The sequence below is a fragment of the Papilio xuthus genome, unplaced genomic scaffold (genome assembly GCF_000836235.2).
Source record: "Papilio xuthus unplaced genomic scaffold, Pxut_1.1 DF827542.1, whole genome shotgun sequence".
Lineage (NCBI taxonomy): Eukaryota > Metazoa > Arthropoda > Insecta > Lepidoptera > Papilionidae > Papilio > Papilio xuthus.
The window spans coordinates 4,227,451-4,299,539 of record NW_013531107.1 but is presented as its reverse complement, the minus strand read 5'-3'; the positions used below and the strand labels follow the sequence as shown (position 1 = coordinate 4,299,539).

General features: G+C 34.4%; 2 protein-coding genes across 2 annotated transcripts; one reads left to right on the top strand and one right to left on the bottom strand.

Moving 5' to 3' along the window:
• Positions 1-16,251: 16,251 nt before the first annotated feature.
• On the bottom strand, positions 16,252-41,398 carry OdsH (Ods-site homeobox). Its single transcript, XM_013313601.1, has 4 exons — positions 41,020-41,398; positions 25,584-25,756; positions 17,402-17,541; positions 16,252-17,064 (listed from the first exon to the last, which is right to left on the bottom strand). Exons 1-4 carry the CDS (start codon positions 41,219-41,221, stop codon positions 16,545-16,547), a joined length of 1,035 nt encoding a protein of 344 aa, XP_013169055.1. The 5' UTR covers positions 41,222-41,398; the 3' UTR covers positions 16,252-16,544.
• A 22,358-nt stretch (positions 41,399-63,756) lies between these two features.
• Positions 63,757-65,447, top strand: LOC106118922 (V-type proton ATPase subunit e 2). The gene is made up of 5 exons (XM_013313684.1): positions 63,757-64,061; positions 64,350-64,397; positions 64,802-64,889; positions 65,053-65,131; positions 65,359-65,447. Exons 1-4 carry the CDS (start codon positions 63,880-63,882, stop codon positions 65,104-65,106), a joined length of 372 nt encoding a protein of 123 aa, XP_013169138.1. The 5' UTR covers positions 63,757-63,879; the 3' UTR covers positions 65,107-65,131; positions 65,359-65,447.
• Positions 65,448-72,089: the final 6,642 nt, after the last annotated feature.

Sequence of the window (72,089 nt, the reverse complement as noted above, 5' to 3'; positions counted from 1 at the left end):
GCGAGGTTATTATTTAGCCGGTTAATAATGGACTCATCTTTTCGTCCGTGACAGGTTCACACCTTGAGACGGCGAATTGACTCTCTTTATTATACCGAGCTCTTTTATTTTCGTGGTTGCTTTACGAGGGGTCTTTGTGCGCGCCGCCCCGGCTAAGGTGTGAAACGATGCACGCAGATAATGTTATGGCGTTTTAATAAATTTAACTTGATTATAATTGCGATTACGATTGAAGGTTTTATTTATTAGTAGATTCTGAGTCGGGATAATTTCGATGGTTATTATAAGTATAAAAGCATTTTAAGAAAATAAGCTAATGGACATACTTTGTTTTGGTTTTGTTAATTTTGTTTTGATTTCTTTATACATACATTAGCTGTCGCCGGCGACTCCGTTCGCGCGGAGTTTAAAAAAACTTAATTGCCTATGTGTTCGTTCAGGCTATGTACTATATCTAAGTCAAATTTCTACGAAATCCATTCATCCGTATGGGATCTACATTCATACAAAAACCAATTCTAACATTTGCATTTATAATATTAGTAAGATGTACAAATTTTAAAATAGGAACACACTATAAGATATACATTGAATAAAAAAGTAAATAATTTTTATAAAAGGCCTAAGGTACGAACTACGTTTAAAAACTAATATGCGAAGTAGATATAGTTTCAAATTACGTAATTTATGTACATACAGTACCACCGTGAAGGTAAATAAGGTATTATTAAATTCATAGTTATATAATTTTCTATTAAAATTCTATGAGTTATAAAGTTTGCTTAATTGAGACATTTAGATGCAAATAAAAATATATTTAGCCAGATTATAAATTTGTGTATTATGGTAATTTTTTATTCAAATAATGGAAATTACACGTGTAAAATATTTATTGTTAGGTTTATAATTTGAAAATAATCCTCTCATAGTTTATAAGTTTACTAGCTAAATAATAAATTTTGTTTTTATGGCCATTTATTTTATACTACATTCTATGCACGCCAATTTTACTTCTATGTCAAAAAACTTATTTTAGGTTAGGTTAGGTTAGGTTAGTATTATTATTACTTGTCTTCTCAATACGTATACATGCATATGTAATTCGTTTGTCGCCATCTATCGATGACAATTGTAAACTATATAACTGCTTGAAGTGATATAGAGAAAACTACACGAGAATTACAGTACTCGTATATACGTGTAGACAAGCAAAATAATGTAAGCGTTGTAATTAGTAATAAATTAAACATTCAATTACTGGTGTTAATTAAGTCGTCGGGTTGCGAGGTGAGAGATAATTTAATTATAAAATGTGTCTGCTTGCAGCGAACACAATACAGACATGTTTTATTGTACATTTGTTTTGATTATAAGCACGCTACGAACTCCATTCATATTGAGAATCAAGTTTACATTGGTTTTTATTTTAAAATTATTCAGTAAATTAATGAGAAATTAGAATAAGCTATATCTTATATCTTTAAATGAGCAATTATTGTATATATAAATATATATATATATATAATTGGAATTTCGAAATCGGCTCCAACGATTTTCATAAAATTTAGTATATAGGGGGTTTCGGGGGCGATAAATCGATCTAGCTAGGAATCATTTTTAGAAAATGTCATTTTATTCGTGTTTTATTGATAATCAACTTAAACATAAACTTTACTTTTTCTATCGGTAAGATCGAAAAATATTCATATTTCATCATTTTATTAGTAATTCGTACTTAAATATAATTTCCATAAAACACAATTAATAAAAAATACCGAGCAAAGGTCATCCAGGTACTATAGATAATATGACACTTATTATATTAGCGTTAGCATGCGACTTCGTCTGCTCAGATTTTAAAACGGGATAAAGTATCTGATGTGTTCTACATCTGTGTCTTTCAGTAAGATGAGTTGAACCATTGCGGAGTTATCAAGTAAATATTTAATTAAATGTATCCCACGGTCATAGGTTGTCTATATGTTCTTTCAGATTGTGTTCAATATCTGTACCAAATTTCATTCATCTATACCAGATCCATGCAGCCGTTGTGGTGGTGCTAACAAACATCCAATTAAACATTCACATTTTTAATAAATAAGATAGTAACATTACTATGCTGGCAACTTACAAAAGCTCTTTAAAAATATCTGAACTCACAAATATGTATAATACGTGTCGTTGTAAAGAATGTGGAAGAAATATGAGAAGCTTCGAAAAATTATCGTCTGTAAGTTATACCGTGAATACCTTACAAAAGCATCTATTCAACGTATTTAATTAAGGAGCAGAAGATTATACGGTCGAGTTGTGCAAAACGCGAGAATTAACAGTCAGTGCACGTTTGATTGTAATCATAAAAAATTGAGCGCTCCGCCCTCTCGTACGTCTGGATACAGAAAATATGCTACGGAAAAACAATTAAGCATAATTAAAATGTATATCATCTTGTTTTACTTAGTTAACGGTAACCTTTTGAGTGCAGATGTACAAGATAATGTTTTAAAGTTGTTGACTATGTATATAACAAGTTATATGTAAGTATATAACCTAGTGTAAGTTATAGCGGATGTTTCTCCTTAGGCCTAGCTATCGGCCCAATGAGAAATAAATACCATTGAGCCTATTAATTCTGTGGATTCGATCTATGGGCTGCCTGATTCATCTTAATCTGTTGCATGCTCTATAACCATCTCTTAAATTTCCTAGTAGTCTTCAGTTAGTTGATATTTAAATTCTCGCCAAAGGCGTGATGTAATATTTTACATGAACTGCTATTAATTCGAGGCGAGGTGAACTGTTAACATTAAAACAATCTTTTAAGCTGAGCTGTTGAGGAATCTTAAACTTTGTACACACTGGAGGCAAACGTACGCTTTAAAGTAACTTTCGATCCCTACTTATTTTAATATATCGATTTGAGAATGAACTATTACTTTAAAAATGGCATGTTCATGCACATTTGTTTTGTTTTTGAAACACTCTGTATATTTCTGATAAGTGAATTCAGGTGTACATTTGGTTGTTTATAAGCTTTGCCTAATTAATACAATGGATTTGTGGTTGCCTAGCAACGCTTTTATCATCTTATGTTGAGAATGTCGTTAGGTAGCGGGTATTAAGTATAACAGCAAAAATATTTATACATAGTTCTGCATGTTTATATAGGAACTAGCAGTCGCTGGCGACTTCGTCCGCGTGGAGTTGAAAATAAACATAATTAGTAGCCTTTATGTTCTTCCAGACCATTTATATGTGTATGCCAAATTTCAGCAAGATCCGTTCAGCCGTTTTGGAGATACTTTCCAACAAACATCCATCTAAACATTCGCATTTATAATATTACTAAGATAAGATTTAAAATTCCCGTCTGGTATGTAGTTAGCTTTATTCAGTTAGCCAGCGCTCGTCCCTTATCGGCGGCTCGGTCCGGTTATTATTTTTCAGTGTTACTGTTATTGCAGCCAGCTTGCTCATTACGTGGCCATTACAACGTTTAGTAAACTATTAAACATATTTTAATGTCTTACCTCGATTGATGAAATAGATTGGTCGCGAATACCTTTAATAATTTAAATGCTTATAATTGTACTTTGTTAATTTTGTGCATTATCGTTATTGGATTTCAAATGTGTCTAAACTCGTAATTCTACGTAACTAGATCACAGTTTTTTCTCTAATAAATAGAAATATCCTAATTTTTCAACATGAACCGTATTACGACTTTGTTAACTAACGGAAAGATTCTTGTGCCGGAGGCCAAGACCAACTTTAGATCGCTGCGCCAATGGAGTAAGTTATGGAAAAGGTTTGTTGAAATGAAAAATTTCATCAATAAAACGAAAACATGTTACTTATATTATTAGCATAGCATAGAGACTGTATTTGAAGATAGCGTTATACCATTTACTATGATATCTTTTAGTCCCTAAGGATGATCCTTACTTACATACACCGCTGGTGTAGCGACCCAAAGTGGGACTTGGCATCCGACACAAGCGATCGCCTAAGTCTTGGCCCTTCTCCTGCCAGTCAAGGATGATCCTTAGCGTAGATTAATTACAAGAAATCTGTACTGCGTATATAACTATAATGCGGTAGATAGGAAAAATATTTTCTCATTTAGGACAGTCCTGATATTCCAGAACACATCTGACTGGAAGTGTTTTAAGTGTAGGCGTGGTGCGCGTGAGTCCGTGCGGAGATGTGCGATAACTTTTGCTGCTCATTAATAACATCGACGCAAGAGTTGCCATACGCAAAAATTATATCATAGTTTTTAAGTATTTAAATTATTAGATGCATGAATTACGGCTTGTGGACGAGATTCTTATTACACCCAGATTTAAAGTTTGTTTTTAAAAGTAAAACGGTTTGATGATTCACATATCTTTAATATTAAAACTAGTTAAGTACCATTCTCCAATCTCAAACTGATCTATACCTTTTTATACGATAATAAGACTGAGGTTTGCAATGTTTTTGTTATTTATTTTTATAATATCCAGGAGCAATAAAATATATATATTTTTTAACTCTAACAATATGAAGGGAATCTAAAGCGTTATTCTTAATTGGCAAAACAATTTAATATCTAATTGCATCTATCTAGAATTATCTTTGCCGATAAATCAATATTGTGCCGTGGGGTATTTAACTGCTCGATAAAGTTGTATAATTTATAACGAGCAATAACAATGTGTACAATATCTGAGGGGTAATTTCTCAAATACACACCTCGCCCGTAGCACCGGCCGGCAAATTAAATAGCTCTGCGTCCGCGCCGCCGGGACTCTCCTGCACCCTTATTAAATGATAACCGACCAGTGTTATGATACAGATTAAAAATATGTTGTTATATTAAAACTTCTTGGACGTAACCTCTATATTAGATTCTTACTGGCAAAAGCCAAAACTTGCCTTAGTTCAATCTTAAACCATCTGTCAGTTACGTATCTTTTTCACAAATCTATCTTTACCAAAAAAAAACCGTTTGATGCAGCTGGATTTCGCGTATAATTATATTATGGGATCCAAATTAATTTTCGACGCTTGAGAACGCAGCAGAAATTTAATTAATGGTAAACAAGAAAACAAACGTCGGAAAGGAATTAAAAAAAATTAAAAAGAAGCTATTACGTGTATCCGAACGATACCTGCCATTTGAAACTTCCCGCACCTTGTGGCAAATTGAAAACGACGCGCTTGCCCTGCGAGATAATAATAAATTCTCGAAATAATAATAATTCATAAATAATAATCTTCGAGGAGCCAAAATAAAAATATTATACACGTCGAAATAATAAAGGATTCAAATGGGATCGGGTAACACTGGCTGATTTTTAAACAAACCGGAAGAACATTTAAAAATAGTTATTAAATATAACTTAATAGTCTCTACATTTTCAATGAGATTTCAATTTTTTTAAATACTTACGTTACTTTAAGGTTTTAGTTCATGTTACGTTATAGATATGAGGGAATATTAGATACATTTTAGTGCTTCAATATAACCTACAGATACCTAATTCGGAGCACTAAAGTTAGGCTAAAAAAAGCCACGAAATGGGAAAAATTTACTCAGTGTTTTCAATTCCAATGCAAAATGTCATTACGAAAATCGACTCTAGATTAGATGTCAAACTTGTATGAAACATTGTTTATATAAGCTTTAAATGTATTTTGTAGTGTTTAAAATGCATTTTTAAATAAATATTAACTGCCAGCTTTATACTACAAGTAAAGTATTGAAACCGATATGTAAATACAGATTTTTTATTGTGGTGAATATGCTATGAAAAGTTAAATCTCGCTCGTGCATAAAAGTGGTTACAATAATAGCCTGTGTGCGCCGGGCCGCTCGTACAAAATTGTTTTTTCGTGCTACATCTATAATTAGGCGATACGTTACGTTTTTGTTTGGCCCACATTTCCCGATCCTCTAATTTTTGGTGTGTTTTTTGCCTTACCTTTTGTAGTCGTTAATATGATTACACCGTAGAGATGATGGCTTCATACCCGTTTTAGGTTATAACTTAATTTGCTCGGCTCAGACGTATTTGTTTTTTATTGTTATTTCAACTTCCTGAGAGCGGGCTCGTTCTAGTTTTTTGCTTGTGGTCGTTAGGCTGAGGTTATTGAATGAGATGGTCGCTGAATTGTCAGCTCGTCTTGGCGCTTGCCCGCTATTGCGTCACGTATACCTCTTGATTTCGTGTGTTGATTCAGTGTTAGTTGTAAATTGCTTTGTAATCTGTTAGCATTTTTTTTGTTTGTGCGTTGCATCCGCGCGTCTTCACGTATTGTTGTTAACGGTAGGTATTTTTTTTAAACGTGTAAATTAATTTCTAATAGCGCCTTCTTGGGTCTACGTGCACTTAATATGTTAAGGTGCCTGTTCACGCAACGGTTGGTGAATACTTTATTGTTTCTTTGATGTAATGCGGCCATACATTTAAAATGAGTCTTGAAATGTACATACTTGTTGCATATTATGTCAACTTTGATATTTGAAATTTAAAAAATCGGAAGATCAATACATAAGTTCCTTCGTTTGTTTAGAATCTCATAAGTTTCGTCGAGTAATCTTAATCTTTTGCCCTTTTCGCTTTATATCGATCACACACGATGATAGTACTTACTCGAAATGTCATGTACCGTCACGTAAGTGGTGCCTGAGTATGGTCATAAAAGATTTAAAAAAAAAGCAAAATGCGTTAATTTAAAATGCTAAACGATGCAGTTAGTGTATGGCCGGCTGTAACGGTAATGTCTTAATAAAGGCGAGGGGCTCGATTTGACAAGGAAATTGGCGGCGCGGCGCGACGTGCAAATTGGCGGCAACACCGCGCACACGCGACCTACCACCCCCGTCCCGCGCTCCATACCCCTTGTACACCCCTCTACTACGATATGAATTACTGCCCTATTTAAATAATCTCTATGTTATTGTTTTCTGTGAGACTCGCTTGCTATAATTTAAACTAAATATAGAAATTACCCAAGAGTTTGCAGGAGCTTTCATGATCACACTTAGCCTCCTGAAACGACAAACTTTATTAATATTAATATAATACAAAATGTGAAAATTCTGTCAACAGAAGTCCAAATCAACTTTAACATTTATGAAGGAATTAATTTCTTATAACAAGAAAGTTCTACAAAAGTATATTAATATATGTAATTTAAGTATTACAGACCTTGTAGAAATGGATCAGCTTATTCGTATGAAAGCCTGTTTTTAATGATAAACGACTAGCAATTACAGACTCATGTTAAGGATATTTGATTGAGATCAACATGTACAACGGGTATTTAGTAAATTAGTTTACAGCTATAAACACAGACTTAGTGTAAGAGTCTCTATATCCAGTTTTCACTGATCAACAAATTAGGTACTTAAAGATATTAAACTTTCTGGATGCACTATAAAATATAGTTGAACATGGATACGCAGAAAACCTCTATAAGCGTAGTCATTGTCCGGCCCCGAGCGAGAAACCCTGGTTAGAAAGAAACCTCAATAAGCGAGAATAAAATTCCTAGGACGCTCGCTCATCCAGGTTCTACTTGTATATTGTTTTCAGTCTGTAAAACATTTTGATTAGGGTTAATAATAATTTTTCTAATATTATTCGAGAATTTATACAGAAAAATATATATCGAAATATTTCTTCTAACATCAAAAAAAATTAAAGCTCTAAATAGTTTTGGTGGACTATTTTATTTCAATGTAGTCGTAAAAATTAGTTTGCGTTAAGAAAAACATTGACAAACTTATCTTGAAATACACCATTAAATGCTAAGACAAATATACTTAGGCTATAAATATGAGTTAAAAAATCGCGAGCACCGCCGCGAGCAAAGCTTAGTATTATTAAATCGATCGCTCTCTGTGCATCTAAATCAATTTTATTGGCGTTCAGCATAACGCCAACGCTCTGGTTAAGTAATTACAACTCTGCCATTTAACAATGACCCCCTTCTTTCACACTTTGTATAGTAGCTTTAGTAATTGTGTATGGCTGATGGGATACCAGCTTATCCTGGACTCCAGTTTGTATGTTAATTTTAAAAGCGAGCTCGCCCGATGAAAAATTGATTTCGTCTGATACGATTTTGATTATACGGTTGGTAGCTTGATAGAATTATTTGTAGAGTTGTATAGGATTTGATTATGATTGTTTTGTTTATAAAGGCTTATGATTTTGACTGTTGTCGTCGATTATAAAAATGCATTCTGAAAAAAAAAGTTTGATGTCTATGTTACTATAGATAATGACAAAGTCAACTCAAACAAAATCTTGTCATCCTTTTCTTGCATTATGAAAACAAAAAGAGATATTAGTATGTTTTTGCAAAGATACTTTAGCAGTATAAAATCAGTTAGAAATATTTGATAAATTTGCTTTATACATCAGAAATTTAAATGAAATATTTCGTAGATTTTTTTTATTACTTGAGTGATTTTTGAAATAAAACGTGTTAAATTTAGTAACATTTAATTTCCTATAGCAATTTCAAGGAAAAATTACGAGGTTCATTTACAGGATGATGTTTGCGGGTCACGAAGGTGTGGTTTTTTTCTTTTATTAAAAAAAATCACTTGTTTTCATTATTTTTTTCTCTCCGTTATTTTTCTTTTTTACATAAGTAGCATATTTTATTGGTTTTGCACCAATTACCTACTTTAATTTTTTCGCCTTAAAGACTAAAACACAAATATTGCCAAACTCAGTCATAAGACTGATGGATACTTACAGTTCCTTAAGTAGTTAGGTCCCTTAGTGTAGATTTACCATTTTAATCTACACTTAAGGATTGCCTACGTAACCATCTAGATCTGAGTGTGGCAGGTGTGTTATACTTAACACTTAGGGTAAAATTAATGCCTTAGTTAAAGTGAGCTCGGATTGTGTAACATTGGCGGCAACACGGCAGCGGAGGTGCGATGGCCTTTCCGAGTTCAGGCGCAAGCACGCTACAAATGTTATTGTAGTTAGCTCATTTACAGTTAAAACTTTTAGCTTAAAGAATAAATTTCTTCAACATTAATTTCAGATTATTGGATAATGCATGTAGGAACATGTTACTAATAGTATAGACAAAAATTATATTTTGCCATCGTAGATTTGACAGATCACAGAAAATTATACGCGGTCAACCAAGCACAAAGATTCAACCAAAAGTTTAAGTAATTGGTTTTTATTTAAAATGAGTAGCCTTATTGTATTTTCTTTCAAGCGTAAGCAAACGGTTCTGTAATAGCATTATGTAACAAAGTATTCAAGTGTAAAATAAAGGGCGAAGCAAACATTACATAACGTTTTTATTGTCCATTTTCATTTGTCCTAATGCTCAGCGCGCTTAGAGCGATATCTAAATCAGATAAGGGTAAGTTCACATGGCTGTGGAAGGCGGAATGACTCCATCCTACAATTATAAACGAATTAGTCCAAAAATTGTGCCTCCAATGGCCACAAATTGATATAATAAAAAGAAGTAGAATTTAATATAGGGCTGCGTGTTTTTTTTAATCTATATTAATACTATAAAGAGGAAAGGTTTCCCTGTTTGTTGCATTGAATAAGCTCTAAGACTTCTTCTTCTTCTTGAGGTGCCTCTCCGACTAGCGAAGGTTGGCGATCAGTTCTCCATATTTAAGACTACTGAACCGATATGAACTTTTAGGAAGTTTCACCATCATTGGGTGATATATTTATTACTAGATTTTTATCTATTTCCGCGACGATTAGATATTTCCAGACGAAGTCGCGGGCAATTGCTAGTATTTGATACGTTTAGAATGTACATCTGTTACTTAGTTAATCTCGAATTTGGAATAACGTATGGTCAAAACTCAAGGTATAATCGTATCTTTAAAAAAATTCAAAAAGAAAAGGTGCATATAATGGTGTCTATTATAGTGCTAGTCAAAGCTAGGCAGGATACAAGTTAGATTCTTTTTAGGAAAAGAGTGACTAAGAACAACGTATGCGACTTTCAGAATTAAAAAAAAAAACTTTCACTCGAATTCAGTCTCCAGCCCTAACCCAATCTGAAGGTGTCGCCCAATAATTAAGTGATTACGTTTGGACGCGTGTCGGTGCGATTTATATCAGTGTTGGGGCCCGATCATTAGCCGGTGTGGAATTGCCCTAATGTTCTCCTCCCCGCGCCCAACTCCGCATACTTACAAAACCATATACATCTTTTTTTCAAATTTGGACTTTATCTTCTTAAAGGATGATAGTTGTTTATAAGTTGCCAGTGTTGACCTTAATTATTAGATTTGACCACTTTTATTCATTAATTTAAAATAGTATTAAAATCCTTCTTTTTGATAATGGATTATTTTTGTCATATACAAAATAAATTTTATAATTATTTTTTAATAGCACCTCAAAGGTTATTAATTTGGCAGTTTTTATATCGATCTTCTAACTGATGTCTTCATTTTAATGACATCAAAATAGCAGAACTAAAATCTCACTTCGCTATCTAGTCTTTTCAAGGTCGAAGAAAAGACCAAGAAATAGTGAAAGAATAATACTGCTTACTCTAAGAATGTTGGGTATATTTATAAAAATATTCCACTTGAATCATTTGGTAGAAAGATGAATGCTCGCGATAACCCGACTAAATTAAAACGTAGCCGCGCCGAATTGAATAATTTGGTAACAAATGACTTCATTTGCATGTACTATAATTAGTTTGTAATTGATGCCTTGCGCCGGCCATGCCTTGCCTACCTACTGACTTATTATGCTGATATTTACAAACCAAACGGCCCTTTTTTCTGTTTACTTTCCGCTTCAAGTATTTGTAGCTTGCAACATTGTAGGATGCTTTTCAATTATCTTTCCCGTAATTAAATATAACTTCTTTAATTAAGTGTACATTGTTTCTTTAATGTACTTTTTATTTTGCTGGCATTTTATTAAGTAATTGTGTGTTTCCCTATTGCTCTGTCTAGATTGTTTAGAGGTCAATCAAGATCAATTAACTTCTAAGTAATGAAACTTATTAAAAGTGTTATTCTAACTTTATTAGTAACTAGCTGTCGCCCGCGACTCCATCCGCGTGAATGTATAAAAAAACTGAATTAGCCCATCCATAAAAGCCGTTCTTGAGTGATAAATAGTGTAACTAAGACGACTTTCTTCATATATATATAACAATTTTGTAACCAATGACCTACAAATATTGCTACATTTAAAAAAAAACTATTATGTTATCGTCAATAACCCTTTATCAACATGAAATAAAAAAACAATACAACTAACAAAGATTTTAATGAAAATTAAAATTGCCCCAGAAGGTGTAAATTTTTAAATATATATATATACAGGGTGCCCCAAAAGGTTACGTACATAGGAAGGGGGAGGATAGGGGTGGTAACAAGGGTCACCAGAAAAAATTTACACCTTCTGGGGCAAATTTCTGGGGCATTGGTTATTGACGATAACATAATAGCTTTTTTTTATATATTATATATTATTTTGATATGTATATATCCCAAACACCGGTAAAAATTTTCTCTTTCAGCCCACAATTTTCCTTAATAACACTCTTTATAAACCAACTATTCTGACATTATATTAAAAATCAATTCTTCATAATTTCTATGGGAAATTATCTAAAGTATATGATGTGTAGGTAATTGTATTAATAATGTTATAACGCAATGGCGACAGCACAGCTTCTATTACCAATTCGCCACGACTACTGACCCCCTGCCAGCAAACCTGTATACTTTGTAGATATTGAAATGTAAAAGTTGTATACTCTTTATATGTGTCTACAGTATGTTCTACTTTTCCATATTTCAGAGGACTTTTCATGAAGATTTTTGAGCAGGTATTTGCAACATTTCCTCCGAGAGGGAGTTGCCTCGGCAGCTGGCGCAGACGGGGCCGCGGACGAGAGCGAAAGCGTGTCCGTGGTCCCGTCCCGATGCGTTGGAGGAACAGAGGGGTTTAGTGGGTATGCTTCCCATCCGGAAGAGAATCCCACATAACTACCGCGTCCCCCCGGGGCGCGGAGTATGCATAAAGCATTCCCCTCTGAAAAAAAAAGATTTCGCAACATTTTTTTTTATAACAGAAGGGGGCAAACGAGCAGCGGGAACACCGAGGTGTTCAACGACGCCCATAGACACCAGCAATACCAGAGGAACCGCAGATGCGTTGCCGGCCTTTGAGATAGTGATAAGCTCGGTTCTTGACATAATCGTCAAAATTTATATAAGATTTGTCGTTGTACTTTTGAATAAATCTAATACTTTATCAATGATGCTACGTATATTTTCTAACAAATATTTGTGCAGTTTCTCAGTTTTTTCTTTTTACGCGTATCCTCTTTTACACAGGCCATCCATACTTTTAGGGTTCTTTACCTTATAGGAAAAAAACGGAACCCTTATAGGATCACTTTGTTGTCCGTCCGACAGTCAAAACCCTTTTTTAAGGATAAAATGATTAAGTTCTATACCTAATTAAGGGATACTAGCTGTCTCTTGTCAATAACAAGTTAATACATGAAATAATTTTAGAGAAATTGATATTATATAATTCAACTTTATTCTTTTTTCACCTTCATATTTTCCTTTCGAAAACTATAATAAAGTTGGTAGTTCCATGAGTAATATTTGTAGTGATTTAATACTCCACTATTTGAAAGTATTGACCAATTAAAACAACTTGGAACTGGCAACGGAAATCATTTTTAAATTCTAGCACTTTCAAACGATATGTCCTTTGATTTTATGGTTATTTCGACCCGCGATAATTATTTGTTTGCCTGTTATACATAATTTAGCTATTTGCAAGTTAATATTTACACTAATTTAATAACTGGACACTTATCGTGTTAGGACAGATTTAATTTTGTGCTTCTGTTAATAAGTCCGCTAGGAATTGCGTAAACGTTTCGTTTTACGTAAATTTGAATGCGGTTAAATATAGTAGTCGTATTAATATCATTTCAATAATTAGGAATTCATTCTGATAATAACCAAACAAACATAAAAAACAATGTTTTAGTATAAACGTATTCATTTAATTATCTTATTCTTAATACAGTACATTTCATATAAAAATTATACAAAATATATAATATTAAAAATAGAGCACCACCGGCTGCGGAATCCCGTGACTTAAACAACCAGTAGTCAGGGCTGCAGAGACAGGAACCTTCTCACGATGCGTGCGGTTTCTAGGATAGCTGCCTTTTGTATCGGGCTCTTAATCCAACTGTTTAGCGAGAGCTTCTTGAGCTAGTATAAGTATTATTATACTTAAAATATTGTGATAAGTTTGTTTAGATATATTTATCCTTTTGAATGACAAAATTATACGTAAAATTAATAACGTAGCGAAATTAATTTAAAGATTTCTTAAAATAAAATCGAGAAAACACAACATTAAGCGATATTTAGTGTTTATATATTTTTATTTGTACTCAAATACGATCTTCGAGCGTACTCTGACCAGTCCATATCGAATCGGCAATGACGCGAGGGACGTTAATAATTTTAAAATCGCTCAAATTATCCGCCAGATGTTTACCAGCAGAGCGAAATGCCGCCTTTGATATCAGATACCCGTGAAACACCATCAGTATTGCAATGAGCATGACGCGCCTGAGCCTGCGCTCACCACCAAATGACCGAACGATACTTTTCGTTCACACAATCAATGGGGCTTACAGCAGTGGAAAATTACAGTGACACACTTTCATATACGCACTCCCTTTTTTTTCAGAGGGGAATGCTTTACGCATACTGCGCGCCCCGGGAGGGGGACGCGGTAGTTATGAGGGATTCTCTTTCGGATGGGAAGCATACCCACTAAACCCCTCTGTTACTCCTACGCATCATGGCGAGGCCACGGGCACGCTTGCGCTTTCGTCCGCGACATCGCCTGCGATACGCACTCCCTGGAAATCCTAGTGTGGTTGCGCTACGTCGTTAGTCTATGTTCAATTTGTGTAAAACCATCCCTTTGTCGGCTTAAAAAGTAGAATCAGACTAATTTTAAAACTTTGATAGAATATATTCGTTTAAATAAACGTCAGAGAACTTTTACAACTCATGAAGCTCTTGGTTGAATGAAAAACAGACCTATCCCTACCTATTACAAAATTGTTACAAGCTTTTATTTAGTTATGATGTAATCGTGCTGATCTGATCATGAAGCTGAAAGGTGGCTTTAGAAAACCCGCAATGAAACGACTGGATCCCATAGATTTTTGGCTCGTTTGAATTGTTTTAATGGATTGCCTTTATTTAATTATTTTTCTTAAGATACGTTAGCAAAGAATTTGACATTCCCTCTCGTTCCCATTTTGGTTCTGTATTCATTTTGTAGAATCAATATAGACCAGCTACGAATATTAATAATTAGGTAAACGAAGGCGAAGGTAAATAATTACAATATTTTCAGTTTTAATGACGTTATATTTTGATTTAATAAGTTACATAACATACTTTTTACATCTTACATCGTGTGATAATCAATTTACAAATATTTATCACGTCTCTTTTTATTTATTTTTATAACATAAATTAAACTTAATTATTTTGTACCTAACATAAAATGTTTTTCAGACTACAATGTACATAGTAGAGTTGATGTGTAAAAATGGTATATAACCTAAATATATGCACTGTGAGTTTACTATAATTATGTATTTTATTCATGTATAATATGATAGTGTACAGACGGACAAAGATATCTGACACGGTAGGTATAAGACAAACTAAATTATATCTCTAACAATTTACTTTATCTTATGACCAATAGCGGGGCTAGACAAAGTGCATTCGTTTCGTAGCGATTCCTTAACGAACTATAAAAATGTATAGAACGGACAATAACTTTAGACAAGTCACGTGATTGTCGCGCGTCAGTTGCATACATTTTTGAAGTTCGCTATAGAATCGCTTCGAAGCGAATGCATTTTGTCTAACCGACGTCACATATCATTGAAAACCATATGATTAGAAATGTGTCATCATGGAATTAAAATAAAATTTTATGTAAATAAATAATATATAAAGACTTTAATATAATTAAAATGTTAATCGACATGTAAATTCTGTACTTATAACTATATATAATTCTAGGCCTATAAAAACAAAAATTTTACTTATTAACAAAAAATATGAAAATGTTCTTAATTATATCTATCAGGTCTATGATTTCTAACTCTATGTATAATGTTATATTTTTAAACGTACGATTATGTACAAGAAATTAAAACTATTATATTAATGATTTTGGTCGTAAAGGAAAGATCGATATTATTATAACGTTTAAGAATAGTATTAGTAAACTATCAGCTGCGTTATTGTATAGACGAATTCAATAGAAATGAACAATTATAACAAACGTATTTATATCATTTTATCTTTATTACTACATAATTATGGGTATTATGTGGGGTTCTGGAACAAAAATCTCCGTTCAAAACAATCTATCTTGTAAAAGATGTAAGCCGAGTATGACGAGATGTTTAACCAGAGATTTTGGTGTCAGAAACCCACGGTAAATTATCCATTTATAAACCTAAAAACTTTTCCAAGTAAATATATAATGTATGAAAGTAGATATGTAGTGAATGTAACTTTCAATCAATGAAATGAGTAAATAAACTTTTCTATTGAATTTGATTATATTTTATCGTTGAAATTAAAAAAAATAAATTGATAAATTAAGAAAATATTGATAATGTACCAATGTATCCTTTAACATTGGACACGATTAATAATTATATTAAAGATGACAAAGTTTAAAATATAACAGTTATAATACCAGAATTTAAAGTTAAAATATTGCGTACTTTTCTATTTTACTTTGATTTTAACATGAAGGATTTTGCACGTGTTAAGCTGAACGCTTGCGACATGGTCTTGCCCTCAGTAAAAATACTAATAAACCGGCTCACCATATTGTTTTCCTCTAATTGGCCGGCTTATCGGCGGTCGCGCGTTTTGCATCCATTAATTACGTTACTTTTACGACTCAAGATTGTATTTCTTTTCAGAATAATAACTGATTGTATTTGCGTCGTCATATTTGCTTTGTATTAATTATGTACAGTCGGTGAAATTAGTTATGCGCTTTACTAAGAATTAATTCGTTTAAATGTATGTCAATATTTATTTAGAGAAGATAATATATTTAGTAAAAAAAATCGGTTAGAAAATAACAATAAACATCTATAAGTATTAAAGAAAATAAATTAAGTTTAACAAATCAAATTATTGCCCCCAAATTAAATATAATAATTATTTCAAGATTCAAGAAGGAAATAAATAGGAATAGACGCTATTTACACTAATATCTATATATTACAAAACTCCTACAACTAATATTCACACTGGATATGTTAACTGGTACCTAATAGTCTTTATAACCGAAGCACTAGTGATAATGTACCATAATTTAAAGCAAAGTAACGTTCAAACGAATGCCAGTTTGATGTCAATAAAAATTAGATTGGAGAGCCTCTGTAGCATAAATCTAATTCTATAGTCACTTTCACGTATTAAGCAATGATTCTATACTAAACGGATTATGTTTCCTTGTTCCCCCGTTTCTCGACAGATCTTGTTCCGTGGCTGTGCCCGTCCCGCTCAAATCTAAGGAGACAGCTCGACCTGAATCGAAGTCGAATTTCTCAAAGCTAGCACCACTCGTACCGAATTGCTTAAAGAAAGAGGGTTGTGGTTCTGGTATCGGACTGAAGTTACGTCCCGAATGAGCATCTGACGTTGAACTATCGGAATTGTTGATAGCATCTCCACTTGACGGTGCTCGCAGTCTCCCTGATAGAGAGAAGTCTTCAGGTCCGGAGTCATGACAGGAATCTCCTCCAACTACATCTATCATGCTGTCTTCACCCTCCACGTCTCCGTCAGAGTCGGAATACAAGCCGCTGTTTCTATGTTGTGCTAAGTATTCCGCTTTCAAAGCTTCCAAGTCAACTGCGATTCCTTTTGCTCGAAGTTTCCTCGCTTGTCTCTCTAGCGCTTTTGCCAGTTTCTTTCTTCTTCGCGCCCTGGTAATAAAAGAGGGCCTAATAAGTATAGAATCTAATATTAATATCATAGAAGTAGATTGTAAAGTATGCGATTTATAGACCTTTGTTATAAAAGATAAAAACAATTAACCATTAAATCAAGTCAATCATCTCATCTTTCATTACTATGCGGATTATATAATATAAAAATTATATAAAAATCGCGCTTAACCATAAGGATCGAAACATGGAGTTAGAACTCTAGTAATTAGAATTACTCGACTTTTTTCTTGTTGGAATAGTATACGTTGTTAAAATGGAAGCTAAAATGTATTATCGGACATATATTGGGATAGTTTATGTGCAAGTGGTTCACCTCTCGCGGGCGCGCAACTCGTGCGGTGGTATAGGCTCGCCCGAGCAGGACTGGGGGTGCGCGTTGTGCGCCGGCCGCCCAGGTCCCTTCTTTGTATGCTCCTTCTTACGCCATTTCGCGCGACGGTTCTGGAACCACACCTGTTGGAACACAAAAAATGGTTGAATTATTATTTTTTTCTTAAACATGGACACAAGACACTTGAGTACTCAAAGTTGTCTTCTCTATTTATCGCACAAAAAAACTAAATTAGATGTGTTATTTGTAACATGTTCGCTTTTGTACCAATGATAGAGTCTATGGTCCTGTTCTTTCTCGTTTCCATCTGCTTTTTCTTGCCTTATGAATACTGTTAAACATTTGCTACACTACTTCTATATTTGTAGTAATGCCCACTTAGTCGTTAAGTAGTCTCCCTTAGTGACCAATTAACTATTCTAAATGTACAGTGTAACTATTAAATGGATACAAGTCGGTCGTCGGCACAACTCTTAGTGTAGAGGGCGTTAATAAAAACGCATTAAGACGCATCCGAGTATGCAAAGCAGGGTCGGATTGAGACGTAAAATTTGATTGCACCGACGCATGCGCATGCTAATGTCGGGGATCGTGCGCGCGCATTCGTCGCACGGCCGCGCCCTATACAAGACATCGCGGTGTACTTGACGTCACTTTGCATATCAATATTTAATCTGATATGGTAAAGATTGCGATAATAATGACATCAGGGTAGGGATGTCATTCGGGCTTTGAAAAAGTTAACAGATTTTATTATATTTAATTTCTCAGTTTTATCAGAGTTATGAAGTTAAGTTGACAATCAACACACCTTTGCCGTCCATTTAGGCGATATTTTTTTTTCTAACGTAAATATTTAGTTGCAAAAAAATTGTTATAAATATCTTAGGCAAACGCTGTGTCAAATAATAGAAAATACTACAATAGTCGCTGGTTGGTAGTAATGATTCAAGAGACAGAAAAAAACAAGCAATTCCCTATAATTTCGTAACAGTTCAAGGAACATATGCGAGACATAATTTTACGAGCGACCCATCGCGTTTAATGGCAAAGGATACATTTAACGATGCTCCCGCTCTTGGATTAATTTGGATTAATTTAATAAATTTTAATTATGACATTTTCATTTTTTGTGATGTCGGCATTTTTTTAAAGGCAATTAAATTCATAGAACATTAAAATTAAACTCTGACAGTTATGGTTATAGTTTTTGTTTCTTTTAACGGTTTATCGTTGGTCGGATCGTTTTATTGAATTTTATAATGAAAAGATAAGAAAGGAAAATTTATAACTTATTTTGTATATTTGCAGCCATCACGAGTCTGATGATGAAGATGTCTTGTTGAGAAAATTAAATTGAAGATTTTCTATCCTTGGGGCTTAGACAATTGTACCGCGTCAATTCCATTTGCCAAGTTTGCTAAGGAATCGCTTCGAAGCGAATGCACTTTGTCTAACCCTTCTTCATTTTTAAATTACCATACATCTGCACTGACTGTCGTTTCATAATTAGTTATTTAACGACTTCTTTTAAATCATATGTTCATCAACACTAAAGCTCTTCGTACACAAGGCAACTAATATCGCATGGTGGAATCGCCAACGTCGCGCACGTTGGATGGTCGAAGCAAATGGAATGTCGGCGACCCGCACTGTGTAACGTTTATTATATAATATTGTATTTAATAATTTATCTAACGACTTAAATCGCCGGGTTGCTTTGTGTACGTAGTACCTTACACTTCGCCATTATTTAATAAAAAAATTACCTAACATCTCTTGTACCTTTCATTCCAATGAACAATGCAACTCGTGACGAATTGTCAATAGTAAATAATTACATTTCTATTTCGTACATTAATCATATAAGAAATCGATTTGTTCGCCTTTAATTTATGATTAAATTAATCTAAGTGTTTGCGTAATTAACATGTATAACATATACAAGAAACATATTATAAGAAACAATGAGAAATAAAAACATATTTAATTGATGTTCATATTTCTTAAGATTTATATTTTATATCTATACTAGCTGTTTCCCGCGACTTTCTCTGCGACAATTAAAAAAAAACTTAATTAGTAACCGATGTGTTTTTGTACATCTATGCCAAATTTCAGCCGGACCCGTTCAGCGGTTCTGAAGATATATATATTTTTATATCATAAGCTTGCAAACGAGCGGGCGGCCACCAGAAATCGCTGAAATAGCGAAGAGACCGTTGCCCATAGACATATGCAATTGCAAATGCGTTGCCTATGTTTTAATCGACGGAGGAGAGGATGCACAGAAAGAAAATATTTTCCCTTTCCATGCATCCTCTCATCCGGAAAGTCCACTTCCACCTCCCATCCTTTCCTTATAAGAAAAAGGGTGGGAAGCGAAAATGGACTAAATTAGGCCTCCGGGACGCACAGTCATCAGACGAAACACGGAATTGCTTCCACTTGACGCTTGTCTTCTGTGTGGTCGTGTTATTTCACCGGGCGAGCCGGGTCAATTCGTGTGAAGATGTTAAAGCGGGCTCTACCACTGTTAAAGATACCTTCAAATAAACATACATCTATCCTAACATTCCCATTTATAATATAAGTAACATAGCGTTTCATTATTCGCCTTTAAAACTTTTATTCTATATAAATAATGTTTTGATTTAAACTACTTATATACAGTAATGTAATTGCTATATTAAATCTATATAAATTACTGTATTCTACTTTTAATGTACAGTATGAGACATTAAACAAGCAATATAAAAACTAATATTATGTTTTATTGATTGCTCATATCAAATGAAGGTAATAAAAACATATTAAAATGTGTTTACAAGTAAGGAGAGATAATTATTTATCAGAGAATTTGTTTATGCATGTAATATAAAACTTTCTTAACACTTTAAACGCCATAGTAGAAATAGAAAAAAAATCACTAAAAACTTTTTGCTAGAAATAGATGGGTAATGTCGAATCTTCAAAATATATCTAGTGTAGGATTCATTCAGAATCTGGCTTCCGCAGATATGATAAAAAAACTTCATGAGGTCACAGCCTAAGCGGCGATTAAATGCAGGCAGGGATCCGGTCACCGGTGACCGGAGTGGCGTTTAACGTGTTAAGAAAGTCACCTGTGAATCAAAGAATATATAATAGTTTCACACATAGTTTTTGCTTGGCAGATTCTGTGTTACCGCTCTAGTTGCTCTTAGGACCTAAGCTCTAGGAAAAATAGAATTGTTTATATTCATATTATTTTGAAATGTATTTACGATAATTTAAAAGAGTAATATAAGTAGTAAAAACAAAAAGAAGATGGAATCAAATCATTTCTAATCAAAAGCATTCGTCTCTCTGCTAATCGAAACACATTGATTGCGGAATAGAATCGCACCGGCTGGTAATGGCCATCGGTGGGTTGTTCCCTCTTTTAATGAGCCACGTATATCGCACACCCCCTGACCCCCACCCCTCACCCCCGGCGAGTCATTAATGCCCAACTCCCGGGGGAGGCACCGATGTTTTACTTGTCGGCTTCCCAACTTTACCGAAATGTGATTTACGCGATTTCTGGAACAGCCTGTATTTACAAACTTAGCAATTATTAAAGTTTTGATTCTAAAGTATGTAATAATTGTATTTAAATATATTTGTGATACAATTGTAATGTGTTATTTATTCGTGAAATAATTATTTTCTTAAAAGAACAAGTAGATTACACGTAATAATCCCATGCACTAGAAAAACCAAAACCTTCCAAATCAATGTGATTTGTTCCGCAGAATTGCCTACTTAAAGCCAACCGCGACGTAATGAAATTCATACGAAAGCCATTCGCGAAAATCGTATCGTGTTCACAATTGACACTTGATAGGGTTACCATATATGTATGCTTTTTCTAATTTTTCACTAAATTTCAAAAAATATTTTTAACCTTATAATTAGGTCGTTAATGCTATCAAATCATTATTAGAAGTTTTCTACATAAATAATTTTTTTTCTTGTATTGCTTTTGTTGTCAAATAAGTTGTAACTGTCTAACGCCCATTTGACTCTAGACTTAGTGACAGATCCCGAACTAAAGGTCAAGTTGCTTATTCAAATATTAATTTATTTGTAATTGTTTTAAAAATAACACAGATTTAATCTAATTTTATAATTTAAATTCTATCAAAAAAACATTTTACTTTTGTTTACTATGATTTGGGAATAGTCTCAATTTTCCCTGAAAAAGTATGTCAACCTAAACCACCATGTTCCGAATGGTGTAAATAAGAGTACGACCCTCACCGATGCTCGTAGCAATACATTTACTTCTATTTAGATATATACTTACATCCCCTTTGTTGGGGAAAAGAACGATTTCCCTTTTTCCTGTTTATCGAATCTGTAGCGGATTTTCTCCCGAAAAGTTTACGCACAGATTATCTACAATAAAACTGTATGATAAAAGTTTTTAAATTCAATAATTGTTGTTCTTATTTTTGCAAATCCAACGTTTTTAACGCAAAATAGCGTAGCTCTTCATAAACCTTCAATCGATAATTGTGTTAAGCTTATAAAAGCACGGAAACTTCTAGAAAAACTGGACGAAATATCTAATTTATGGTAGGTTTAATTTTTGTCCATTTTTTTAAAAATATAAAATGTAAAAAATAAACTCATTTTGGTTAGAGATAATATTATTAACCATTTTCTTTTGATTGTATAAATCGTACAACTTTGTTTAAGATACAATGTTAGAAAGTAAATGCCAAATATATATTTATTTGCAAGATGACAACCCTAAGAACGGTCTGTCTATCTTTTACCGCTAAGCCTAGGGCGGTAAAGCCGGCTCATGTTTGATGGCTGCTCACAGAGGGAGATGACAACAAGCGTCGTGAGTGCAAGAAAGAGAGGGAGGGGAGACTCCTTAAATTTTATATTCTATCCGCATTTTCTCGCCTAAGCGTTCCATTTAGTGTTCCATATTTAAACATCGCGGTTTTTTCTCGAACGAGCGGGGAACGTTGCGCCTTTTCTATTTTTCTTTTTTTTTGCTTTTTGAGGGGTGTAACCAGCCGACGCCGGATGTGTAAGGAATACTGATGTGTGCGTGCGACCGCCGACGCCCCGTTAGGGAATGAAATTGGCATATAAATGTAAATTTTAGGCTATGAATTTTAAAATGAAGTCGATATACTTCGACGCTCGAGGCGCGTCCGTTTTCGTAAGTCTCGGCTCGGGCGGGGATGAAATTAGATTAGAATACGCTACTTTAGGATAAAGAATGAGGTTTTAACGATCATACCTTAGACCCCCTTCGTGTTTTTGCTACCTTAAATTTTCTTACACGAATGTCTTTTAAAATTAATCTAGCACACAATTTAAGTTTCCATTTTACTTATATATGATCAAGAACGGCTGGATTTTCTTTTGGTACTTAACATATAAGTATAAAAGGCATTAAACGATAAAACTTGTTCAATCTCGCGAGAAGGCAGTTCTTAACGCACGACAGAAAATAGAGAAATCAGAGAGAGACGAAAAAATCCACTTTACAGACGCAAACAAGTCACTTTAACTTTATTGAGCTGTAATCGAATTGTGACGTGGTTCGAGCGGCTGTGAGATAGACGTCGGAGCGGAGAGACCTGCAGCCGTCCCTATCTGACCCTGCCATTTAAATCTATGCTATTCAATCGTGCCGTCTCGCTCGCGTCCCAGGGGTGCCGGCGAGATTGCAATCTTTTGATTTATACCAACTATTAGGGTAGTCTGTCTCTCGCAGCGCGATGCGCCGATAAGAGGCGGATACGATCACGGACGATCTTATTATAGAAACGGATTTGTTTCGCTACAATATGAACATTTGATAAAATACACATACTTATTAAGTTCACGACCTGCTTTTATCTCTACACAATAATAGGTACAGTAAAATATTTTAGAGTAAAAAATAAAATTTATTAAAAGATTCAAATAGGGTCAACAGAAAAAACTGTTTTTAAAAAAGTCCTTAAAATGGGATAGGGATCAATGAAACATTGTTTTATTTTTAAATAATATAAAAAATGGAAGGAAAGTAAGGGAAAATCATCGTGATGCAACCTGCGATCTGAGAAGAAATTCAAAGATATGTGTGAAGTCAACCTGCACTGGGCCAGCGTGGTTGACTATGGCCTAATCACCCTTAACTTAGAGTAGGCTCCGAGCCTCTTGGTGGGGACAATATATTGAGCTGATGATGATGATGATGATAAAAAATGGTATTTCTTAAGAACAAAACAAATGGTAATACGTGTAGACTATGAGTATCTCGACTGTGGCAGCTCACCAATGAGCAAATTAATAAAAACAGATTTGTTAAAGATTGACATGAATTTAACTGAAATTGAAATTCAATTCTTTGATAGCATTTCAATGGAATGGCAATCTCTAGCAATTAAGAGCAAAGCCAAGCTTCGTGCAATTTTTCAATTACATTAAGCTGTTGGAGCGACTCCAAAAGGCTTTTATTAACGAATATAAATCAAAGGCTAAACCGAGCGACCGACTCTGGCAACATTGGAATATTAAAAATTGAGAATTCAATGCGCAGACTTCAGTTGCCATTTCTGTAAACATAAAGTTACATTTTTACACGAAGAGCAGAAGAATGTATTTTTACTTAACTCTTTAAAAAGCTAAAAGAAACAAATAAAAAAACTGCCAATACCCAAAAGTATATTTGAAATCAAAAAAAAAAATACAGTGGATCAAACATTAAACAAATATTAAATTATATTTTATGACATACCATTATTACGTCGACCTATTATTATTTATGTATATTTATATTGGGGAACATAATTCTAAGATAATTATCGTCACTGAACTGATATCTCATATTATTTTCAGTTAACTTCCTTGTGTTAAAAGGAACCTACATTGATGTACACATTATCTAAGGTCGAACCTTATTCCATTTCCTAAATCTTATATAAAAAGTTGCTTGACTACCCAAGGGTCCCTGATGGCCGCTTAGCCCGGGAAGGTCCGGGAAAATAAGGGAAAACGTCCCTCATTTATATTGAACGGAAACCGAAGACCGCATTTATGTATTCCGATATACCTTTATCATATAAATCAATGTAATAGAAAAATATTTCTATAAGACGGGTTTAAACATGCGCTTTGTTGCCAAATAGACAGACGAGTATGATAGAAAGAGTAGAAATTTTGTCTAAATACTCTTTAACCAAACAAGTAATCTAAGATTATATAATATGTTAATTAAAGAATTTTACTGATATTATAAATGCAACAGTTTTTATGGATGGATGAATGGATGGATGGATAAATGCATGGAACGCCTCCAGAACGCCTTCATAATTTAAGACTAAATTTGATATGTGTAGATATAAAATATTTGAAGAACTAAGTTGTAAATAGAAAATAGGCTACTTAATTTTTTAGGGTTCCGTACCTCATAGGAAAAAAAAGGAACCCTTATAGAATCACTTTGTTGACCGTCCGTCTCGGTCCGTAGTCCGTCTTTTCTCAAAAACGCGTGAAGGGATCAAGCTGGAATTTATTTTTAAATAAGTACGCTTAAATCTTAAGTTAGTTAAAAATTATTTCAGAATAACATTCACTGTACTTATTTACATATTTATTAATCTTTTTCCATCGTAAGATACAGAAATAACAGTCAATTATTATGGCAATGAAAATTTAAATTAGTTACGTTAAGAATTAAGACGTTAGGCGTGAAAATTAGCACCAGCTCCCTTTACAAGTCGCTCTAAATATAAATCGATATGTATAAATATTGCACGAAGCAAAGGAGCACATTGTCTAACCGAGACGGGTTGTAACTTTATATTGCCAGTGTTTCCTGTCCGTGCTAATTCATGTAAGAAATTTACCGTAAACGTATAGTTATTACATGTTTTTACGAGTCTACGCTTCATAAATTATTTATAGTATTATTACTCATAAACCAGCCCTTGATCATAGATACGACAATTTCATTGTTAAAAACTTTTAAAATAACAAAGTTACCGCATCCAATATACTTATGCAATTAATTTAAATGTTGCAAATGCATTACCTATATGATTAAAGGTTGCCCAGTTTACCACACTTCTTGTAACCCCATGCACTTTTATAGATTTCGATAGTTTATAGAGTTTGATGAACTTACCGCAACTCGACTCTCCTTCAAGTCAAGTCTCATGGCGAGCGCTTCCCGCATAAAGACGTCGGGATAGTGAGAGGCAAGGAAAGCTCGTTCAAGTTCCTCTAACTGCCAGGAGTTGAAGTTAGTACGCGACCGCCGCCGCTTACCGCTGTCACCGTCGTCGTCGCCAACGCCACCTGGTACAAAAACAGGTCTATAATTTATGCTTTTTTAATCTATGTATAATCACGTTGTCTATGAATAATAGTCTTTGGGGTGTTTGTTCACTGAATTAATTATTAATGAATGATAAAAAATCTGCATGTTTTTTCATAATGATTAGATTTTCAAGCATGCTATACCAAAAATATTTGTATTCAGTGTTTGTGTAAAGCTTAAACTTATATTCCTTATTCGGTACATTCAACATCATATATAAAACATGTATAAAGTTAGTATAATTTAATTAAGAACAAATTATTAATTTTGAAAAGGTATTTTCCTTAATCGATTCACAAGTTCGAATTAAGAAATCGCCATAACAGAATCGAGAATGTTCTCAATCGATTGAATTGGACAAGACATAATCGTAAAAGACTTCGGCAGTCAACAAAACTCCATTTAGACAATTCCTCGGTCGTTAAAACAAAGCCGCGGCTGGGGGCTCATAAAAAAGAGATAATCTCTGACAAAGCGTCAGAACAAGTTTTTGTAAAATAGAATATAATTTCTAATTTTCTCTGGGTGATTTTAATTAAAAATGGCCCCGAGAGAGCGAGACGGTACGACCGCTTTCAGTTAGGGGTTGGAAAGGGACGGCCATAAATTACCCACTTTGACTTTAGAGCAAAATAAATTAGAAGTGATTAAGAGAAGCGCGCTTCTGTTGTGCTGAGTACATTGTTATTTTGTTGCTTTCAATTTATTTGAAGCGTTTTTAGATTACTCATAAATATATCGATAAAATTAATCAAGAATTAAGATCAATTATGAGCCAGGCCAGTGAATTGATTAAGTCATATCTACTTACCGGTAAAAAATAATAATATTGATTCATAAAAAGCCAACTAAAATTACCAGTTTTTTTTTGTGAAATACATTTATTAATTTTAATAAAAAGTTACATTACAAAATTATTTTTGACTGTATTAGATTTAGTAATGACATCCCATATTATGTCACAATGACAGCTGACAGTTGTCTGTACATTTCCAATGTAACAAACATAAGTTTTAGATATAATCACAAACCCATACATTAAACTCAATTAACTAAGTTGCGAGGAAACGACAGCCTTTCTGACTATATCAATAAGTCGCGATGTCGCCTTAAGAGAAAATATTAAATCACGTGTGCCGGAACGAGAGAGATATACAATAGTAATGAACGGAGTGAGAGAGATGAGCGAGGTTATTGTATTAAAACAAACGATCGCCTTGGGCCCGCAGACAACAGTTTTGGCGCGCTTTAATTTAGCCAGCCTGCTCAATGTTTTAATGTCACCGGGGACGGAGTAAGGGGGGACTTTGGGAGGACTTCGGGAGGACTCACTAAGTATCTATTTGAGGGTTGTATAACGCGGCTAATAAATTCCGTGCAGTTAATAATTCTACTCTGTTGTACGACATACCGCACGAGGGTTTTGATCGTTATTTTTGTTTTAATTATCTGTTACTGTCATGACAAAAGGGTTATTTTTTTCTGCGTACAACTATGATATGAAGCTTAGACGATGAACGATTTTTAAGGGTTATGAGGTGACTTGATACTAAAATAAAAATGCCCCAATGTGTTAATAAAAATCTGTATTTCATCGTCAGCTCACTATATGTCCCCACCGAGGGGCTTGGCGCTTACCCTAACTTAGAGGTGACTCCATAGTCAACCACACTGACCAATTGCGGGTTGGTTGACTTTACACATATCTTTGAATTTCTTCTCAGATATGTGCAGGTTGCATCACGATGTTTTCCTTCACCGTAAGAACTTCGGATAAATGTATGTATCGGAAATCGATAAAACACATTGGTACATGGCGGGATTCGAGGCCAGGACCTGCAGATTGCAAGTCAAGCGCTTGACTTCTAAGCCACCGACGCTCTAAAAATATCTGTGTAAATTACTCTCTCATTCATTCGTTGAAAATTCCATTAATTGTGTCATATTTGGTAATTTATTTATAACATTGATTATTCGCGTTATCGTGTCCTGTATCGGCTGGAGCGCACAACGTAGCTATTCAATAAAGGCAATCGCATTCGACGCCCGTCATAAATCCATTACATGACAGTACAGGGGAATTGATAAACTGCAACTTCCTAACAAATTGCTTGCAGTTTATTGCTTTTATTGAACCAGATACATATCTTTATTTGCGAGTCTTTTGATTACGATAGTTTGTCATTGTATTGAACAATATAAGATTCTCCATAAAGAGTTTTTGGGTTGTTCTGATATCCTTAAATCTTTGTTCTTACTAATATTATAAATACGAATGTTAAGATGGATGGATGGATAGATGGTTGTTTATTTGAACGTATCTCCACAATAGCTCAATAGATCTCGCTGAAATTTTGCATAGAACATAGTCTAGAAGAACACATCGGTTACTTATTAAGTTTGTTTTTCATTTCGCGCGGACAGAGTCGCGGGCGACAGCTTGTAACCCTATAAATGATGAGACCCTCTAGACAGACTGGAGAAGAATATAAATGGAATGACAGCATATTCTTAAAAATCGGCCAAGTACTTAGGATGTTCCAACGAAACAGACATAAAGGCGAAAAATATATCCTTTTTAATCGGTCGAAAAAAAATATTTTAAGATGGAACAACATTTAACGCGATGAATTGCTTAATCAAGACATTATTCTCAGAATCAATACCCAATCGGGCATCAAAATGTCTGTGAATTTCGTTGAAATTTTATCGATAATGATGCATCGTTGTTTAAAAAATTACTACTAGTGTGTACACAGCTTAACTTTAACCGATAATCATGTATCGACAATGTTCACACTAGTGACCGGTAATTACGGTTCTTGGTGCACCACTATTTCGGAAAATCGGTTTTATAGCCTCCTCGAAGCGTCTCTCCATAACTGTATGTTATTTAATGATGTGTCCTCAGTATGAATTATTTTTATTTTTGCTAAACAGTTTTACATCTCGTTGAATTAATAACACTTTAGTATGCATCGTACTTGTAGGGACATCTTGAATGTATAATGTGCGATTTAGTGATGAAGTTTGAAGATTTTTTTTATTTTTTTTTAAAGCTACAACTGAAAAATCGAGTAGTGAAATAGGTGTTATATTTAAAGAGCTAGAGATAATAAAAATATATCAATAAGAACATTAAAAAATTGTTCTAATCTGTGGTAAAAATTGCTCTTTGTCGTCCATCACACAAAGAATAAGCATAACAATTTTTGTACAACACTTTCGTAATTATAACATTGATCAAACTGTAAATAACAAACATATAATCCAAACAATAATTTTTAAAATATACACTTCAACAATGTAGCAAATTTGATGCAATTAACCTTTTTTTTACCGTATTGAAGACACTTATGTAAACATCAGGGTACAGAATTAAAAATGATTACTTCTCCGCAACGCAGATTCCTAAAAACCTGACGAGGCGTGTGGTGACCGCCTGTAATTTACTCTCGATCCCGGGAAATTAATTTCCGAAGCAACCGTCAATAATAAAGTCATAATTTTGACATAAAATGGGTGACTCGCTGTCATGCCTGACACGCCTACCAGGGTCGAACTTTGCTTACAAAGAGGACATAAGAAAATTATTGTGTTTGAAAACTTTTGCATTTCAATGCATGAATATTTTTTCTTACAAATGTTATCAATTAGCTTAAATATACGTTAGTTTCATGGAAGTCCCAAATGATGTTATAAACAAATAGTTTTACTGTTGTTTATATAAAAAAATGTCAATTGGTTTTGATCTTTTTTGTCATGACTCATAAAAAAGTTAAAACGATTATGTTAAACTACTTTAGTTAAAATAAAAAGTGCATGAAAAAAAAAAGTAAAGCATTCGAGTACGTCCCTGTTCGGATCGATGAAGACATCGGAAAGAAAAGTGGGTTCATTATGCATTCAGTGCATCAAGTGCTTCCAAGAACAACAGACGTCTCGACCTAATTGAATTTATTTAATGTCTCGTGCTGGCAACAGATTCCATTCCGAGACTTCGTGTGTTTGCACGAAATATACATTTAATTGAATCTCTGACTAATATGATGGATCTCAAGAATTTAACGCCGTTGAATTAAAAAAAAACGAATCTAAATATTTGTGTCAAACATTTATTCCCCATATTATTATCTTTTAAATATTAGACGTCTTAATTTTAATGTAACATACAGTAACATTTAATAAATTTACAATACATGGTATTAGATATTTGAAACAGCCTGTATGCTTAAATCAATTACCATATTATGTATAAAGTAACATACATATGCTCCGATTGTCTGTATGTAATCACATTTGATCATCTGTTAACGTCAGTACATAATTTAGTTATAATCTGTGGCGATATGTAACGTGACGTATGAAATGCGGGAAATTCCCTCGTAGCGTCCATATTGACAGCTCATTTGCCGCGTATTGCATATTGTGAGTGATGGTTGTCTATGATTAGCTTTAGATACCGCCTTTCATCTCTAAGTATGTATCATTATTAAGTTATAGCTTAATAATCTAACATATATATTTCCATATAGAAATTTTCCATTAATTATAAAAGAAATTTCTCAAATACCCAAGAATTTTTCTGTAATTTAAGCGATCGGCTGTAAAATTAGCCTAAATAATTTTTTGGCTTAATCTTACTAATATTATAAATGCGAATATTTGAATGGATGGATGTCTGCTTGTAGGTATCTCCAGAACAGCTGTATGGAAATCGCTGAGATTTGGCTTAAATATAGAACAGAGTCTGGAAGAACACATAACCTACTAAATAAGTTTTATTTTACCGTGCGGACGGAGTCGCGGGCGACAGCTAGTTTTATATAACTATGTGCGCCAACTCATGCGGAGTGATGAGGTCAGGAAGATGATGATAATCTTGCGACGGTATGTTATCAATGCGACGTAAGCAACATAGAAAATAGTTTTGCTGTAAACATGTTGTAAAAAAGTTACATGTTAGAAATAAGAAATAATTGGCATAGTATGCCTTTATTTATCTCTATTCAAACAGAGTGGGATTAAATATTGTACATATTTTAAGACAGTAGAAAACCAGAGCTTCGTATTTTTGATATATAACAGTATTCTTGTTTTAAAATTATAATAGTTTGCAGAATACAAACGTTACTCCTTGTCCCCACTGCCGCTCTCTTGGGAACTATAACTCAACGTGCGCACTTCGCTACGCACTGATGTGTTCATTATATTGAGATTTAATCACGTATGTTTCAATAGAAATATACTATGATATAGTCGAATGAAATTAAATTATAATAAATTTATGTAATGATAATTCAAGTAAACTGAAATGTCGTTATTGAAAATCAAAAATTGTTAATTGTAGAAAATATACTACTGTACTATTGTAATTGTCTATGCTGTTCTCTTAATTTCTCATTTACATTAACCTTATTATATTATCATTTCCTACACAAAACTTAGTAACGTATAATTTTAATTTAGTTAGCCATATGCTAGTATTTTATCATTAAAAGATTCCGTAAGAGTAAAGGTAAGAAAGTGATGACTTACCGTGCTTTATTCGTTTTTGCGAAGTTCATTGTAACTGACAACAAAACTCATGACAGTTCTCAGTTTACAATAATATAACGAAGGTCATAACATGCATTACAAATGTCTTGTGTAATGGATAATCTGTCTAGGAGTTTATAACAATGTAGGTTCAATCCCTCGGGAGGGATAAATCTATGCCGCGGCCGCGGGGTCGTCCCGCTTGCGTGTTACAGTTGTTAATACCATGGTCTCGTATTACAAGAGAACTTGTTTAACAATATTAGATAGAGTAGTTTAACAAATTCAATAGTATTTTAAAGTCTTAAGGTTATTCAAGAACCGACTCTTAAAAAGCGGCAACGCTGAAGTTCCTCTGGTGTTGCATATATCGAGGGACGTCAACTGTTCATTTACCTCTATTCTAGACAAGAGACTGTACCATTCAAAAGAATAATAGAAATTAAATAATAGCTTACTAGTTAAAATCAGTTAACGAATATAATTATATATATTAATACAAGCGTCAATAGCCTAATGGTTAAGGATACGGATTTTCGATCACGAGGTCGGGTGTTCGAATTCCGCCATTCGACTATTGTCGTAAACCATATCCTAACACAAGCATACCGCTTAGTTGGAATAGTAAAAGAAATATTAGTAAATTTACGCAAAATCTGCTAATATTTTTATTAAAAAAAAAATATCGCATAGTAACAAAAGTAATAAAAAATTTCCAAATGATAAAATTATACACTGTTGGTATATTTATACCGACACTAGAATTTTTTTATTAAGATTGGTACTTTTTTCATTGCAAGATTTTTACTTTAATTATAAATTAATTTAAATATTGTTACAATAACGATGTTAATGAGTTTTGTCAGAAAAAAATGAATAAGTGATTTTATTACATAATTGTAAAATTTTTAATATTTCCTGAGGTTACTTTGGTATTTCCTCGTTATCTTTGTTTTAATAATTTGTACTTAATCATATTGTAATAGTTGTGCAATAAAGAATTTAAAGGTCGTTGACATTTGTCACATTATTATCCTAAATAAATTATCTTAAAAAACAATATTAGTCATTGATTAGGGTTCCGTACCTTATAGGAAAAAACGGAACCCTTATAGGATCACTTTGTTGTCCGTCCGTCCGTCTATCAAGACCCTTTTTCTCAAAAACGCGTGAAGGTATCAAGTTGGAAGTTATTTTTGATATAGACTACCAGTTGCCTGCGACTCCGTGCGCGCCGTATTAAAAAACCTCAATTGGTTCCTATGTGTTCTTCCAGACTATGTTCTACATCTGTGCCAAATTTCAGCGAGATCCATACAACCGTTCTCGAAATACCTTTTAAAAAACATATATCTATCTAAAAATTCGCATTTTTAATATAATTAAGATTTAATCTACAATAAGCCAGATGGTCTTAAGACTAAAAAGTTAAGTGGATACGTTTTTATGAGAGTGTAAATGGGTAGGGTAGTACAAAAATAGATATGTTATCGAGTAATAAACTTGAAGAAAAATAGATTGAAAATTAAATTATTTAGTTCGGCCGTATTAATAAACATATTACTCTAGTTTCAAAAGTCATTATTCATTATAGTATTCAGATTCGACAGCGCCACCTCTCGCCCTCTGCCAGTCAACATGGGCGCGAGGCGTGACGCTCGGCTTCATTTTATGCTACATTAATACTGTCGAGGGTTGCAGCCACTTTTTAATGGGGTTAGTTATGCGGGTACATCTCCCTTTGCTCCAACCAATTCTTGGATTACAGAGAACATAAACAAATATATGTACAGCAATTAGGTGAAACATGCTGTTAAGCAAAACCGTAGGTGTACATTTGCAGAAAAACTGACAACACCCTGTGTATTTAAAAAACAAAGAAAGGAGTATGTTTGTCCGGCTTACCGGCAGTGGAAATCCATCGTAAGAAATGTGGAAAAACATTTAAAAAGTATACACCAGGATTTTTAACAAACTTAATTCATATCAAAACCATCCCACGCGGACAATTAATTGAAAATGTTCCAAAAATAATTTGCTATATTCCTTCTCCTAAGTAAATTTTAGATATAACACTTATAACAAATTCGTTAATCTAATCTATTATTATAAGGTAACAGCCATAGCGAAATATTAACAAATAATTTATTCATGCGCCATTCGCAACCGTGATATTAGTTATTTGTTTTTTCCGACAAGCAAAAAAAACATGGGTGACGTTTTTTTATGATGATCCCACGTTTTGAAACAAAGATTATAAACGATTTGTTACAATTCGCACATAGCAATTATTTTGTAATTTATTATTGATAAATGGAAACATTATTTCTATCGTATTATTTGTAGGTTTGAAGAAGTACTAGTCAGAATTCTGACTGCTTGCAACACTTAATTTTTCTATGGTATTTAAATGTTTATTTAAAACTATTTATCGAGAGTCAACTATAAGATTAAAGAGACATCCTGTATCATTATTAAATTATTTCATCGTAAATTAAAAGTATTGTAAAAAAAATACCCGGACTGTTTCCAGTGTACACTCAGAGTGCGTTATTAATATCTATTGTTACTTTAAATCCATACATTGACATATATTTTATGGTACTTCTGCTCGCTAAGCTCCTAGACAGATTTGAGTATACTAAAATAATGCCCATGGGTCCAATTCCACCGCTACTGTACCAATAAACCGCTAAACTATTGGACATATTGGCGGGAAATCGCGCACGTCTCCCGTGACCAATTCTTGTAAGGGGTGAAGAGTAAAGGGATAAGTAAACAGTAAAAAAGCGACTCGAATTTGACAAATGCATGTTTTGGGCCACGCGGCGGGCGATTCGTTATGCGTAGCGTGCGCGAGCGCTTTCTAGGGGTTACTAAATAAATGTTAATACGATCTGGTTAGAACAGATTTTTTTAATTAAAGCGAAATTAATTCTTAATATGTTTTTGTCGAAACATAACTTACATTAGGTATGTATATGTTAAAAAAAATTACATACAAAGTACTGAAAGTCAATGAGTCAAGGAAATAGTAAGCAGATTCACAAATTATCTTAAAAAATTTAAATTGGCCTCAACTTCATCCGCGCTAAATTGAAAAAATAATTGTATTGGAAAATTTTCAAAATCGGTTTAGTAGTTTCGGTGCCTATTCGATGTAAATAAACAAAATCTTTCTTCTTTATAATATTAATATAGATAAGGTGAGTCTGTGCTGCGACTACATTATTTGATTTAAGAAAAAATATGCATTGCATTAATTTACATACTTTAAAAGTGTTAAAATGTTGATATACAGGACCAAATAGTAAAGAGCTGGGAACCCAAATTTTGTTAACTTTTGACAAGCAGAAGTGACCCCGACATATATTACAGGATGTAAAAATCTAATAACATAACTAATACTAATATTAAAATAACTCCAATTTCCTAAAACAAGCTAACAGCTGCATCTAACAAAATTAGTTACCGTCCTTAGGTTTATTTAGACTGAGACCCTTTGCAAAGGGTGTGTGGGAAATGAGCCCTGAAATTGGACGTCGCGGTCGCGTCGCGCACCTTGCCCACCTAAGTCTTTATTACTGCCTTTTGTCACTTGCAAGTAATCAGATGTTTTTGTATATTAAGAATGTGACACCTACGTATACTAACAACATTTATTTGGTACTGAACATGAGTTGCAATACGAAAATAAAAATAATATGACGAATGATGCACGTTTTTGTGAAGAAAGAAAAATTATGTGCAAAAAATAGAACACGTAAACCAAGCCTTAAATAGTAAGTTAAAATCACTGTAACCTTTAAGTTACTTTAATGGAGCATCACTTTACGTTTAATATTTTATTTTTTTCTTAATATATTTTTCTATTTATTCTTTATTTTTAGATTTTTTTATTAGAGCTTTCCCTAATCTACTTTATTTTCTTGTTTAAAAGTATAGAAGCATTCAATAATATTATGACGTACACAGTTTTAGTATCAACTTTATAAATAGTCCTCAATAATTTTGTATAATTAATAAAAAAATGGATTTAAAAAAAAGCAAATCATGGAGTATTTGTTTAACTTAAAATAACTCTATTCGGTTTAGTAATACGAGGGTTGTTTTGTAATTTATCCACAACCCCATGCCGTCGCGATGCTCCGCCGATGGCACCCTCTGTTGATGCTCTTTTGCTTGTGTTACCAGTTTATTAGGCCATTTAACTTTGTTATGAGCAGTTTTATTTACTTCTTGTTTAATTATCACAACAATAACTTTGTCATTTTTGAAATACGTAAAGTATGATATTACGGTTCGAAATTCATAGAATTTTGACTAAAATTATCTTTTATAATTCTATGTCAAAGTTAAGCTTAGTATTAAGGTGAGAAATAATTAATAATATCGGTCTTTTTCTATTTCTTTTTTTTTTTGCATTATTTTAATTATTTTTCCTTATTAACTAACAATTCTGAAATATTTCATAGTAAATATTATAAAAATGTTGATAACACATTACTAATATTATAAATGCGAAAGTTCAATTTGTATGTTTGTTTGAAGGTATCTCCAGAACGACTGTTTAGATCTCGTTGAAATTTGTCATAGATGTAGGACATAGCCTGGCAGAATACATGGGCTACTAATTAAGTTCTTATAATTCCACGCGGACGGCTACGCTAGCGTTAGCTAGTTATATATATTTCTGGATAGGTCATTGACTTAGCTTAATCACTGGACACGACAAAGACAAACCATAAACAACATACTAATTGGAATACAAATGGTATTTTATAGCGTTCCGATACGCGTCATGTAAACACGCGAATTAATCAATGAACAATTTAATTATTTATTAGCTCGTATATTAATAAATAGAAAACGCCGCGCCTTTGTAACGTTTGCATTAGTAATAATATTGCAAGTTTATTGCATGACATAAAATAATGATAAATAATTAAATTAGGATCCTCACACTGTATTACTTCTAATAGAGACATAATAATATCTTCGCTCAGACAGAGCGAATTGGAAGAGACGGTTTGGGAAAGCTGACCCCACCACCTTGTGGGATGCAAGCTAGGGAGATATATATATATTATATAATAAATTGTATTTATTATCGTTCTTTGTGACATCCTTCAATACCCTTGCATAGTTATTATAGTAAAGACGACGGAAAATATGAGGATGCAAAGAGCGATTGAATTAAGATGAATTTTGGAATTTATATAATAAAATTAAAAGACAAAATTGAAATATAAAATAGAGTTATGTCAGACGATATATTTACAACTAATAATTTAAATAGAGAGAAAAAGGAAGAAAAAATATATTAAGTTCAAATACAAAAATATGATTAAAAAGTGTAAAAAGGTTCCGTACCTGTCGGCAACAGATAGGAATCGATATAATTATATTTCAAAGAAAATATTTCTAACAATTAGGTATTTTAAATGGACAGAATCGATCCAAAAATGTAATTTGTGGACCATATCTTACTAATATTATAAATGCGTTTATTTGGACGGATATACCATTATATCTATTGAAGGATCGATATATGTATGTTTGTTAGATGATATCTCCAGAACAGCTGTATGGATCTCACTGAAATTTGGCATAAATATTCAAAATAGTCTGGAAGAATAGGCTACTAATTAAGTTCTTTTTTTTATTCTTGGACGGTGTAGCGGGCGACAGCTAGTCGCCTATAAAATGAATTACAATGATCCATTTTATTTTGTACGATTGAATAATTTCCAAATTTAATCGTACAATTCGAATCTCATAACTGTTTAATATGATTGATATTTTCATTATTGAGTAAGAATTAAAAAAAAGGTGTGTTATATCTGGTGGGTCGTGCGTCATCCACAGCATAACAACATAATTCGGCTACAGAGAACTAGTGCCGACAAAAGAGTCGATAAAATCTGGCTATCGACATGCTGTGAGCGCGGGGGGAACAGGGTGACGCGGGAAGGGACACAGCAGGAGTCCACACCGACACAACTAATAACTTACATTCATTTTACACTCGTTAGACTTCGCACCTTGCCTGTCGTTTATTTTTTTATACATCTTATTAATATAAAATTTATTCAAACGAAATACGACCGAGAATTCGGGAATAATACCTTAATAATGTTAAGAACATAATTTACGACTAGAGATGTGCGTCGACGTTCGAATTTGTTGTTGTCAACGATATTATTTTTAATCTGTCGAAAAAGGTTTCGATAAAAAATCAACACCTCGCCTCGCTTCTTATTGGATTAGAGTGGTGTATTACGATATGAATGATGGCCATTTATCGCTTGATTAAGTCTTTTCGTATAGTTATCGTGGAATACTTTAGTTTGATGTGATCTTTTGTTACTGATGTGTTACTGGCTGGATACTATGATGTCATCGTATAGTTATTGCTTAATATTTAAATATAAACTGTTCTAGTTCGATTCGCGTCGCTTCGTTACGCACGGTTAGGAAATGACGCGTTTGTCAAAATGGTTCCAATTTTTCATTCGTCAATTACCTGTCAGTTTTGACGCAATATAGCGCAATTACACATAATAGACCATTCAAGTTAGACTGACATTTACATATGTTATGTCATTTTGTTCGTATTTCCTATAAGAAATAGGAAATGTAAAAAAAAACAAGTATCTTGAACGTTAGGTTTTATTGCTTTTGGAGTTTGGTTATTCATACTTAAGAATTATTTTATATTTTACACTTCGGTACGGTTACTAAATTAATTGTGATCTTTGGGAAAATATAAGAAGTAATTCTAAATGCTAGATATCTCATATTCAAATACAACCGTAAATGTTACCGGTTAACTAAAAATTATTTTACATTTGTTACCGAAGTTGCATATCGATAACATCCCTAGTTTTAACATATTGAAGTTAATTGTTCCAAAGTACTGTGCACGCACAGTACATCGTTTAGATTATAAAATAGCGGTTGTCGGATCGGTCTGATTTCGTCATCGCGGAATAAAAAGGAGCCTATAACTAAACATAACATTAGCTTATGTCCAATAATAGTCAAGAAAGTCCCGTAAAATCGGTCTAAACGGTACGGAGATCCCTAGAACATACGCGGATTTACGGACAGACAAATAGATAAATACATAAAAAGAATTGTTAGTGAAGCCAATATGTTAATTACTAATATTATAAATGTGAATCTTTAGATGGATGTTTGTTAGAAGTTATCTCTAGTAGGGCTGTATGGATTTCGCTGAAATATGGCCGTAAAACACGGTCTGGAACATCACATAGCCTACTAATTAAGTTTGTATTAATACCGCGTACACGGACTCGCGGGCGACAGCTAGTGAAATAACAAATTAAATAAAAGGATTTGACCACCATCATTTTTATAATTATATTTTATTATTAAAGAAACAATTTATTACGCAATAAAACCATGAAATAACATACTTTACTAAGTTCATATCACTTTAAAGAGCATTGTAACAAAATATGTAGAAAAACATTAAACTCTTATCATATTGTAGGTTAGCAGTGGTAGAGCCCGCTTTAACATCTTCGCACGAATTGTCCCGGCTCGCCCGGTGAAATACCACGACCACACAGAAGACAGGCGTCAAGTGGAAGCAATTCCGCGTTTCGTCTGATGAGTGTGCGTCCCGTTAGCCTAATTTAGTCCTCTTTCCCTTCCCACCTTTTTCTTATAAGGAAAGGATGGGAAGTGGAAGTGGACTTTCCGGATGAGAGGATGCATGAAAATATTTTCTTTCTGTGCATCGTTTCCTCCGTAGATTAAAGGTAGGCAACGCATATGCAATTGCGTATGTCTATGGTCAACGGTCACTTCGCTATTTCAGCGATTTCGGGTGGCCGCTTGCTCGTTTGCCACCTTTTGATATAAAAAAAGGTACAATTAAATGACATTTAAAAGTAACTATATTACAATGTGACTCCGACATTCACTTATCGTAATTATGATCTATAGATGTCGCTACTGTAACAAGCAAGATTTTTTTTATTCAGGTATCAATTCTCATGTATGGCATTATTTTAAAGCATGTCCACGGAAATACTATCGTTTAGGCCTCAAACTTATAAGAAAGCTTAGTATGAAATACTTTAAAAAAAACAAGGTCTTGACAGACGGACGGACGGACAACAAAGTGATCCTATAAGGGTTCCGTTTTTTTCCCATGAGGTATGGAACCCTAAAAATTGAGAAATAAATCCTCTAAAATTTGCGTCGGCATTTTAATTGTTTTCTTTTTTAATTGTGTTTATTTTTTTGTAAACGATATCACAAAGAAAAGGCAAAGGAAAGATAAAAAAAGATTTTTTATTTTTTCCTTACGTTTATTAAAAAAAATCCCATAGCTTACAATTAGTTGGTAATTAAAAAACAAGATTCCAATTAGATAAAAATATTTAAAGTAAAGATTTACTGAACATTACTAAAACATACATAATACCGATTTATCGTAAATCTATATATATACAAAAGAAAGTCGTGTTAGTTACACTATTTATAACTTAAGAACGGCTTTACCGATATGGCTGAAAATTGGTGAGGAGGTAGCTTAGAACCAGGAGACGGACATAGAATACTATTTATTCTTTTTTTTCGAATTTATGTCTTGAAGAGCTGCTTTTTATTTAACTTATCTATATATTTAGTTTTTTTTATATATCCACGCGGACGGAGTCGCGGGCGACAGCTAGTATTTGCACAACTAAACAGACAAAATAATAACATGTATACGAATTATCATTTTTAATAAACGACTAATTACAAAGCTAAATTATTTTTCCTTATTTAGCAAAATTGATTGATTATTACAATTCTCGTTTAATCCTAATTATATTATTATTTTAATGATAATGAGTAAATGTAAAAAATATATGTTTAACTTACAATTCTTGTCTTTAACCTAACATGGAAATTGTTCGTTGATAGTTTTTGAAGAGTTTTCACTAAGCAAAAGGGAATAAATAATACCAAACAATCAATGTTTCTGTATTAGATATTTAAATTAATTAAATTTACATCATCAACGCCAATGATTATGACAATTGATTTCAAAAACTCGCGGGCTTATAGAATAACTATGGGTCTTGTGTGTCGAAAATATAAAACGATAATATTGTTTAAATCCTAATATAAAATTACTTCTATATTAAATATCAATTTCTACAGATTATATAGTAATTGTTTATTATCTATAACTTCAGTTTTTTTTTTATTTGTTACATTTTTTATTTTACCGGCGGGAATCTATAAAACATGTGATGAGAACATCATACACGTGATATTGTAGCTATTTAAATATTCTGTTTACGGACAATTTCGGTAATAAATTTTAATTAAAATAATACTGAAATAACTAAAATATTATTAATATTTTGTTAATGGTTCTATCTATTGGCTTATAAATAACTAGCTAGATGTTATTATTATTTATTTATAAGCTCTCAGAATTTGATCGGATTGTTTTTTTTTACTATTTACATCTAAATTGTTACGGAATGTTACTATTTGAATAGGAAACCTAAACTGATTTAGTATGATATTAGTTTTATGAGAGATGAAGCAACAGGGAAGGGGACGATTAGGAAGAAGTAGTAACAAGGAATCCGACACCATCCATAGTTTAAGAAAACATAACGAAATACCGCTTTTAATGGATTCATTTGACATATTAATCTGAGGGTACCTTTAGTGCTGGCGCCGTCCTCGTTAGAGTCCTCGCTGGGCGGGCCGTGCGGCGCCCTCAGCAGAGGCTGTGGCAGCCGAGGCCTCGCCAGGAACGGCGGTGGCACCCCGAAGAAGGGCAGGAAAGGTGGCCACGCCGGCCGCGGGGCCAGCTGCGCCGCCGCCGCGTATAGCTGCAACGGCAGTCCACCCTCCAGCACCATGCTGCCCGCGCCCGCACGCCCCGCACCACCCGCACAGCCGCTACCACCCGGTATCGTGACTACCGACACCGCTGACCACTTGCACGATGCATCCTCGCCACCAGTCCCGCTTTCAAAACATCGGCCGACCTCACAAAACACTCGCGTCGCTTCGCCCTGTGTCCATCTGCCGGCGCGGCCGCACGCTCACTGAGATGGCGCGCCGCGGGGCGGAGCCTCCCCCCTACCTCCCTCCCACACCCCCACCTAAATTAATTCCCCGCCTCCTCCATATTATAGATTTATTCCAACCGTACGTCGCGCGCGGATGTTGAACGATTGTAAACCTTACGCGCGCCCGTTACAGATGCTTATTGAATAACGGATAATAAATTAAGGCTCCGCCATACGCGGAATTAACGACGTCGTAGTGAATCAGCTCGCGTAAGCTGAGTACAGCTTTAGTGCTTAGAACATAAAGTTGGAAATGCTATTGCAGACGGTAGTACATCAGATTTAAGACCGACGTACGTTTGCGGGGCTGTCATAATCTTTTTTAGCCGCATGGTGTACAGCGAGCGACACATACAGAGAATGGGTAAGAAGTTATGAGAGAAATTTTACTGTTCGCAATTGTTTTATAAAATAACATACACTTTTTAGGGACAACAAAACTTTTTTTGAAGAAACTTGTTATCTTATAAATAAAAATCATAAGAAGCTCAACTCATCGTCACTTTATGAATAGAGACCTTTGAATGTAACCTACATCTATAATAGTACGTAGAAATGTTTTGTTTGAAATTAAAATTAAATAACTGTATTTTAGCAACAATGAAAAAAGCAATTAGAAAAGTTTTACCTATCGCGTATAATTTGACAGGTAATCTGAGGCTCGCACTGCTTTATTAGCCGCACAATAGGAGTGTTGCGTAAAACTAGATTACAGCCGAGCGACGCTCTAATGACCGGCCGACAATCAATCATACGAAATTAACACGTCCCAGATTACCGACGGTGATGAATCATAAAGCCGAAAGGCAATCAATTTCACTGCCCCGTCTTATTCCATTAAACAAAAAAAAACATTGTAATAACGTAATTGACATAAATAATAAAATATGTAGAGGCGAAGTAGAGACGTAGCGCTAGGCGACGTGACAGCTCTATCGGGATCTCGCGCCGACTGTCCCCCGCGCCCCGCCCCTCGCCTTTGTGTCCGCCGCGCGCGGCTTTCATTGGTTGAGCTCGCGGGGGCGGGGCCGCTACAGGATGTTCGGAAAGCTTAGTGTTGCATGAATTTAATTAGTGCGAGGAGCACCTCGGGCGCATTAGGAGCCGCGATGGGTAAGGCAATAAAAGATATAAAGGAATGAGTATAAATTAAAAGTTAAATAGAGAGCGCCCGCCGGTAAGGGACGGAGCTAGAGGGGGAGTGCTGCCCTCCCGCTCGCACCCGAAAGGGCCACGTAATTGTTTGACGATCTTATTAGTATCAGTTAAATGTCGCGCTCTCTTTTTCTCTCGCGAATTTAATTACATTTTAATTAGTGCGCGCTTAATGAGGGTTTTCGGGATTGGATTTTTCAGGTAGCATTTTTCAAAGGAATGTTTACAATAAGATGAGACATATTAATGTCACTTGATATGAAATTACGCAATGTTTTGATTTTTTCAGAACACAAGGAATTTAAGTTTACATTTATAAGAAAATGAAACGAGAAATATTAGGTATTGGTTGCACAGTAAAGTTCAATGGGGTAATTAGTAGGTCTATAACGCGTCACTAAAAATCCTTCGACGATACTAGATTCTAATACATAATATAGTTATTAGATTTTTTATAATATAAGGTAGCAAGTGGCCACTTTAATTCGCCGAAATAGCGATGCGACCGCTGCCCATAGACATCTATAACTGCAGATGCGGTGCCTACTCTTAATCAGATACTAGATAGGAACTAATTTTGCATATAAGTACATATATAAATAAGTAACTATACCTTAACAATAAAACCTTCTCTCTGGGCAAACAATAAAATCTTCGACAATTTCTGGCACAATTTTCGCATCCAAAAAAGAAAATGTGTTCTATTTGATTTTGAAAAACCATATCGCTTACGTAGCATCCATCTTCAATTCAGTTTAGATGTTTTTCTTCTCTTTCTAACACGTTTAATGTAGTATTTCGTCTCTGTCGTGATAAGGCGGGCTATGCACGCGCCCGCCGTTACTCCTCATTAGTGTCGGCTTACACTGCGATCGCATTATGTATTGTCTGTGCAGGAATGGCCCGTTTTAGTTGTTTTATTGATGCTCTCCCCTACCTTGAGGGAATTTTAACAAGTTCGTGAAGTCAGTACATCAGTAATCATATGATCTAAAGACAAGTTTTAAACAGTATTAAGCGTCGATAGCCTAATGGTTAAGGATACGGATTTCTGATCACGGGGTCGGGGGTTCGAATCCCATTGTCGTAAACCATATCCTAGCACAAGCCTAGAGCTTAGTTGAAATGGTAAAAGAAATATTAGTAAATTTACGAAAAAATCTGCTAATATTAAAAAAAAACAGTGTCTTTAGTGTTTCAAAATTGAATATATTATTAAATGGTCACTTATAGAGCATACCTTATAAAGTGCAGGAAATCTTCGTTAAAATACTGCATAAATAAACATTTATGGACTAACTATGAGTTTCTAAGATCATAATCTCCGTTTAAATTGTTATCATAGTTTTGTCAAAGATAATGACATGGATGAGGATATGTTTTAAACTGATATTTTAGTCTCAGAAATTCTCAGTAAGTGTAGCAGTTAGTTAATTGAGAAAATCCAATTTCCTCTGTGTATTGAAATGTCAAGTTGGTTTTTCCTCTTGTTTATCGATAACACAAGATGGATGACGGACACGCGCGACTCCAATTGATTTAAAATTAAAATAGAAAACGTCGCGATGATGGATGAATGTGACGTCACGCCCCGCCTGGGAACGGGTTGGGGTTAAATGGATTTGGCAAACGACGAATCCTTTCCCAAACACGAAAATAATCACTTAGAAAAAAATGTTACGTAATCGTCATTAATTCAATGTTACTTGAGCTAAGTTAAATGGTCACTCAAGCGGCTCTTAATGTCTCGTACTAAATTTATCCTAAGGGTATTCCTCAGTCCCTAATAAACTAAGTCTGACTACGGCAGTATTGAAGACTAAATAAATTAAATTTTTCTACAGGATTCTAAAATAACTTTAACTAAATATAATGTTTAACATTGTTATTTACATGTCGTTAATTCCAGTATTTAAGTAGGGGCATAAACACAAGTTTTGCACTCAACAAAACGCTACTTACTATATAAATTAGCATAACTTACAAAGTCATAAGCACCTGACGCTTAACATGTACAAGTCCCGAGCTCTACCCCCGGATACTGCCACTCAAGTAAATGTGCGCTCAAAAAGCGGGGATTCATAATCTTGTTAGCGCTGAAATTTGCATTAATTAAGGCTCTGAGGCCTCACAGTTGTGTCTAAACTCTTGCGGCGGGCGCGGGGGTGGCAAGGGGAGGGGGCAGGGTTAGATAATATTCAAATGGTACATATAACGGCGCCCCGAGCCCGGCTACGCCGCCAGCAAGCAATATAGGAGGTACAGTCGATGACAAAAGTCTTTAGCAAAAATATGTTTTGATGTTGTCCTTCAACAAGCAAAAAATACTTCAGCAAATCAACGCATAACGAGTAGATTGAATAAAGTAATTTATTCATTGAATTATTACAATTTTAATCATTTTTAGTTACAAAAAAACTGATAGATGATGCTTCCCAAGCAGTTAGTCTTGCGTACTACGAGTTTGTGTACACTATCCTTTTTTTTTCATTACGCAATTTTATCCTTATTTATCTCCATCTGTGTTATTCTAAACAGAATCAGAAATCTGTTTAGTGGATGAATCTTAAAAAAAAAATTGGCAACAGGCAACAAAACAACATTTTAAAATTAATGTATTTTTTTTATTCATCGCAATCAAAATCGAATAAAATCGCAATTAATCATATCTCAACACATACACTCGTAATCTCACCAGATATTCTTTAATACTAATAATTTTCTTCATATTGACTACAGTAAACATATACTTAGTGTATTAAAAATTTAAATTATCAGTCTATTTCACAACTACATTTTTAGGTTAAATATTTTTTAAGTCATAAACATTTAGTGCGCGACATTACATCTCTGAGAGCATCGAGGGTGCGCTCGACAATTTCCTCCTCGGGTAATTCACTAGGATTTAATTTAAATTAGTTTTGGCTTGGCTTAATAGCTTCCCCCGCAGGGTGGCGGGTTGGCTGGGGGATGGAGGCTACGTGGCCACACTCCAGGACCTGTATTCTGAAAACTGACTTGTTTCACATCACGAAAAATATTTTTTCTTTTAGACAATATTTTTTATAAGAATTTAATTTAAATTGTGGTTTAATACAACATAATTTATCGACAACAGTAAGCTGCATCTAATTGGAGTTTGAAAGTTGTGTCCAAAGTAGTGTTTAGTAAAATTTTAGTTAACAGAATTCCTAAATCCGAACGATATATAACTAGATAGTTACATCGCTTGAAGGAAGGAAGACTAAAGGGAGAATAATTCACTCAAAACATAAACTAGACAATGTGTTAGACCGAAATACATGAATAATTCTATTTAATTTGTCTATCGTCATTCTCTTTTTCCTAAGCTAGTTTACTATGATAACTCAACCTGCCACAGAGAAGACATAGTTTCGCTTTTGAATAAAATCATTTAGATTGTTACTAGTTAAGGTACGGTATAGAAATAACAGAATAACACCCCGACTTTCAGTTGTGTAAATAGAGAAAATGACATCGTCCGGCCGTGGGCCGAGCGACGCGGTGCGGGGACTAATTATTTGCCTTCACTTTAAACACTACCAATTATATTGACTCCGTAAAGTTGACTCGCTTTATGACTACGAATTGAAGCTTGGAAATTACAGACGTTCACGGCTCAGTCTATATGCTCTTGTTGGCAAAGATTTATACCTTTCTGGTACAAGTGTTGGAAATAATGCTTTCAGCTGTTTTAAATCTGTCGAAGGCAAATTATGGGCCGTAAAAATAAAATATTGGTCATTTTAATATGATTTTTCTCACAGAACTGAATGTAAAAGATTAGTGATCAAAATACGCAATCATCAAGAGCTTTCACTACCGAAGTACTTATATAAAAACCTATAATTACCTTCAAAATGCATGTTTTCTAACCAAGTCATCATCATCAGCTCACTACACGTCCCCACTGAGGAGCTCGGAGCCTACTCTAAGTTAGGCTTTACTAGGTCATATTCAACCACGCTGGCCCAGTTGACTTCAAATATATCTTTAAATTTCTTTGCAGATACATATGTATGTGCAAATTGAATCACGATGTTTTCCTTCATAGTATGAACGTCGGATAAATGTATATATGTAAATCGAAAAACACATTGGTACATGGCGAATTTCAAAACCAGGACCTGCAGGTTACAAGTCAAGTGCCCAAAGCCTTCGACTTCCTAAGTAAAAAACGATATTTACGATTTTTTTAAAAAACTTAATCGATATCTATACCTCTCTTTTAACACTTAATGTCTCTTCTTTTCATTAAGCAAAATAATTACATGTGTTATTGGTATACAAGTGCATGAGTTGTGTGAGAGGACAGATGTGCTAGTTAAGGTTATGGCTCGCGCGGGACGCGGTCTCCGGAGACGCACTAGGGATGTACCTCGTTATCATGTCGATGTAAACCAATGTAAGTGGCTACAACTATAAATATTGTTTAATAATATTGAACAGAGATCTGTTTATTGGTCTGTTTGATAAGACATGGATATCTGACCAGGTGGGCACAACTCAAATTGTGTGATAGCTCAATAGCGCCTTATTCACAATGTCAAAAAAGTGTCACAAGATCCTTTTTACATCGGAGCTATCATGTCATGTTTTTCATTTATATCGCTTTCTAATTTTCTATGACTATATTGGTTTATCTGACAAAACTTACCACGATAGTAGCGCGTCTCTCATCAGGCTAGATTTCTTTAATTGACTATATGTCTAATTCCAAGTCATTTGAACATAAAGGCATGTAACAAAATATTCGAAAATTAAATGCCATATATATCTAAACTTTTTTGACCCCAAATATTAAAAAGATTACATTAAAACCTTTTTTATGATCACAGTTTTGAGTATCAAGAGTGACAGGTGTCAACCATCGAGCTTTTATTGGCGCCAAATAAAGATAACGGACTCTATGATTGCCGAAAAGTGCGGTGACAGCCGCGGCGACACATGTTTCAATTATTCTTATCTGTTATCTTTTTTTGGTTATTTCATTTATCATGTTGTCATCCTGTCGACAGATAATATCACCAATATTATATTACGATCACAACTTGTAACTAAATCTAGCGTACAATGCATCTTTTGAACGCGTAAATTGTTTACTATAGATAAAATTTGTCTTATTTCCTGTACTGATTCTATAATTCTCCCTACGATGTAGATGGTGCAAGGCGTATTATATTTTGTGCATGACTACACAAAAAAAGAACGCAAATAAAACAACTAAGAAAAATTCTGGAACAAATTAGTTCTTTAGCCTGTCTTATTTTAGTAAATATCATTCTGTCTTTTGTCATAATATAGAAATAGGATTAAGTAGACAAAAAATACAACGAATACAACTGTCGAACAGAAACAGACTACAGTCGAACCTGGATAACCGAGAACTGGATGTGCAAGACATTGTCCGAACCTGGCGTACCTCCATGAGCGAGAAATTCAGGTAAAAGAGAAACCTCTATATGCGAGAAAAATAATAGGATCCCTTGGATTCTCCTTTACCCAGTTTAAACTGCATACAATTAAGACGACATAACATTTCATGATAATGTAAGTACGGAATAGAATTTAGTACTGCATTAAAATTAAATCGTTTTGGTCATATTACAATTGTCGAAACATATCTAAATAATGAACAACTTTTAAATGTTATCAGTCGGCTTTCACAAACGATCAAGACTTGTTGGCACATCTGCCAAAACACGGCGCTCCCTCACCGCACATTGTTAGAGCTGGTTTTAAATACAATGTCGCAAATCAAGGGTTAAATTACTATCGAAATATGACGCATGAAATAAATAATTACAGACTTAATTTGAATTTCATATTTGTTAACTGACTAAATATAACTAGACAATGCATACAAAGACATTTGCAAAACTTTTTTTTTACATTTCAATATTATTTTATCCATTTTTAAAAACATATAATATGTGTTAATTACTTTATAAAATAATAAAAAAATATTTGGTAAATCTAAAATACCAACAATTCACCAAATATCGCCCCTTATAATTTAGAACGCGCACAAATCCCCGTAAAGACGTCACGGCTGTGTAGAGACGTAAAAAAAATTATATATAAAAGAGAAAAGCGCGCGCAAATTATGAAATATGGCCGCCGCTACGGATTTACGGCGCGTCTGGGCCATAGAGTACTGGGCGATGTCATTAGTGATCGTATTTTATTTTTGCTGGCCCATAGACAACATTAAAGAATTTCGAATACTTTTATTGCAATGTGTTATTTTTATAACATTTTTTTTAAAAGACAAACAGAAGCTTAAATAGAACATAAGAACAAACTTGAAATAAATACAACTACGTCTATAAAAGAGACACTAAGACCAAAAGGTTAAATTATTTAATGCGTTTACTTAAAATTTGGTTTGAAAAATCTTGCTAATATCATAAATGCGAAAGTTTATATGGATGGATAGATGTTTGTTTGAAGGTATCTTCAGAACGGCTGAACGTACACTGCTAAAATTTGGGATAGACGTAAAACATAGTCTGAAGGAATACATAGGCTACTAATTAAGTTTTTTTTTAATTCCTCGCGAACAAAGTCGCGGGCGACAGCTAGTGAATTATATAACATATATTTTTATGTATTATATACGTTTGTATATAGATATCAGGGTTTAAGCACTAAGCGACTTTTCATTTTTCCCGGCGCGCTTTCCCCGCCTCTCGTTTTTATTTATTTTTCATCGCCCCGGGACCGCGCCGCGATATAATATCGGCCATTTTGTTTATTTTTATGATGATATATACCCAAAAGCACTATTATTTTTTTGTAGAATACGCAATGAAGTGGGGTGTCTTTTTAAAGGTATGTGTAAACGTAATCTATTTTAATATTGAATTTTATCTATACAATAACTTAAATTGGATTAACTTGAAGACGATGTAAATTAAGGGAAAATAAAAGTTCCTATACTTTAAAATTTGTTACTTCTTTATCCGACTTGTTTTAGGGTATATCACTACGGCACATACTTCATGTAGTTAACGTAAGAAATTAAATTTTTAATTACGTTCGTATTCATTATTTTTGTTCCTTGAATAAAGAGCCATGCTATCTGAAAAATATTAATAAATCACCATTAATTACTAAGATTGAGTTAATTTTACTAATATAATTGCAAATGATTGGATGGATTGTTTGTTTGAAGGTATCTACAGAACGGCTGTACAGATCTAACTAAAATTTGGCATAGATGTAAAACATAGTCTGTAAGAACACATCAGCTACAAATTAGTACGAATATAATGATGGATTAAAAATATTTGTAAATACTATTATTGTCGGAAAAGGTATATTTGCATATGTGAAAGTGCGGGCGTTCGGAACCATCTCACACAACGTCCGGAGCATAAAATAAAATTGAATCGCGCAGGTTTTGCTGAAACAAGCTCGAACCGCGAATGTGTACTGTCCTCTGTTCACTATTCTAGTTTGGTTTGCAAAGGATAGGTTTATGCAAGACTATTTAATTCGACTCTGGCTTACAAATGTGTATATTGATTAACGTTGACGTAATTGTTTTGACCTATAAGGTTATGTAAAACCCAAGTACTCGTGCGCCTTAAACTCGTACTTAAAGTTAGAATTTAGGTATAAAAGTTTTTCATTATTTTCTACTCCAACCATCCATATAAGTTTCTTTACAAAAATTATTTGTAGTGATATTTCTTGAAGCTTGATGGACTTTCATGTATAAAATAATTGAAGACATTGCTTTCATAATTTTAGTTTTTATTTCTAACACGAAACCCACTAAATCTAAATCCTTAATTTGATTTTTCCCTTTTGCATACACCATCCAGACTATTTCGTTTAGTTATCGACCATCAAAATTGTGTCCAATCCGTCTCTATTCGTTTGATCGCGACCTTTTATCGTTTTCATCTGCATCAAACTATTTGCCCAACCTTTGCCTATGTGAATACGTAAAACTTTTATATCAAATTGTAATAGACTGAAATGAAAATTTATACATAAAGAAAACGTGATACCAATTATTATATAAATATTTATATAATAATTGGTATCACGTTTTCTTACACTGACATATATATGTCAGTATATAAAACACTATTCGAAGCATTATACTTTAAAATTATTATTTATTGCTTCGGCCACAAAATAGCATCTTTTACGAAAATCTTAACAGTTACATACATAAATCTAATAGTTTAATTTATTATCTTACAGTATCATAGGATCAATCAGTAATTAAAAGATCGGGCAACACTAGGCTCGAGTACAGTCGGGGAGTAAAGTGCTAATCCCGGTAAATCCCCGAGCACAAACAAGGCGGCGCGGCGGCCACGCGGCAGACACGTGCCCACCCATTACGTACACATTAAGATGATATTTCCGCCATTACTGGACAGTTATCGCGTTATCTTCGCAATCGGTTCATCCCAGATTTCTGAGCGCCCTGGGAACTGAATGCAGATTTGTTTGTCCTTTTATAGCTGCGGCTTAAGTTTTTATATATTTCTAATCATCGTGTCGTATATGTACGCTTCCTGTACTATTTATCTGTAGTTACTAGTTTAATAAAATCAAATCATTACTTAATTTTACCACATATTTAAAAACCTTTTTTCTATGGTTATTAACGAGACAACTTATTTAGACATTTGATATATATAATAGTGCTACAAATAAAAAAAAAGTTAAAAAAATTATTAAAAACATGATTTACAACGATAAAAATGAATGGAAAGTCAACAAACCAAATTAAAGAACGAAATAAAGAGGAAGTCAAAACGTGACTACAATAAGAAAAATCGCTTTCGAACCCTGACGCCGTCGAATTACGTAGGGGAGGACTCACTTAAATATGAATCATTTCATTATAATACCGTATTCAATCCGAGTAAACCTCACTTCATGTTGTTATTACAACAAGGGGAATGAACAAACATAAAAATGTATTATAGTCGCCTTAAGCCCCCGTACACACGATAACTGACACTTAATACCATAGAGCGTGACCGCATTACTCTGTGATCTATGGTCCGTGGAATCTGTGTGCGCAATTTTGTCTACGGATCGCTTCTGACTTGTGTCTGTCAAAAAATCGGGGGAACCTAAAGTGTTTCGCACGGAATTGTACCACTTTAAATGAGTTTAATAACAAATTTTGAATCTTAAAACGAAGGTTTATGGAACAATATTCTTTGTATTTCGTTAACGCACGAGTATAGTGTAACTATAAGGGAAAATCGCTTTTATTCTGATGCAATTAAGATCTTAAATTAAATAAAAGTCATGATTTGACATGAATATGAAGGGGACTGGGAAGTTTTATGGGAACAGCAAATTCGGCACGTGTCATCCGATGGAATTAGCTGTAATACTTGCATTAATAAAGTGTGAAATTGCCACCGACCGCCCGTGTTTGCTATAATTCCTTATTAAGTTTTTTGAGCGCCCGCCCTCAAATTCTTTTACCGCGGAGTAATTTGCAACTGCTATTTTATTGGTCTATTTGACTCATTTCTATAGATCTTTTTATTTATTAAACTAGACGCGAGACGACTGATTTAAAGAATCTGTTGAAAAAATCATTTGAATTTTAACAAAAATAAATAATGAATTTAAAACAATTCACATTACCGAACAGAAATTCAATTCGAAGAAAAATTTGACGTTAGAAAGACGCAGGCAAGTTTATATTATATTAAAGTTAAATAAGTTCACATCTATATACTATTGGTAAGTGATTTCTATAATTCGAAGCATTCAATAAATATCTTTTTGTCGTTTATACAACAAATAATTATACCGCAAAACGCCTCGGAGCGGAACGGTAGGTAGGTACCCACAATGGCTGTACGCCGTATTTAATTCCGGCGCGGTTTTACGGTCAGAGCGTTTTATTGATTGCACGATCCAGTCAAGCGAAACGCACCACACTGGATAAACAAGGATTGGAAAAAATAAAAAAGAAAACAAAGATGGCGTTGGTAGCACCGCCCCCTGCAGCGCGCCGGCTACCGTGGCCAAGTGTCATTCTCCACTGCTCCAAGCACATCACTGTGAGATAGCACAGCTAGTGTCACAATCAGATCAATTTTACGAATATCGATATCGATGTTTCATCCGACAAATCGTTAAAAAATAACAGAACATTTACAATCCTTATAATATGCAGCGATCAATATAAATCTACTATAGGTATAATATGTTATTTACATGCTTTATGGAAAAGTATGTTTTTTGTGCCGTTGTAGTGACTAAAGCCCTGAGTGTATCATCGAAATCTTCTTTCTTATTATATCTACTCTATATATCTACCAAATTTAATACACTTTTACCCTAAGTTATATATGAAGAAAGTAACTAAATTAACGGTATATAAATGCACAACAAAAATTATCGATATAAATCAAGAACAACCTTTCAATTATTCCCGACAAAAACTCCAAGATAACCGGTGCACTAAATCGTTTATTTTTTTTTCAGACAATCGTCTTTCAATTCGAACGTTGGTGATATCCTATCGACTTTATTCAATTTCGACAACTATTCTCATCGATCGTGGTGCGATCATTTCCGTTCCGATGTTTTTTATCGATATTTTTTTACGGTTCGTCTATGTCGATAGAAGCGACCGATTGGTCACGCGCATTCCTAGCGTTGTCGTCGAAGACTCTTACCTTTTAAGATTTATTTAGAAGCAGTTACGTGTAACTGTTAGCGATATTACATTCATTAATCTATCGATTTATTGGTTTGGAAGCGTTTTAAATTTACATTTCAGCATCGTAATGAATGATAGTAAATGCAGATTAACGTCAAGAAAATCGTATGGAAAATTAACAAAAAGTTGGTGTTGGTAAGAATACAATCCACCCTTAAGGTGCTTTAACAACGATGCTATTAACCTCTTTAGTTCCAGTTTAAATTAAAATAAATTAAAATCAAAATAATTCGACAAAAAAAAATGGATCAGTTTGCGAAACATCAATCAAGGCAGAGATCATTAGGAGTCACAATTGATGTATTTAACAGGATCCCCGAGGTGTCCCTGCATTAGGGTCGCGTCATCGGGCCGTGCTGTGATAGAAACTATTAATTGAACCACTGTCATTGATGATATCCTGCTGGGAACAGGATCAAGAGCGCAGCATGACGTCAAAATAAGCATAGAATCGAGTAGATTTTTTAATACACGTTATAGTGACACCTAGAGATTTACTAAAAAAATCATGACAACAATGTCGTAGTCCTTTCTTATATCTTCATCGATATACATAATATCAGATACTTTACATATATCCTTTATTTTTTATCTATTACTTAATATGTTGACAATCTTATTTCCTACAATTCTGCCGTAACAAAAATTAAACATCACTGTAATTTTGATCGAAAATCGAAATGTAACTGTTTGAATTAGATGTACTAATAGTATAATAATACATAATACGTGAATTTATCAATGAAGAGATCGGTACAACAAACCAAAGCCGACGAGGAGTCAATGGAACGGAAGCCGGCGGGTCGCGACGGCCGGGTCACACTAACTGGGCCAGACACTTGATAAAACTTGCACACGCAATCTCGCATCGCCTCCTTTATATCAAACTTTCGATGCACTAATAATTTGCGTATAGATATTTTATGAAATTACTACTAGCAGCTGTCCGCGGCTCCATCTACTTAACAGGTAAATTGCCAAAGAACATGAAAAAACTATTTAATACTACTCTTACTACTTCTTAATAGTATTAAAAACAATTGAAAACAAACTTCAACTATTCACTTTATAGGATCAATTTTGAAAAATCCTCTCACTGCTTTCTAATAGCAGAAATCTGTACGTCAAATTTCAAGTCTTATAGTCTAATACATTGGGCTGCGAGGTACATATCAGTCAGCCAGTTTCTTTTTTTTTTATTTATATAGATTAAGAGATGCGAGCGGAAATACTTTATAGTTTTGGAAGTAATTTATGAGGTCGTGGGAGCAACGTTTATCGTATCATAAGTTACGTATCAATTTCCGTTTCATGACTTCGTACTTTGATAAATATTTCTAATTCAATACAATGTATTTACATATATCATTACATAATATGTACCAAACCTATTTGTTTGGTACGAGCAATACCTAAAAGGTATGTTACATCTTTACACCGTACCAAATTAAGTTACATTCTCAATCCATCCAAACACTTACGACGTATAGGGCGTTCTGAATAAGAATATGCAGTCTGGGGACCAAGTTTAGGGATTATTTTAAAAACCTTACCATCCTTAGCAGTTTTAGGGTTTCGTACCTCATAGGAAAAAAACGGATCCCTTATAGGATCACTTTGTTGTCCGTCCGTCCGTCTGTCATGACACTTTTTTTTAATTTGAGAGCTATGACACCAGATTAGTGTTGGTTATGCACAATCTTTCTTTTCTTCTTCTTCTTCTTGAGGTGCCTCTCCGACTAGCGAAGGTTGGCGATCAGTTCTCCATATGGAGAACTGATCGCCAACCGATCTTTCTTGTAGCACACTATAAATTGCTTGCTTACTTTCCCCAAGTATAATGTGCCATGTGTTAAAACATCTTTGTATTTTACATTTTATCATGTCGTATCTGTACGTTAATTAAGAGGAGGTGTAAGGTGTAATTGGGAGGAGGTGTAAGGTGTTGTGCGCGGCTTAATTAACAATTGATTAATGATAGGCCGCTACCGGCGAATTCATTTGCGGGAGAATCGGCGCGGAAAATCGATTATTCAATATTGTAAGTGGATAAGCCCGGTGACAGTTCGCAATTGTAATTATAATAACTGAATTATAAACCAAAACTAACCGTCGACCGTGACTACGTTCGCAAGGAATTAAAATAAAATTAATAAGTAGTGTTCTTCCAGATTATGTTCTACATCTATGCCAAATTTCAGCGAGATCCATTCAGCCATCCATCCAAACAATTGCATTTATAATATTAGTAAGATATATACACATAGTTTCACAGAGCTCTTTTTCCTAAGGTAGCAAGAGAGATCTACACTAAGGGAGTGGTTAATCAACCATTGAATACCCCGAGTACGGAGTATTTCTGCGGTAAGCATCTTTATACGATTCTTAATTTCGCTTATAATTTTTAAAATTTCTTAATTATCTTGTCAAGTTAACAAGCACATTACTTCATTATTATTTTAATTCTTTATTACTTTCGTGAAGTTAACCTTTTAATTTAGCCTTAACTTGTTGAAATGATTAATGGTAATTAAAAAAAATATTTACGTCTTTTTTTTAATATGATAAGGTGGCAAACGAGCGAACGGCCACCCGAAATCGCTGAATTAGCGAAGTGACCGCTGCCCATAGACATACGCATTCGCATATGCATATGCACGCACCTTTAACTGACGAAGGAGAAAATGCACAGAAAGAAAATATCTTCCCTTTCCTTGCATCCTCTCATCCGGAAAGTCCAGTTCCACTTCCCATCCTTTCCTTATAAAGAAAAGGATGGGAAGGGAAAGAGGACTAAATTAGGCCTCCGGGACGCACACTCATCAGACGAAACGCGGAATTGCTTCCACTTCACGCCTGTCTTCTGTGTGGTCGTGGTATTTCACCGGGCGAGCCGGGCCGATTCGTGCGAAGATGTTAAAGCGGGCTCTACCACTGTTGAATCTGTCGCTGTATCTTCCATTGGCCTTCTAGGCCAAGCGCTTGGACTTTTCATGAGGAAGGTGTTGATCAATTCGTATTTTTCCCTAAAGTGTCCTTACAAGTTCTGAAGTCAATCTGACTTTTATTTTTAATAAGTCGTTTTTAAATGGTTTATTTAGTCAGATGTTTATCAAAGTTAGTCGTATTTGTCTAGTAAGCTGTAGCATAGATAAATAGGTCGCGTTAGATGAATGGCTCCATGTGTATGTATTTGAATGCTCAATGGACCAGATAACACGATAGCCGATGTTATTCAATGAGCTAAAGTAATAATTAGCGTACAGATATCTATTGAGGGGCACAAATCATTACTATCGCGTTATATTTAATGTCCAATTATATTTGTTTGAACAATATTATGCAACAAGTAACATAGAAAATAATTGTCTAATCTCGATGTGTGAAGGGACACGAACTGAATTGCATCATTCTTTAAACGTTTGAAACTAAGGAATCTATAGATGTAGCAACGTAGATTTTGAAGCTAATATTATATTGATTGATATCTAAAAAGATCACGGTATAAATAACTTTTAATTTGTACTTATCTTTCCTTACTTGAAATTGATTACTTGGTAATCAGTAAGTAAATTTACCAACCAAAGTCGAGTCAAACGTTAGGTCAAACCGATATATTTTATAATAAGTTTTTATACTATATTATACTATATTTATTGCGTAGCTATTGCCGTTTTTAAGCATGTCATTTGATTGTCTATATGGCATAGAGTCGTCCCCGGGCGCTGTCGTGTCAAAGGAGCTGTCGGTTACTGCCGCTATCTCGACTATCTCGGCCAGCTATTGCTCGAGGTTATCGATGTTTTCATTGAACAGCCGTCGCGTTGCATCCGTTCATTGTGAACACCTACACCGAGATGCATACGTACATTGTAATAGGAAGGAAATATTTGTTGTAAATGATCAAGCTACTCGATATTAAGTGGCCCCATTAACATATAAAACAATAAGGCAGTAATCAGAGAAAGAAAGAAGAAAAAGAAGAACAAAACAAAAATACAAATTAAAACACTAGCACAAAAATAAAACACAAAATAAAACAAAATTCTTTAGGGCACATGCTGTTGGTGCTGTCCCGCACCCGCCGCATCAGGGATGCTGCTCCCTTTCTGATCAATGCGGCGAAGCCGATAACCCCAGCATCAGCAAACATCCCAGACGCGCTGCAAAAGCGCGGCAGCCCCAACAGAGCCCTGAACCCATTGTTGTATTGAACCCGCAACTTACATGAAAATTACTTTCCGAAGAATTTGTAGTGTTTCTTATTTCCTATATTAATCTACAATGTTGTATTTCAGATGTATGTAAATAAGAATAGAAATAATTAAAATTATTATCATTTGATATTAGAATCATACACGCATTAAATCATTTACTAGCGCAAGATAAGTAACATTTTGTTAATATAACCATCGTAAAACATAGCGTATAAAGGAACATCAGTTTACCCCAAAATGTACGAAATAAGGCCAATAAAGTCAATCAAGAGGCCATTATTTTTCACTATGTGTTGCGACGCTATCGAGAACTGGCGACCGTAAATCGTAGCCGGGCGACCGCCTCTAGCGCTTTTGATCTGCCTCCACCTAACTTATGTGTCCCTGGTGACTGCTCGACTCGGCCTATGCTGATACATAACCAAAACCTTGTACCCATCTCTCAGTTATATTAGCTACACAGTTACTAGAAACGCTTTGTTATTTTCAATTTAATTATAATTTGAAATCTGGTACAAGTAATAAAGATAAATATTGTTTATAATTTAATATGTTTTATTGAATCGGTCAGTAGTTTAGATTCGAGAATAATCGCGTTTCAAATGTACGCAATAATTGATTTGGTGGCACAAATTAAGTCACGACCAGTTTATTGATTAGGTACTTGGTAGATTTATTCTATGTCCAATTTCATTTCGAATTTATTTTGAACCTTTTAAAACATATTGTTATCTCTGTTTTGTCAAAGATAATGACAGGGAGGACTATAAGTCATGGTAAGACTTTCATTATTTTTTCTGGGAAATATACCTTTTAATAAACTGATATAAAAACCTGAGTGAGCGACGGGCCGCGTCCGAGAAATAATACCAGTACCACTCATCCTGATGATGGGCCCTAGATGGGCTCGAAACTAGTCGGTGCCGCCACCGGATGAATATACGTGAGTGTTCAGCCGTTTTTATATCAGTTTATTATAATGTCTCACGAAAGTTTGAATAATTTATATACCTTTTTTTGGTATCTGAGGGAAATTTTAAGAAACATACCTTAGCTCCAAGAGGGTAACAAGGTTGTGTTGGGTTATACCCACTGAAATCCCCTCGGTGGGGATTCAGTGGGTATAACCCAACACAACCTTGTGATTTTAGTGCTACTGTCGGTGCTCCCGCATCTCCTATGAAACGCACATATTCCGAAATTTATACCAAGGTCAAGTCCATTTCTTAGACTTAATTAAAATCTAATATTTAAGTACATTCAGGTAGAAGACGTATTAATACAGGTAACATAGGTATTTCACGGGAATGTGCCGTGCCTCTAAGACAATCCGTTACAACTATTGGTTTATTTCAACGCTATGAATCATCTTTATGGGCAATTCGAGCGGTATATTTTGGCAATTCGTTGAATTATTGCACTCCATCCGACTGGGAAGGCGCAGTATTGTTCCTTGCGGCTGTAACGGCCTTTGTGTTCGATGTATTATGAAATAGCTTTCTTTAAAACGATTTGCTTAAATGCATTCAAGAAGACGTAGACATACGTTTTAATTAAACTTTATGAGATAATAAGAACATATTACATTATTAATTTTTTTTATAAAATATACAAGATAAGTAATCAACATAAACGAAGTTTTTTGTGTGTGATTGTTCTTAGTAACAAAGATATGTGTTATAATCGTCAATTTAACTGAAATTGATTAGAAAATTTAGTGATTGCTTTCTTTATCCAATAAGTATTTAGGATAATAATTCTAAAGTATAATAAGATAAAGTGACGGTATTCTATTGTTTCCGCGACCTCGCCTACGTCAGCTGCCGAAGCTGATCCCACTATGGGGGAGGACCTTCAGCCTCAGGCGCCAGATCCCCCTAAATGTTCTAAGTACCCCTGAAGACCGAGCACCTCAGTGGGACGTATAGTGGGCTGACGATGAAATGTTACTGAATTTGTATTCCAATGTATATTAACCTATGCAAACATTAATACGTGTGATGAAACACGTTTGATCGTGTTAAACTCAAGGGTGACACAAAGATGTCAACCAGAGATACATTATCTGGCGCCATTTTACTTTCTCATTGCTTTTTAACGCACCGAGAGTCGTATTAATAAACAAAAACTTTAATAAATTAACAATGGCCGAAATATGAAAACAAACGATAAGGCAATAACATCTTGTTCCAATAATATAACAACCAAAACAAGCCGAGGTCAGGGGCCCCTTGATAAGGCTCGTGTATTAATTTGCCGGTTCGTATGAGGACAAAGTGTTCTGTAACACGACTACTTCAAATTGATCAACCGCTTGAAATAGAATCTAGCTGATTCATTGTGTTCCAACTTTTTAGCTTAAATATTCTTAAATTTGGATTTATTCCATAATAAGTAAACTAAGAAGAGAAAGTATTTCATGTTGGTTGTTTTCCTTCACCGTAAGAATGTCGGATAAATGTTCATATGTAAATCGGAAATCGAAAAACACATTGGTGCATGGGATTCGAACCCATGACCTGCAGATTGCAAGTGAAGTACTTAACCCCTGAGCCACCGACGCTCTATATATATATATATCGTATTACTCGGTCACTTAACTAAATTACATCAGAATTTCTTCAAATCTTCTGGAGATTGTTATAAAGTGGCCGCGTTATAAACTGTATAGATGAGTCTGTAAGATATGAATGTTATCATCTTCAAAAACCCAATAAATAATAAAGAAATCTTCATACATTTTTTTCAAGTAACCGCCACAGATAATTATGTTTATTGAATATTAATATCGCTTTCGACGCAATTAAAAATGAGGTTGGAATTGTTTCTAGCTCACGATAAGAAACACTTTGTTTTGTATTTGCCGACGCTATACTTTGAACACAGATCAGAATTATCTGGAAGATATATGTTGCAACGTGTTTCGTCACATTACGACAGGGCGTGTTAGCAAATGATAAAAAATATACAAAAAAAAATAAAAAGACTAGTATTGCCAACTTAACATTAGACAATTCAAAAGCCTTTTTTGATATAGCTCCTCTGTGAACAAGCCTAATTTAACAACCTTAAGGTTTGTTAAGTGTTAATACGTCATAAGATTAATGTCCAATTTGCAAACCCTAAGTATGAGTTAACCAGAAGACTAGTCTTGTACAGCCCTAATTGTAAACTAGAGGACTATTCTTGTACAGCCCTAGGTGTAAACTAGAGGACTCTTCTTGTACAGCTCTAGGTGTAAACCAGAAGACTATTCATGTACAGCCCTAGGTGTAAACCAGAGATCTATTCAGAGAGTACAAGAGTACAACCCTAGATGTAAACCAGAAGACTAGTGTTGTCAGCCCTAGGTGTTAACAAATGAGAAGTAGCACGTAGCGCGTTAGCACATTACGTTCACGTCGCGCCGTCAACGACAACAATGCTGCGCTACTCGTACAATAGAGAATAACAAAGGCCACAAATCACACTGCAATGGAGGCGTGGACGTCTTATTTAGTGCTGCCTAGGGTTCAGACGTCTTGCAGTTATTGTATTGCTTGACTTACCTTGTTAGAATACAACCCATATCTTTTTATGTTCACTCGACTGTCATCTTTACCGTAGCCAATGATATTTTTTAAATTAAATCATAAAGGATAAAGTTATTGCAATATTACTGCCATGTAATTGTGCAATATTAACTCTCAGGCATCTCACCTTATAATTCTAACCTCTCTTTTGCATACAAGCAACAAAATCATTTAAAGTTAACAGTTTAAAACCATCTCATTCAGAGTATCCTAACCAAATCGCGTTATAGCTCTCTGTGAAAAACGAATGAAAATAATTTAAATAAAGAATGGAAACGGCATCGGCGAGCAGCGATATATGCACACGCTGCGTTGCCAACCGAATAAAAATAAATCAGGCTTGATTTATTCCAGCGGCAATGTCGCATAGCGGCCGACGCCCGTTGCCCGCCTGCAGTACCCACCACTCCTGCGACATCGCCCGACTACCCGACCAAGACTACCCTCATATTGTAACGCCCAAGATGCAAGCAAAATTTTGCATCGTTATTTACATGTTTTTTTTTTACCAAAATCCAAATTTAAGAAAAGTCATTTTTCATTAAAAACATTAGATGACGAGAGAAAAATAATGGAAATATCTATAAATATAATAACATTAAGCTATTAACATTTTAATGGAAAATTCAAATCGCATGTCATCCGGTCGCCTGCCGGAAATTGAATCCCGGCTACGTCTCAGTCTGTCGCTTGACCTATGACGCCTACACTGACACCTGTCAAAGCCTTTGCCCAACCATTACTACGACCCTTGCCTACGTACCTTCAGCCAGACAGAAATTTCTATATACTAAAATTACAGACTCACGGACAGTGTTTGTGAAGTTGCGCTTGAAGTTAAAAAGTTAGTACGTCAACCCTCAACTATTGATGAATAAATTTAAGAATATAGCACACATTGCGTCTGTGACTCGAGGGTTATGTTAGCATTTGTAATCTGCACGTCCTAGGTTCGAATCCCGGTATGTGACAATGTAATTTTTTGACTTACATAATAAGCATATTTATCCGATATTCTTATGGTGAAAGTATCATCATGCAACTTGCACATATTTGCAAAGTAATTCCAACATATGCGTGAAAAGCAACACCTACGTCCTAGTCACCTAGAATAGACTCCTAGCCCTTCAGTGGGGACATATAGTAAGCTAAACTGATATATAAACACGGCTAAACACTCACGTATATACGTCCGGTGGCGGCACCGGACGTATATACGTGAGTGTTTAGCCGTGTTTATATATCAGTTTAGTATAATGTCTCACGAAAGTTTGAATAATTTAATATAGTAAGCTATAGCTTATGATGATGATGGTGACTATCAATTTTTTGTGTTGATTTGTTTCAAAATGTTATTAAATTTCAAGTTAATAAAAAAGAAACTTAAAAATCAATTCGTGACTACGGAGGTCGGGTCGTAACTGATCTGGCCGATAACACTTTGCAGCTCGTTGTTTAGACACTAGACAAGTTATATAAATGCCCATCAAAACTGCTATCAATTTTACCAATAAATTCTCCTCTATACTCTTTAGTGCCAATAGATAAAGCCCCGAGATCAGATCTTTTGTACTCTTCCTTGTGCTAACTAAATATGGAGATTTCATATTAAAAAACTGATTTTATAACCTCTTTATTTCCTTATAAATTACCTATAGTTTTTATATTCGATATTTGGATATGAACCTTTTAGGTTACATTATTTAAAGATTATTTAATTTTATTTTTAAGCATTCTTTTAAAATGCTGATATTAACTTATATATAAAATTCCCGTGTCACAATTTTCGTTCCCATACTCCTCCGAAACGGCTTGACCGATTCTCATGAAATTTTGTGAGCATATTGAGTAGGTCTGAGAATCGGCCAACATCTATTTTTAATCCCGCGCGAACGGAGTCGCGGGCGAAAGCTATAAGTTAGTTATAAATAAAACTAAAATAGGTTGATCGACGTAATTATTCCGTGAAGATAAATTATACAATCAATTACATTAATCTCTAACTATCAAATGATTCCGTCTCCATATTTAGCTACCATGGTTGGTGTAATGAAGACATACTGTGGTTGCCACGCCTCCTCTAAACAGGTAATTGAGTCATTATAGTTACTCTCGGGCATAGCTCGCGCACCATCGGCGATCCGGAGATAGTACCAGATACATCGGCCCCGGGTATTTCAAAATGGACGCTAATACCGACCAAGATATCTACTTATAGATTTATTTTAATATCATAAAGTACCTTACAATTATGTATTTGATAATATTGTTATAACCTCACATTTAAAGCACAAGATCAAATGTAACCTTATACTTTCGAATTTGAATTTTTCTTGAATAAGGATTTAACTTGTTAAAATGTATCGTACTGGCCGTATAACCTAATGATTGTCGACCACTAACATCTGTGTTCTTGACAGGCTATACCTATGGTATTTTGTTCCTATTTGATTTTCTCCATTTTGGCGCTGACGGTAATGTTTGGTAGCGGTATTTGAAATACGAATTAATAATATACATAGATTTTGCATACAGTAAGCAACTTTCTTTTAAATCGGAATGATTCAAATTTCTGAATTGATTTCTAAGCGTGACCTGTCCAGCGGATAAAAGTTAGGCTGTCAACATGACTGTTAAATAAAAAGTAAATCGTTTTGATTTGACATTACAAAACGTGTTCTGAAAAAAACTCGTATTATAAAACCTCTAGACGTGGTTAACATAAAAAATATTTTAAAGGTATAAGTGGTGAGAAGCATGGAAAACTCTGATACTGGTACATTTGGGGATACTGTACTGGATGGTGTATGGTTTAGAGCAGGCAATGATACTGGTTTTCCAACTCCGGGCCAGTATAATCCAATTTATATTCTAACCGGTGTCTTTGGTGGGCTGTTCATTATATTACCATTACTCGTACGGAAATCTCCTAATAAAGTGTAAGATAATTGCTTAAAAACTTCATCATACGATTCAATTTTATTAATATTATAAATGCGAAGTTTAGATGGACGGATGGATGTTTGTTAGAAGGTATCTTCAGAACGGCGCAACGGCTCTCGATGAAATTTGGTATAGATGTAAAACAGTCTGGAAGAACACATAGGTCGTAGGCTACTAATTTAGTTTTTTTTTTAATTCCTCACGACCGAAGTCTCGGCCAAACCTACTTATTTTATATTTCTTCTTATTATACTAATTTCTGTTTGTTGTCTATTTATTTTCAGAATTATCAGATGCAGTATTATGCTGTCTATATTCTGCATATGGATCTTGTGAGTATTCCTTTAATAATGTTTTAAGAATCGTTATTCAAATCTCCTCGCGCATAAACTTAAAGCATAAAACGCTTCACTTGTATTCTACAAGGTTGAGGTTGAGTCTGCCCATTGATATTGAGGGCTGTTCCATCTGTGATAACAAAGTAGATGAATTTCATGCATAAAACTCACGTTTTTATGGTTAAAGATAACATTGTGGTGTACCCAGCATCTTGCGGCACGTTTTTATGGTGAAGGAAAACACCGTGAAGCAATCTGAATCTTATAAGGAAATTCAAAGGTGTATGTGAAGTCAACAGGGACGAGCGTAGTTAAATACGACCTTGTTACCTCACTCAGGGTTGACTATTGAAGTAGAGATGTGTAAAGTGATGACGTAAACAGATGTAATATTTCAGCTGGGTAACCGTTTACATTGGACAGATGAATCCTATCATGGGTCCGCGAATGCACAACACTACTGTGGCTTGGATTGCTCATGCAAAGGTTATAAGACTGTTATTTTATCTTTATAATAATTCCTAATTATAAAACTTTGTCAATGGAGAAAAAAAATCAATAAAAGATAATTAAAGTCGGAGTCCATCCATCCATCTAAACTCTAGTAAGGTTTCGGGATTGTAATTGTTTTGAATTGTTACTATTTTAGGGAAATCCACTAAAAGCTTCCGATGTAAGGGAGGGAGAAGTTCCTGAATATTAGTAATCCTGTAAACTACCAAGGAACGGTGAGAAGCTACTACTAATATAAGTAAACGCTTAGGTTTTAACTTATTACTAATCATTAGAAAAAAAGTAAGAGAGTTTTGAATAGAAACGATATTGGACACTACTTTTCGAATAAAATAAACGAACAACTTCCTTCTGTACTCATAATCGGTTAATAATCATTGAATTACTCTTAGTATCAGATAAATTTAAATGTATGAGAAATCTTTATAATTTTTAATTACAGGTCAACAGATGCTGTCAAAAAGTGGTCACTTTTAGTTATTAATGTAAAGATGATTTCATTAAATCTCTTCTAAGAAGTTGACTTGAAAATTTATTTTTACTTAACTCAAAAACTACAGTTTATAATTTAGGAAGATTATTCAAACATTTCAGGACAGTGGAAACACAAAAACAATACGTATAAAGCTCACTTAACACATTACACTTGTACCATTTGCTTACCCCAAATCGTACAAACACAAAGCAATCAAAGTATCCGAATGGAATTGTAATGGCGCGCACCCAACAGCGCCCCCACAACATAGCGGAGGATATCGCTAAAGATCAAAATAACATTTGTACCAAAATCATTTATCAGCGCTGATTCTGTTTCCATTTGGCGTCTCCGCGCCTCCCCGCGTCCCTCACCCCGGCTTGTTAGCTCGCGAATATAAGCCTATTACCACGTTAGACATAGAACAGCGATTTCTGTCTGTCATAAAAATTATCAAACATTTTAACTATATATACCATTTTTTTTAACTCTTTGGTGATTTAAATCGCTTTAATAAATACATTAATAAGTGTTTAAGTATACTTTGAATTGACTTGACTTGAAAATTAAAAAGAAAGTCTTGACAGACAGACAGACGGACGGACAACAAAGGGATCCTATAAGGGTTTCGTATTTTTCCTTTCGAGGTACGGAACGTTAAAAATAAAAGTTATTTTCTATACACTTCTGGGTCCAGTATTTAGGTTTCTTTAAATCACATTTCTAGTTAGAAATATGAACTGTTACGATAAAAATCCGGAAATGATCCAGTATATTGAATCAACACTAACCTTACTAAAATTTCGATGTTTGTATCTCCCACACATTTATTCTGACACTAGACTTTGTAACAAAGGCACGTCATTCGCGCCAAGGAATTGTAATTAATAATGTCCAAAAGTACTAACGTGGTATAGACTAATGATGGAATAATAAAAATAATACATGTTCTATAAACATTCAAAATCGCTACCGCTTATGATAGAGTTTCAGCCTCACCCCATCGGACGGTAGACTAATGTGTTCCCGGGGAATAGCGTCTTTGTGGGGAGATCGTCATTAATACTTGTTGGTGACGACGCGACGTTTACATTAACATTTTATATTTGTATTAAACCTCGGCAATTGTTATGAATACACAAACAGATTTAAATGATGCACAACACAGTTTTATTGTAGAAAAATGTTGAGCAAAAGTTGACATTCAATTGAAACAGATGTCAAGTTTTCGTCTATATGGGGTATAGCAAAAATTTATTAATAAGTTTAAAAATTAAAGTTTTCTGATTTATGAATTAAGCATAGTTTGTCACGAATTTTATATGTCAATTTGATTAATTCCTCATATTTCTACACACTTGACACTAAAATAATAAACGATTGGACCTCTTTCCCTTCCCATCCTTTTTTCTTATAAGGAAAGGATGGGAAGTGGAATTGGACGTTCCGGATGAGAGGATGCATGGTAAGGGAAAATATTTTCTTTCTGTGCATCCTCTCCTCCGTCGATTAAACGTAGGCAACGCATATGCAATTGCGTATGTCTATGAGCAAAAGTCACTTCGCTATTTCAACGATTTTAGTTGGCCGCTCGCTCGTTTGCCACCTTATGAAATAAAAAAACGTTGCAATATCTTTTCGTAAAAAATAACAAAACACGAAGTTGCAATCAACTATCGCAATTCCCGAAATCCCCGAATATCCCCATTGCAACCGGTCATCAACTCAATTGACGCGTCGGCTCTTTGCCGATCTATTTTTTTCTGCCCCACAGCCAAATTCGCGCCATATTGCGACGCTCCCCATCTAAATGATAATTCGAGGGCCCTTCTTACAATAAAAATTATTGCGGCCAGTTTATTTTATTACACTTTGTATTGTATTCAAATACCCGCAAAAAGGCAACACTTGTTTTACATTTAACAAATACGGTATTAGTGCAAAATAAACCTTATTTCCAGTGCCACAAGATAAGTGAGAAATTTTTGGGGTTACGTATTTTTTTATTACCCCTTTTTTCGATCGGTTGTTTTCTTCTTATAGCTAGTGATTTCTACGTCTTTACCCCATTGGCCAATTCCTTTTCCGATTAAGGACAGAGGTTGGCAAATCCTTGGTGAATCTTACATTTGCTAAGGATTTACATGTTTACTTTTAAACTATGTTTCATGAACAGTTTATATGGAAAGGAATAGGAAACAATGATTGTTGAATCTGGGTTCTATTCCTTTCCTTATTGAGGAAGGAAACTTACAATCCTTCGCTTCATCTCATCTGGAATTGCTTTATTTATTAAGCTGCAAAATTGTCAATCAGAAGATTTGGTTTACAAAAATTTAACAATTTTTATTGTCACAAGCTGTTCACTTATAAATCTTTTAATCGAATCTGGCTTTAAAGTTGCCGTGTAAATTTAAAAATAAAACGACATCATTCGATTTGAATAAATCAATATGACATCGAACGATGACGAGTAATATTGCTACCAGATGCTCATTTGGCATTTACACAAGGCGTAGTAATCATCAACCGCAAGACAAAGCTAGCCACCCCATCGCTATCTCCCTTTCAGATCGCAATCAGTGCCGCCATGTTTGACGCCATTATGAATCAAATTCCCGCCTTTTTACTTTTTTCCCATTCGCTAGGCACAAGCGTCAGATCTCACAGCCGATAACTTCTTTATTATCCTGGATGATTTTTTAATCTACGTTCGCACTCGGGTTTCACATTAGCGAATGCATTGTGTTGTATTAAAATAGAAATTGTACTATTTTCATAGAACAATTCGAGTTGACTAGGGTACATCAAGTTCATTATGCATTTATTAACCCTAATCTCTTTTTAATTCTAACTTAGCTAACAATACTAAATACTGCTGGATTGTTTCGAGTCTTACATACGTGGTTAATATACAAACAACATTTCAAAGTTAATAAACTGACTATAGGTAGATAATTTTAAGCGTCAATAGCCTAATGGTTAAAGGTACTGATTTCCGATCACGAGTTCGGGGGTTCGAATCCCGCCATTCGACTATTGTCGTAGACCATATCCTAGCACAAGCTTAGAGCTTATATGGAAATTTACACAAAATCTGCTAATATTTTAACAAAAAAAATTAGAATGATATAGATAACCTTAATCGTGAGATCCATTCAGTTTATACAAAGGGCATTGCTAATGGCTTAGGGAATGTTTTCCACCTTTTAATAGGTTGGGTATAAAATAAACAATTGCCAATTGTGCACTCGAAAAGTTTACCCGTCACTTTTACAAGTATATTGATTTGCAATAACTGAACAATCAGTATATGAAGAATGCCAAAATATGTTCTCCATTTATGGCAAATTTCAGCGACATCCATGCAGCCTTTCCTGAGATATCTTCAAACAAATATACATCCACCTAAACATTCGCATTTATAATATTAGAAAGATACAACTAAATTGTATGTTTACTCTCTTTCACACAACAAAAGACAATCGCAAATATGTTTGCTCAAAAACAACTCCCTTGATTATAAATAAACTAAGACGAAGTAAACGTACAAAATAATATGTTGCGAATTTTAAACAAAAACTAACTCTGTCTGGAAAACTTATGTAATACCAAATCCGCAGTCCGTGGAGAAAATTGGTATAAAAAGAAAACAAAAGAGCCGGCAACGCAAGTTTCCGAAGTTAAGTAAGTAGATTTTCCAATTTGAAACTCGTTACAAGAGATGGCGGGTTCACTTCTATCTTTTTCACTTGAACTCGACACATGATTTATCGACAAACTTCAACTGCAACTGGAGAATGAAAAATGTCGTCGTTTCATATTTATTCAGCGTTCGCAATAGCTTTTTAATGAATAGAATAACAATGAAAACCTGGTTTGGTAAGGACACTTTAGGGAGAAATACGAATTGATCAACACCTTCCTGATGAAAAGCCCAAGCGCTTGGCTTAGAAGGCATTACAATGGAAGAGACAGCGACAGATTTAACAGTGGTAGAGCCCGCTTTAACATCTTCGCACGAATTGGCCCGGTTCGCCTGGTGAAATACCACGACCACACAAAAGACAGGCGTGAAGTGGAAGCAATTCCGCATTTCGTCTGATGAGTGTGCGTCCCGGAGGCCTAATTTAGTCCTCTTTCCCTTCCCATCCTTTTCTTAATAAGGAAAGGATAGGAAGTGGAAGTGGACTTTCCGGATGAGAGGATGCATGGAAAGGGTAGATGATTTCTTTCTGTGCATCCTCTCATCCGTCGATTTAAGGTAGGTAACGCATATGCAATTGCGTATGTCTATGGACAACGGTCACTTCGCATTATCAGCGATTTCAGGTGGCCGCTCGTCTGTTTGCCGCCTTATGAAATATAACAAAAAGGTGCGCAGTCTTAACGTAAGTAGATGATAATGATGACTCATCGCTGATTCATCATCATAATTCCAGTATGTGTTCGTCTTCTGTTGGACCCTTCTATTTCCGATTATCTATACTCAAATGTCTCCAACACAATGGTTGGAAAAACAATTGAAAACATAATATAGTTTTTGTAGTAAATGAGATTTAGTAGTCACAATAAAGTCATAAAAGTTCATCGTTTAACCCCACATTTGACTACTTCCACTTAATTTTATATCGCTCTTGATTTTGCTACATTAATATCGACTTTGCAGTGTAAACACGTTGCCAAGTTAATTATTTGAGCAGCACTAGCGCTGTAATGGCGTCGCTTCCGGTGTGGCCGCCATTAATGGCCATTTCCTGTTAACTTCCTGTCGCCTCTAGCGCCACACTGCGGACTTTTTAAGTCACTTGCGACAACATATTTATGTTATAAATTTATTCTTTTTTTGCGGAGCTAACATACAAACAGTGCACTTCATTGAAATCTTATCCAAGAGAAGTATATGAGTATATGAGAGAGAGAGAATAAGTCCTAACAATGTATCTATTAAATGTTTTCATTGAATTTAATTTGAACCTAATTCTACGTATATTATACATATGTTAAACATATACATAAATACATACTTCAAGTATTTACTTTTATTAATTAAGGTTCCGCAAAACTGTTATACTGAATTGTAAGTCTGCAAATTGTAAAAAGGTCTCAGTTAAGATGTTTTTTTTTTTATCATAAGGCGGCAAACGAGCGAGCGGCCAAGAGCGGCGAAGATGTTAAAGCGGGCTCTACCACTGTTACGTTTGAATTTACCTTACTCTTGTTAACCTATTGGCTTTTATTAAGACTATATGAATTTGTGTCTCCACTCGACACTAGCTAAAGTGAGTTCCGGGCGACTTCCTGACATCCTGACTTAATGGTTCGCGCTACAATACCACAGCAAACACCGCTAAGTGGCGGAAGTAACCTCTACCGCGCTAAGTGACGAATACCATCAACTAGGTAACATAATATCGAATAAAATACGTCATAAATACGATGAATGTTATCGTATTATTTTTCAGAATGCAGTAATTAATAAAAATGAAGATACAATGAAAGAAAAACTGGAGATTGCTAAAACAGCAAGAGAAAATTCTAAACATAATTGTCTTATGTCGAATGAGTTCCAAAGCATTTTATCAATTATGTCTTTTCTATTTTGAAGAGAAAAAGAAAGACTTCAATATATTTTTGTTCAAATATATAAACAATGAGAACATCGTTATAATTTAAATATTCAACATTGAAAATATATGAAAAGCTTCGAACGCGGCTCAATGACGCGGTGCATTGTTCGCAGCGCAGCGGAATTTTAAAAAGATCTTCTAATATTTTCTTACAACATTAGCTTCCTCGTTTAGCAGTTATTTGTGACATCATTTTTTTATTCTTTTACTCTGCACTTTGGAAGAAACGATAATTGTTATTTCTGAAATGATCAGCTAAGTTCTCTGTTAGAGGTAGAACATGATTTGAAGTAGCTTACACAAAAGTTTATACGATACGGAATTGTTTTTGATATTAATGTATAAGATAGAAGAACCAAATAATCAGGTAGTCTGTTTTTAATGTAAAATTGATAACAATTTTCTCAAATTAGAATCTAGAATATAGACTTTTATTAAGAAAATTAATTAAGAATCTGTACTTATTCACGTTTATATAAAAGAAACATTTCTTCATTTTCATAAAAATCTATTTTGTGTATTACATTCTTCAGTTTATATGTTTTAGCCGAATATTTGAAACTGTGGATAAAATTTCAGCAGTTGAAAGTTAGTCAATGAGCTTTGAATGATAATTGTATCCAATTTTAAAACAATTATGTTCTAGTACACACACGCGAGTGCTACCGAATATTTTTACCACCTAATTATTGCCGATTGAAAATATAAATGCCCAGTAAGCGATGCAACGACAGCCCTCATTATCGCGCTCGCAGTTTAAACTCAATGATGTTAAATGAGCCAAACCACAAAATGCGAATATGGCGCTGGCCGCTTCACCATTATATTGATTTCGACGCCATTAAAACGAACCGGAAATTAAAAAGAAATAAAAACATATTGCCTTCCCGCGCGCACCGAACTTCACCCAATTTGTACATGTTCCGTTTTCGAACGACGACGCCATTATCATCAAAACAGAAACGTCACAATTGACGTTTGTACTTTTGAAATTTTATACTCTATGGTTGTAAGTTTATAGTTTAAATTATATTGAAACTTTTTGGTGATAACGCTTGATGTTATTCG

Bases quoted from the DNA above. Each gene is read 5' to 3' on its own strand.
- OdsH (XM_013313601.1), bottom strand. From the start codon at position 41,221: ATGGTGCTGGAGGGTGGACTGCCGTTGCAGCTATACGCGGCGGCGGCG. The intron at 17,542-25,583 runs GTAAGTTCATCA...GTGTTCCAACAG, and splicing joins TGAAGGAGAGTCGAGTTGCG to GTGTGGTTCCAGAACCGTCG. The intron at 17,065-17,401 runs GTGAACCACTTG...TTTTATTACCAG, and splicing joins GAGTTGCGCGCCCGCGAGAG to GGCGCGAAGAAGAAAGAAAC.
- LOC106118922 (XM_013313684.1), top strand. From the start codon at position 63,880: ATGGAAAACTCTGATACTGGTACATTTGGGGATACTGTACTGGATGGT. The intron at 64,062-64,349 runs GTAAGATAATTG...ATTTATTTTCAG, and splicing joins CGGAAATCTCCTAATAAAGT to AATTATCAGATGCAGTATTA. The intron at 64,398-64,801 runs GTGAGTATTCCT...GTAATATTTCAG, and splicing joins ATATTCTGCATATGGATCTT to CTGGGTAACCGTTTACATTG.